The following is a 72,089-nucleotide window of genomic DNA, read 5'->3' on the forward strand; positions in this document are numbered from 1 at the left end:
CCCTATTTGACGGTCTCCTCATATTTCTGTAATTTATGATCTTGCCCTAGAAAGGTGTTTATTGAATAGCGGAACAAAACAACAACAGTATCGCACGGGTGTATCTCACAGTCAAATATGCAAACTATGCAGCAATTTAATTTTTTTTACCCCAAAAGGGTGTTTATTAAATAGCGGAATAGAAAAACAGTATACAAATACAACGGGTGTATCTCACAGTCAAATATGCAAAGAATGCCGCAATTTAATTTTTTTCACCCCAAAAGGGTGTATATTGAATAGCGATTTTGTACCCTAAAGGGAGGATGAGGATGAGGAAGAGGAGTAGGAGGAGTTCGGAACAGGAGGCAAACTGAAGCACCCTGCAATCCTCGGCGGTGGAAGGAAATGCGCCAAACAAATTTAAAAGGTGTATCTCACACGTACCGATACAGACTATGCCGTAATTAAATTTTTTACACTCCAAAAGTGTGTATATTGAATAGCGGAATAGAAAAATATTTATAAAACGGTGTATCTCTAAAGGCAGGATGAGGAGTAGGAAGAGTTCGGAACAGGAGGTAAACTGAAGCACCCTGCAATCCTCGGCGGTGGAAGATGCGCCCCAAAAACTTGGAAGGTGTATCTCACACGTACCGATACAGACTATGCCGCAATTTAATTCTTTTTACCCCAAAGGGTGTAGCTTGAATAGCGGAATAGAAAATATGATATAAAAAGGTGTATCTCACACGTACAAACCCAGACTAGGCCCCGATTACAATTTTTTGTACCCTACAGGCAGGATGAGGAGTAGGAGGAGTTCGGAACAGGAGGCAAACTGAAGCACCCTGCAATCCTTGGCGGTGGAAGATGCGCCCCAAAAATTTGGAAGGTGTATCTCACACGTACCGATACAGACTATGCTGCAATTTAACTTTTTTTACCCCAAAAGGGTGTAGATTGAATAGCGGAATAGAAAATATGATATAAAAAGGTGTATCTCACACGTACAGACCCAGACTAGACCCCGATTACAATTTTTTTGTACCCTAAAGGCAGGATGAGGAGTAGGAGGAGTTCAGAACAGGAGGCAAACTGAAGCACCCTGCAATCCTCGGCGGTGGAAGATGCGCCCCAAAAATTTGGAAGGTGTATCTCACACGTACCGATACAGACTATGCCGCAATTTAATTTTTTTTTACCCCAACAGGGTGTAGATTGTATAGCAGAATAGAAAAAAGTATAAAAAATTGGTGATTTTTCAATAGCACATGTGAACACAGCAGTGTCTTATGTCACGGTCAGCTCAGCAGCAGGCTATGAAGGGAAAAAAAATACAGTAAAGTTTTCGGGTCCGTGTCCGGGTAGCAAAAATCCAATTATCCGGTACGAACCCGAATAATACAGTCCGTGTTCGCTCAACACTAAAGGCGAAACAATGGCTGACAGAAGATATGGAGGTGCAGGAGGTTCCTGCCAAAAAGACAAGTCCAGAACACTATTTTTATGCAGAACAGCATGCTGAAAAAACAGACAAATGTCCAAAAATATGTCAACGAACAGAAGAGAATCTGCTTCATTGTCGTCGAATAGATCAGGACATTTTCAGTGTTTTATTGAGACCTCATGCGGAGGATTCAATTTCTTCTGAATCTGCAACTATGAGCCTGGATGATGAACTTCATCTCTATTTGAAAGATGCTGTAATTGACAGAAGAAGTCATCCTCTTCAGTGGTGGAGTGAAAATGAGGCACACTACAAAAGACTTGCTTCCCATGCTAAAAGATACCTCTCTCTCTCTCTCTGCTCCTCTGTCCTCTCCGCCTGAGCATGTTTACGAAGTTGCAGCATTGTTTGAACAAAACAGAAGACCTTGAAGAGGTGACCATGGACATGCTGAAATGTTCTGCTTTCTGCATTATAATATTGTTCTACTTAACTGGGAGCATTGAAAGAGTAGTGTCCACTTGACTCCACTCCTCCACTCCACTCCAATCCACTGTCTAGCTGTTGGCTAGCTTTTTTTCTAGCAGTTTTGCACTGACAGCTGTAGTTGCATTGAGTGCCCTACTGCAGAGGTAGTCCACTGAGTGACTCCAATCCACTGTCTAGCTGTTGCCTGGCTTTTTTTTATAGCAGTTTTGCACTGACTGCTGTAGTTGCAGTGAGTGCCCTACTGCAGAGGTAGTCCACTGACTCCAATCCAATCCAATGTGTAGCTGTTGCCTAGCTTTTTTTTCTAGCAGTTTTGCACTGACTACTGTAGTTGATGTGAGTGCCCTACTGCACAGGTAGTCCGCTGAGTGACTCCAATCCAATCCACTGTCCAGCTGTTGCCTAGCTTTTTTCTAGCAGTTTTGCACTGACTGCAGTAGTTGCAGTGAGTGCCCTACTGCTAAGAGTCCAATCCAATGTGTAGCTGTTCCTAGCTTTTTTTTCTAGCAGTTTTGCACTGACTGCTGTAGTTGCAGTGAGGGCCCCACTGCTAAGAGTCCAATCCAATGTTTAGCTGTTGCCTAGCTATTTTTCTAGCAGTTTTGCACCGACTGCTGTAGTTTCAGTGAGTGCCCTACTGCAGAGGTAGTCCACTGACTCCAATCTAATCCACTGTATAGCTATTGACTTGATTTTTTCTAGCAGTATTGCACTGACTGCAGTAGTTGCAGTGAGTGCCATACTGCAGACAGAGTTAGTCCTCCACTGACTCCAGTCCAATCCACTGTGACATGTGTAGCTGTTGCCTTGCTCTAATTGAAACTCCACGAGGTGAGATCTTGCATGGAGCCCCAGACCGAGGGAGATTGGTAGTTATTTTGTGTTTCTTTCATTTGCGAATAATTGCACCAACTGTTGTTACCCTCTCACCAAGCTGCTTGGTGATGGTTTTGTAGCCCATTCCAGCCTTGTGTAGGTCTACAATCTTATCTCTGACATCATTAGACAGCTCTTTGGTCTTGGCCATGGTGGAGAGATTGAAATCATATTGATTGTTTGATTGATTGCTTTTGTGGAAAGGTGTCTTTTATACAGGTAACAAGCTGAGATTATCCCTTTATGAGAGTGCTCCTAATCTCAGCTCATTACCTGTATACCTGTTTACCTGTATAGAGGACACCTGGGAGCCAGAAATCTTGCTGATTGATAGGGGATCAAATACTTATTCACTCATTAAAATGCAAATCAATTTATAACTTTTTTAAAATGCCATTTTCTGGATATTTTTGTTGTTGTTCTGTCTCTCGCTGTTGAAATAAAGCTGCCATTAAAATTATAGACTGATCATTTCTTTGTCAGTTGGCAAACGTACAAAATCAGCAGAGGATCAAATACTTTTTTCCCCCTCACTGTAAAACTGGGGTGCTGTGTTGCGGCCTCTGTGGTTTATGCATGTATTTGCAAATGTGTGCAAACTAAACCCCTGTTTTTAACGTGAACTGTTAGACCGGATACCTTGGTTTGTTGCAGGCTGGCTGGTTAGTTGAGCTGGTAATTTTTCTTTGTTGTTGTTTATTATTTGTCACCCATCCATGTGCTCCTTGCTGTTAAGGCCAATTATAGGTTTGGTCAGTTGCCGTTTGTTTGTATTCTATGAGTTAAGTCCAAGGAGGTGCTTGACCTTTCCTAGACTTATCTTGTTTATTTACATCTGAGAGGTTTATAGTACTTATAGTACTTCCGGAAAATGGCTATCACTGTATTTCTGGGAACTCGATGCTGAGACTTCTAAACCCTGTATTTTAATACAATACAATACAATACAATACTGGCCGACACTTACTTCTGTATCCTGTGAATGCCTAATGTACCTCCAGCCACCAAATACTACAGTCTTAGCTGTCAGGTAAACCCATGTGGGCTAATTTTTGGGGCCTATATTGGCCGATACTTACTTCTGTATCCTGTGAATGCCTAATGTACCTCCAGCCACCAAATACTATGGTCTTAGCTGTCAGGTAAACCCATGTGGGCTAATTTTTGGGGCCTATACTGGCCGACACTTACTTCTTTATCCTGTGAATGCCTAATGTACCTTCAGCCACAGAATACAACATTCTTAGCTGTCAGGTAAACCCATGTGGGCTAATTTTTGGGGCCTATACTGCCTGACACTTACTTCTGTATCCTGTGAATGCCTAATGTACCTCCAGTCACAGAATACAATGTTCTTAGCTGTAAGGTAAACCCATGTGGGCTAATTTTTGGGGCCTTTTATGGCCGACACTTACTTCTTTATCCTGTGAATGCCTAATGTACCTTCAGCCACAGAATACAACGTTCTTAGCTGTCAGGACAACCCATGGGGGCTAATTTCTGGGGCCATACTGGCCGACACTTACTTCTTTATCCTGTGAATGCCTAATGTACCTTCAGCCACAGAATACAACGTTCTTAGCTGTCAGGTAAACCCATGTGGGCTAATTATTGGGGCCTATACTGCCCGACACTTACTTCTGTATCCTGTGAATGCCTAATGTACCTCCAGCCACAGAATACAATGTTCTTAGCTGTAAGGTAAACCCATGTGGGCTAATTTTTGGGGCCTTTTATGGCCGACACTTACTTCTTTATCCTGTGAATGCCTAATGTACCTTCAGCCACAGAATACAACGTTCTTAGCTGTCAGGTAAACGCATGTGGGCTAATTTTTGGTGCCTGGAATGGGCTACATTTACTTATTTATCCTGTGAATGCCTAATGTACCTTCAGCCATAGAATACAACATTCTTAGCTGTCAGGTAAACGCATGTGGGCTAATTTTTGGGGCCTGGAATGGCCGACACTTACTTCTTTATCCTGTGAATGCCTAATTTTTGAGACTGGAATTGAAAATCAATGGGTCTGTAAACGTTCTGCCAAATTGTGCAATGGATGCGGACCCATTTTACAGATGTGTGAATGGACCCTATATGTATTTGACATGCATTTACCGGCTGCTGTCAATTCTGGCTGTCCCAAGAACCAAATAGTTAGCAGCCACAGAAACCAAAGTACACAGTCCAGGGACAGCTGGGTATGCACTGCTCAGTCACTGCCACAATAAACTGCTAACAATGTCTAGTCCTTACTGTTTAAAGTGGCTAGTTTAAAAAACAAAACAAAAAAAAAAAACACCTGTAATGCAATGGCATAATGTGCTAGTATGCATCACATACTAGCACATTATGAAATACTTACCGTAGTTAATAGCCCTACAGCGGCACGCTGTCACTGCTGAAAGGGCTGACATCTTCTCCTGGTCTTTCTTCTGGGTTCGCACACTCCAGCTGTGTTATTGGCCGGAGGCGCAATGATTTCACAAGAGCCCTCAGTTCCGGTACGAAGCTCTGAAGTTCCGGCAAGGTATGCTGGACCTTCAGAGCTCATGTGCCGGTGATGTCACTGGCTGCACCCAGGGTGAATATCTCCTAAATGGTGCACATTTAGGAGATATTCATTTTACCTACAGGTAAGCCTTATTATAGGCTTGCCTGTAGGTTAAAATCACAAAGTAAGCTTTACTACCGCTTTATTATGTGTTTGATTCCACAGTTCTCTCACCAGAAAAGTATGTAACACATACCAGCTTGTTTAAGTCCAGCTCCTGTGTACTCCTGCTTCTCTCACTTATTCCTGTCTGTATTCTCATCACAGGAAACAGCTCATCCTCTTCCCTACTACCTGCTGTTGGGTGATCTGCTATCACTCCTGGATCCCCAAGCAGGAATGATCCTGCTGTTCAGTTGATGGTGGGGGCAGGCAGTACAGAGGAGGCAGTTTATGGTGGGGCAGGTAGTACAGAAGGAGGCAGTTGGTGGTGGGGACAGGTAGTACAGAAGGGGGCAGTTGGTGGCATGTGATGGTGGAGATAGGAAGTACAAGGGGGGCAGATGATGGTGGGGACAGGCAGTACAGAGGGGGGCCATTGATGGTGGAGACAAGCAGTTCAGAGGAAAAAGTTGATGATGGGGACAGGCAGTAAAGGAGGGGGGCAGGTGATGATGGGACAGGAAATACAGAGGGGCACAGTTGATGGTGGGAGAAGGCAGTATAGGGGGCAGCTAATAGTGGGGGAAGTCAGTATAGAGGGCAGTTAATGGTGGGGGCAGGCAGGTGAGAGGGGGTCAGTTGATGGAAGGGCAGGCAATACAGTGGGAGCAGTTGGTGGTGGGGACAGGTAGTACAAAGGGGGTGTTGATGGTAGAATTGGCACTACAGAGTAGGCAGCCGATAGTGGGAACAGGAAGTACAAAGTGGGCAGTTGATGGTGGGCATGGGCAGTACAGAGGTGGGCAATTGATGGTGGGGGAGGCCGTACAGAAATGGGCAATTATGATGGGGATAGTCAGTACAGAATGCAGCAACTAACAGTGGAGAACAAGCAGTACATAGGTCAGGAGGAGGCAGTACCTAGGTCAGGAGGAGGCAGTACACAGAGGCTCCATCATCCTCCCCAAGTCTAAGTTGCCCTCTATCATTGACACCACACTGACCTTTTTCTTGGGTTTGGGACCCCCCAACAGTTGGTAGCATATCAGTCTATTCTTAGACTTTGGGGCTGTGCTCTCTCTCCAGCCCTGGTTTACATAAGTCCATGGGCAAGGGCTGCCGATTCACCCAATAATGCTGTAGCTTCCTCTTTTCTGCCCCCTGTTCAAGGGCACATTGTCCAATCAAGCAGCAGGGACGATAGGGATCCAATGTGGCAGTCGCTATTCCCAAGCTGAGTGGCTCCTAGCCATACATGGATCGCCTATGAGCTGCAGCCGCATGTAACAGGCTGCAGCTCAGGTGTCAGGACAACATAAATGTGTGCAGTGAGTTGGTGCACTATGAGCCCCATTACCCTTGAGGGCCCGTGTACTCTGCTTACATTGTACACAAAGAGGGCATAACATTGGCTTTTATAGATTTTTCCATGTTGTCTGTACTTTCTGTCATGTAAATCAAAGGATTAACACATATGAAGCCTTCCTGACACCAAGGATGTAACTAGAGATGAGCAGCTCAACAGTATTCATATCTTCTATCCTGTCACGAATAATAACATTTTCCTTTTCATGCTGATTGGATCCAGCTGTCGGTGCTACCCTTGTGAATCTAAATGCTGGGGTATTTTCTTGAAACAAATTATAACTGAAGAAGTGGCTTAGATAAGCTAAAAAACATCTTCAGTTGAATGTGACTTCTACTAGATATACCATGATCTGGATAAAAAAGAACCTTCACAGACACACTGATAAAGTTAATAATTTGCCACTCATGGCAAATATGCAAAACAGAGTATTCCCAATGACATATAGCATTCTTCATATTAGAAAATATAGTGGATGTTACTGAAGCCTGGATTTTACATTAAAGGTAAAACCCAGGTATGAGTGATTAATCAGATAGGCATTCGACTGCATATTTGTATTTAATTATTGTACAACCTGCTACTCAAAGTGCTATACTGTATATTCCTAATTCCTGGCCTGTGGTTATGCTATTTCGTTTGGTTATGTATCCCTTAATTACCTTGTTTTTCTTTTTTTTTTTTCCAAAAAATATATGTATCTTAATACATATGCAATTTGTACAATTTTTCTTTATTACTTCTAAATGAAGAACTAACAAAAAAATAAATAATAGAAATCCCCATTTGGCAGCAACTGCTCACAAAGTCTGAATGATTCATATCAGTTAACTGGCAGGCAATCTTGTTTCATAAAAGTCCTCTGATTCTGGAGAGTTCTCATAAATGGCATCATCTCTTCTTGGAATAGGAACATTTTCATAGATTTGGTTTCCAGGAATCCCTCTGACATGCGGAGTTCTATTTGGATATAAGTCGGTTGGGTGGAAGTCTTCATGTTTATCCTGTAGTAGAAAGAAACAAGTTAATTTGATCAGCTGTGTTGAAATATGGCACTGTCTCTACGGAGAGAGTCATGATTAAAGCGGAGCTCCACCCAAAAGTGGAACTTCCAATTGACGACCCCCCCCCCCCCCCGGATCCTGTTTGTGAAACAGAGCTTTTGGGGAGGATGGGGGAAGCAGGTACCCGATTTTGACAGGTACCTGCTCCTACTTCTGTTCCGGTCGCCTTAGGCTTCTTCCCGAAGTCTTCTGGAACACATGACAGGTCCTAGAAGAGTTTAGGACCAGTCACAAAGCACAGCCCCACTCACACATGCACAGTGGGCACCCGGCTGTGAAGCCACAAGCTGTCACAGCCAGGTGCCCATAGTAGAGATGCCAGCACCACCAAGGGAGGACACGGGGTGAACTCAGCTGGGGTGATTACACCGCTGGATCGTGGGACAGGTGAGTGGCTGTTTATTAAAAGTCAGCAGCTACAGTTTTTGTAGCTGATGACTTTTAATAAACAAAAATAATTACTGGAACTCCGCTTTATCACCAAGGCTGGACCTAAAACATGTCTTCCTCTCTCCCTCTCTACCTCCATTACATAAGGGGAAGGGTGTAATGGGATAGCTTACAAAAGAAAAATGACAATTGTTTTTCTTCCAGGTCATCTCACAGGAAGCGACACAGGCACTGCAATTCTAGCAAGATCAACGAGTATTTTCTATATTTGATAAAAATGTTCTTAGCCAAAAAAAATAGGCATTGATTTTAGAAATGCTTAAAGTTTAACCGTAATTATGCAAAACTCAATTTAGTAACATGCTGAGGGGATTCCCTGACCCAGTCTGTGAAGTGACACATCTGTCCTTTATAACCTACTGTAGCAAAAATGACAGTTACAAAGAAAAATGTTTGTTTAACCACTTAAGCTCCAAAAGATTTTACTCCCTTTATGACCAGAGCATTTTTTGCTATTCAGCACTGTGCTACTTTGACTGACAATTGCGCAGTCATGCAACGCTGTACCCAAATAAAATTTATATAATTTTTTTTCACTCAAATAGAGCTTTCTTTTGGTGTTTTTTTTTACCACTGGGTTTTTTATTTTTTGTGCTATAATTGAAAAAAAGACCTAAAATTTTGAAAAAAGAAAACAATATTTTTAATTTTCTACTATAAAAAAATATGCAATAAAAAAAATAAATAAATGTCATAAATTTAGGCCAAAATGTACTCTGCTTCATGTCTTTGGTAAAAGACTATCCCAATGAGTGTATATTAGTTGGTTTGCGTGACAGTTATAGTGTCTACAAACGATGGTATATTCAGTGCTGTGAAAAAGTATTTGCCCCCTTCCTGATTTTTTTTTTTTTTTTTTTGTGTATTAGTCATATTTAAATGATTTAGATCATCAAACAAATTTTAACATTACACAAAGACAGCCTGAATAAATACAACATGCAGTTTTTAAATGGCCCTGTGTGAAAAAGTGATTGCCTCCCTTGCTAAATCATAAATGAACTGTGATTAACCACATTTTTTGGAAGGCTGAGTTAGATTTCCCTTTCCACACCCAGGCCTGATTACTGCCCAGACCTGTTAAATGAAGAAATCACTTAAATAGAAGCTGCCTGACAAAGTGAAGCACGCTAAAAGATCTAATAAATCAAAACATCAAGCCATGATCTAAAGAAATTCAAGAACAGATAAGAAGTAATTGACATGTATCAGTCTGCAAAGGGTTACAAAGCCATTTCTAAGGTTTTGGGACTCCAGTGAACCATGGTGAGAGCCATTTTCCACAAATGAAGAAAACTTGGAACTGTGGGGAACCTTCCCAGGAGTGGTTGGCCTACCAAAATTACTCCAAAAGAACGACGATGACTCATCCAGGAGGTCATAAAAGAACCCAGACCAACATCTAAAAAACAACAGGCCTCACTTGCCTCAGTTAAGGCCAGTGTTCATGATCCAACAATAAGAAAGAGATTGGGCAAAAATGGCACCCATGGGAGAGTTCCAATGCAAAAGCTACTGCTGACCAAAAAGAACACAAAGACTCGTCTCACATTTGCCAAAAAACCTCCCCAATACTTTTGGGCAAATATTCTGTGGACTGATGAGAAAAAAGTTGGACTTTTTGGAAGGTGTTCACCCCGTTACATCTGGCGTAAAACTAACACAGCATTTCATTCTGACAGTCAAACATGGTGGTGGTAGTATGAAGGTCTGGGGTTGCTTTGCAGCTTCAGGACCTGGACGACTTTCCATAATTAATGGAACCATGAATTCTGCACTCTACCAGAAAATTCTGAAGGAGAATGTCCAGCCATCAGTTCATGACCTCAAGCTCAAGCACACTTGGGGTATTCAGTAGGACAGTGATTTGAAACACACAAGCAAGTCCATCTCTGAATAGCTAAAAAAAAAAAAACGAAATTAAGGTTTTGGAGTGGCCTAGTCTAAGTTCGGATTTAAATCAGATTGAGATGCTGTGGCACGACCTTAAACAGGCCATTCATACTCAAAAAACCTCTAATGTGGCTGAATTCTGCAAAGAAGAGTGGGCCGACATTCCTCCACAGCAATGTGAAAGACTCATTGCCAGTCATCGCAAACGCTTGATTGCAGTTGCTGCCACCAAGGGTGGCACAACCAGTTATTAGGTTTAGGGAGCAATTCCTTTTTCACATAGAACCAGGCATGTTTGGGCAGTTTTTTCCCTTAATAAGTTAAATCTTCATTTAAAAAATACATTTTGTATTTACTTTGGTTATCTTTGTGTAAAATTAAAATTAGTTTGATGATCTGAATAATTTGTGTGACAAATTTGCAAAAAAAAAAAAATCAGAAAGGGGCAAATACTTTCACAACACTGTGCACTGAACTTTTTTTTGTACTGCTAATGGCGGTGATCAGCGACTTATAGTGATTCCAAGCGCGTCAGTCAATCGATAATAACTAACGCAATCAGTAGGGAACTGACTAACTGCCACTGACATCACCAGTGACACTAATACAGTGATCAGTGCTAAAAATAGGCGCTGTCAATGTACTAATGACAATGGCTGGGAAGGGGTTAACATTTAGGGATCAATCAAAGAGTTAACTGTGTGGCTAACAATGTTTACTGTGTGTGCTGTGTAATGTTTTCACTAATTGATGTGCGGTTTTTACTCCCTGTTTTACAGGGAGAAAAAAATGGCACATCACCGCTAACAGAAGAGAGCTCTGTGTTGCTGACCTGCACAGAGCATTCTTTCGTCATTCGATCAGTGGGTGCCGGACATAAATAATTGGGTGGTACCCGCTGATCCCCTTGTGCTGCAGCAATAGGCAGGCCCCCTACCCAGAAGCAGTGGATAATGTACATGTATGTGATCTGAAGCGGGGGGGGGGGCACTCTGTCACAGTATATCTGTGGTAGGCGTTTCCCAAATGGTTAAATTGCTGGCAAAATGACAGCTCCAGACCCCTTACTTCTGTTTGTAAACAAATGCTCAGAGATTTCCCTCATGTATTCCAGTCTCTTATCCTGGATGAGAGTCTGGTATAGATGTGGTAATACCCTTCCTGCCCATCCCAGCATCTCTTTACTCATTTCTGAACTCCCATGATCAGAAGTCAGTCCCGTTGGCTACCAATCTTTATTACAGATGAGAGCTGTCCTTGAAAGCTCAGTCTTGTGCTGGGAGCACACAGTGAGCGTGCTCTCAGCACACAAACAACGGCCATCCAGCAATGCATTTGTGTGGTATATGGGTGTTAATGCCCACCCTTTTGCCACCGCACATATCTTTTATGTGGTCATGAAGAGGTTAGTGGGGATTGCCCCCACACAAAAAAACACATAATGGGGGTACCCATAATATTTCACAAAAAAGTGTAAATAAAAACACAAACACAGTTTTGACAAGTCCTTTTTAAAAAAAAAAAAAAAAAACTCTGTAGATTTACGTCAATCACTATGGCTGACACCTGTCTAAAGAGAAAACTTGATGACCCCACCAGTGGCGGCTGGTGCTCAAAACTTTTGGGGGGGGGGGCGCAAACAGAAAAATGTAATAGGCATTGCTTTGCAGCAAAAAATGCGGTAAAAAATTGTGTGACTTTGAGGTCACAAAAGTGTGAAAGGGGCCTTCAGTAATCAAGGTATAGTGTGCCCCCTTCAATGCAGAGTGACCAGTGATCAGTGTGCCCCCTTCGATGCAGAGTGACCAGTGACCAGTTTGCCCCCATCAATGCAGAGTGACCAGTGACCAGTGTGCCCCCATCAATGCAGAGTGACCAGTGACCAGTGTGCCCCCATCAATGCAGAATGACCAGTGATCAGCGTGCCCCCATCAATGCAGAGTGACCAGTGACCAGTGTGCTCCCATCAATGCAGAGAGACCAGTGACCAGTGTGCCCCCATCAATGCAGAGTGACCAGTGACCAGTGTGCCCCCCATAAATGCAGAGTGACCAGTGATCAGTGTGCCCCCTTCAATGCAGAGTGACCAGTGTGCCCCCTTCAATGCAGAGTGACCAGTGATCAGTGTGCCCCCATCAATGCAGAGTGACCAGTGTGCCCCCTTCAATGCAGAGTGACCAGCGTGCCCCCTTCAATGCAGAGAGACCATCGTACCCCCTTCAATGCAGAGAGACCATCGTGCCCCCTTCAATGCAGAGATCAGCGTGCCCCCTTCAATGCAGAGTGACCAGCGTGCCCCCTTCAATGCAGAGACCAGCGTGCCCCCTTCAATGCAGAGTGACCAGCGTGCCCCCTTCAATGCAGAGAGACCAGTGTGTCCCCTTCAATTCAGAGTGACCAGCGTGTCCCCTTCAATGCAGAGAGACCAGTGTGCCCCCTTCAATGCAGAGTGACCAGCGTGCCCCCTTCAATGCAGAGAGACCATCATGCCTCCTTCAATGCAGAGTGACCAGCGTGCCCGCTTCAATGCAGAGAGACCATCATGCCCCCTTCAATGCAGAGAGACCATCATGCCCCCTTCAATGCAGAGAGACCATCGTGCCCCCTTCAATGCAGAGAGACCATCATGCCCCCTTCAATGCAGAGTGACCAGCGTGCCCCCTTCAATGCAGAGTGACCAGCATGCCCCCTTCAATGCAGAGTGACCAGTGCACTTACCTTATTTGCAGCAGCGGCTTCTCCTTAGTCCCCCGCATCTCCCTGCGTCTCCTCGAGTCCTCCCGCCTCCTCCTTAGTCCTCCTCCTCCTTGGCCAATGGCGTGGGTTCGCCTTTCAGCCAATCAGGAAGCGGGTCTCGGACCCGCTTCCTGATTGGCCAAGAGGAGGATCCGTGTGACAATAGCGATTTTTTATTCGCTATTGTCACACAAATGGGTGGGCTAGGGTGCAGTGCTCTGCGCCCCAGGCCCACCCTTTTCTGAAGCCTATTAGAGCCTCTGGCTCTAATCAGGTGCTTCAAAAAAAAAACCCCATTGAACTCTATGCGTCCGGCACCCCGCATGTAGATTAGGGGGCCGGACGCATGGATAGGGGGGGCGGCGCCACCAGCCGCCACTGGACACCACTTGCCAAATGACAGCCCACTGAGCTGTTACTAGGGAAGAGGTGGGCATAGAGGTGACATCATTGCCAAAATTTGGCCATAGCAATATTTGGGCAATGTTATTTCCCAAATATGGCCATGGTCCCATACTTACAGATGTCACCCCCTATCACTGTCCCTTTGCTTATGTGGCCAGGAAGTGAATGGGCCAGATTATGTCAGTGGTTGAAAAAACAGTGGGTGCAAGCACCTGCTGCTTCCTTAGCAACGGTTGACAGCAGGAAGCAGTCATATTTGCCCACACTGAATATCCTAAGTGCTTGGCGTTTAGAGGAATGTTCGAACAGCAAGTGTTTGGTCCGAAACTACATTTGGACCGAACACTCAGCTCATCCCTAGCAGCTTAGAACTGTCAAAATGCAAAATATAGAATATTTGTTTTTGGGTTTACATACGTTTTAAACCTTGCCTTTTCTCTGGTTTGCTACTTACTGAATCCTTTTCCTTCCTTTTCCTCCTCCGAAGAAAAATGAAGGTTACAATCACAGCAATGATCACTGCTACTCCACATGGTATTCCAACAGAAAGACCGACTATCAATCCCTAGGAGGTAGAATAGGAAAGGTGAAAATGATATTAAACAATGCTTTACTGCTATTAACTTAAAGTGGACTTCCAGGCTACGCCTAACTAATATTTAAAAATGCTCCCCCCCCCCCCTCCTACCACCTACACTGACTAACCTGTGTTACAAAGATGTTACATAGTTACATAGTTAGTGAGGTTGAAGAAAGACACTAGTCCATCCAGTTCAACCTATGACGAGTGTGTGTATAATAAATGTAATGTATACACTTACCTATTTTCAGGCTGCTCTGGTCCAGTCACATGATCTCCCGTGTCAGTCAGTTGCAGCTGCAAGGGAGAGGAGAAAGTGCTTGACAATGCCTGGAATGCCTGAGAGGCTCCTATGGCTCATCTGTTGTTGGCGCTCCCTCCTCTCCCCTTCAGCCGCCGCTGCCTGACACAGGGGAGTTGGATCACGTGACTAGAACAGAGTGCCCTGAAAATCGGTAAGTAAAGCATGGGAAGCCAAGCACTACCATGATAAACATGTGCCAATGCCAAAAAAAGCTCCCTCTAACAGCCCAAACACACAACATCAATATGGCTGCTGTGATCCCATTCTTTTATAGAAAAACTACTGGGTTGTTAATTTCTTCAAATTACTGCATTTTCTGACTTAGCTGACCAAGGACTAAAGATGGCCCTATAGAAAAGAGAGCGGGGGGGGGGGGGGCTAAGTGGACTTTAACCACTTTACCACTGGAGGATTTTCCTGCTTTACGTACAGGCCACTTTTTGCAACTTGGCACTGCGCGACTTTAACTGACAATTACGCGGTCATGCAACCCTGTACCCAAACGAAATTTAAGTCCTTTTTTTTCCCACAAACAGAGCTTTCTTTTGGTGACATTTGATCACCTCTGCGCTTTTCATTTTTTGCGATATTAATAAAAAAGTGAGTGAAAATTTTGCAAAAAAATTGACATTTTCTACTTTGACAGTTAAAAAATATCCAATATATTAAATTTTTGTCATATATTTTGGCCAAAATGTATTTAGCTACATGTCTTTGACAAAAAAATTGTTAATAAGCGTATTTTTAACCGCTTTAAGACTCGAAGATTTTACCCCATTCCTGACCAGGCTATATTTTGCGATTCGGCTCTGCGTTACTTTAATGGACAATTGCACGGTCTTGCGACACTGTACCCCAATTAAATTTATGTCCTTTCTTTTGGGGGTATTTGATCACCTGTGCGATTTTTAATTTTTGAAAAAGAAATTTTGAAAAAAAAAGGAATATTTTTTACATTCTGACATATAACATTCCCAAAAAAAATTTAAAAATCAACATCTTTTAACATTTTAGGCCAATTTGTTTTCTGCTACATATTTTTGGTAAAAAAAATCACAATAAGCGTATTTTGATTGGTTTGCGCAAAATTTATTGCGTTTACTAACTACGAGAAAGATTTGTCATTTTTATTGTTTATTTTTTTTTTACTAGTAATGGCGGCGATCTGCGATTTTTTTTGCGGGACTGCGACATTGCGGCGGACAGATCAGACCCCTAACTGACATTTTTGACACTTTTGGGGGTACCAGTGACATTACTACAGTAATCAGTGCTATACATATGCACTGTTACTGTAATAATGACACTGGCAGGGAAGGGGTTAACTTTATTGGTGATCAAGGGGTTAAATTTATGCCTCATGCTTCCTGACGTGTGTGGGGGAGGGGATTGTGTGACAGAGACACATATCGCAGGTTCAGCTATGCTGAATCCTGTAATATGTCCCTGTCTGTCACATAGGAGATCCGCCCGCTTTGTTTACACAAGTGGGCGGATTTCCTCACTCGATCCCCGATGATCGGGGAAGAGTGGCGGTGATCACCGCCTCTCCTCCCCTGGCCCGACTCCCGTTGTGTCTGAATACAGCGGGAGCGAGCCTCCAGCAGCGCACACGCGCCGCCGAGAGAGGGGAGAGTCTGGTGACGTAGGTCTACGTCGCCAGACGATAACGAGCCACTTTGCCGCCGTACCAGCTCAGTGAGCGGTCGGCAAGTGGTTAAAGGTACTGTCATGGACAAATAGTATACATGAATACAGTAATTAGTAAAATATCAAAAGTTTATTACACAAAACCACAATAATATAAAATTGTCCATAACAATACCAGCAATATTTACATGATTGGTGTTGAAAATGCCCTAAACTGACCACCACGGAGCTCCAGCTACCTCTCATGTCTGGCCGTGGCGGTCAGTTTAGGACATTTTCAACATCTGCCCCGTCCATTGTAGTTGATGTACCAATCATATAAATATTGCTGGTATTACTGACCTATTGTGTAATTGGTTGCTCGTAATGTCTGTTATTGACAATTTTATATTATTGTGGTTTTGTTTAATAAACTTTTGATATTTTACTAATTACTGTATTCATGTATACTATCTGTCCATGACGGTACCTTTAAAGTCCACTTAGCCCCCCCTGTTCTCTTTTCTATATTCAAATATTGGGACAGTGGTACCTGTTGCTGAATATCTCTATCTTGATCTGAGCTTTTCTAATACTAAAGCTGGGCCTAGACTAGTAGAATTTCATGCAACAAATTTTGTTTTAAGAACGTTCGTTCAATTTTCTAAAAATTAGTGGGGGTCAAATCTATGTTCTTTTTGGACTGCAGTGATGAAAAAGTTCAAAGTAGCATGATAGATAATCTTTCTTAAAGAAATGAGTTTCTGACAGTGAATGTGGTTTTCATTCAGGAAAGTCCTCCGTTCATTTCAAAATAGAATGTTAAAAGCAAGCAAAATTGTAATTTTGTAATTGTAATTGTAATTGTATTCTGTGCTTTCAGATGACATTCATCAAGATTTTTCATACAAAATGTTTGAACGCTTGTTAGAAAATCTAGTAGTGTATGGCCAGCTTTAGGCTAAGCACTACATTATAGATTGTCAATTATTCCTGGGGATGAACATGTAAAGTTTGCAAATCAGGAATACCAGGGATTTACCCTTGGTAGCAAGCGAACCCGATCTCCATTGGTAAGAGAGGGCAAGACAGATATAAGGCCTTACATGAGGAAGTAGACAGCATGTCAGTAGTCTGTGCGATAAGCTATTAATTTTATAAATAAGGAGGAGTTACAAATGTTATCATTTATCCCTGAAATTAACAATAAATCAGGTGCAGCAAAGGGGGCTGTTAAAACTAGAAGAGAACACGTTTACCTTCATAACAAATCTATTTGAATGAAAACAGTGTTTTATCTAAAGAAAAGATCCTTTCTACTAATTATACTGGTAACAGAGCAGCTATAAAGTGCTGGGTTTCCCGCTATGAATTCATAATCTAGAGTCTTTAGCGTCTTTGAGATTGAATAGTGAAAAATTGTTATTTGCTTTCTAAATCTATCTCTATATTATTCAACTTTTTATATATTTTTATTACAGAATGCTGTATGTATTTCATGTAATCCATACATATTACCTACAAATTCATTTTTACATTTATTATTAGCATAATAATTATAGTATTCAATTTTAAGTTTCGAGTACTACATTTGTACAGACATTTTATTGGCCATATTATATAAATATTAGTACTTCTCTTATAACATTTAGTGCTGCTATACCATATTATTGTTGTTTTTACTCCCACTCTGCCCTTCCCTTTGAACCTGAATCCCCTACCTAACCCTATCTCGCCGAATTATAAAAGGATTGCAGGTGATGAACTACCATCATCCAATATTATAATGTATCCAAAGCAGTAGTCTACTTATCAAGTCATTTTTGTGTAAAAAAACAAAAATGAATAAAAATGTTATTTGCATCCTTTCTTCTTGCGGAAATCTTCTTTGCCCCTTCTTGGAACCCCTGAAGAGTTAATTCCTCAGACTGCTTGTGCACTTGCCCAGTAAAAGCACTGGCATTGGCAAGGACTTGGTTGGCTTCTACATGTCACAACGCACCTTCAAGTGCTGGAGAGAGCCCACATATCACTTTTTACATTTCTGTCTCATTCTGTCAAGTGGTGTCAGTGACCAGCCTGCGCAAGCATAGGAGTTTAGCTGTAGAAAAGTGCACCAACCTTGCACATTACCCAAGTGGTGTTTATTGACTTAAAAAGAAAGGAAATATACTCACAAACAAGTCAATCATAAAAGCATTTCAAAGTCCACAATGGACAGAAAGAGACCAGGTCACTGGGACCGTGTCAAGCACGCCGGAGGACCTTCCAGATGGCTGACGCTTTTCGGGAGGAGATCCTCTCTTTCTCAGGCTCTGAGGAAGAAGGGATCTCCCCTCGAAACGTGTCAGCCAGCCATCTGGAAGATCCTCTGGCGTGCTGGACATGGTCCCAGTGACCTGGTCACTTTGTGTCCATTGTGGACTTTAAAATGCTTTTATGATTAACCACTTTAATACCAGAAGATTTCCCCCTTAATGACCAGGCCCTATTTTGCAATTCGGCACTGCGTTACTTTAACGGAAAATTGCGCAGTCATGCGATGCTGTACCCAAATAAAATTGATGTCCTTTTTCCCCACAAATAGAGCTTTCTTTTGGTGGTATTTGATCACCTGTTCGACTTTTATTTTGTGCGCTATTAACAAAAAAAGAGCAACAATTTTGAAAAAAAAAAAAAAAACAATATTTTTCACATTCTGCTATATGACATTCTCAAAAAAAAAATTAAAAATCAAATTTTTTTAACATTTTAGGCCAATTTGTTTTCTGCTACATAGTTTTGGTAAAAAAAACGCAATAAGCATATTTTGATTGGTTTGCGCAAAAGTTATTGCGTCTACTAACTACGGGAAAGATTTATGTCATTTTTATTGGGTGTTTTTTTTTCTTACTAGTAATGGCGGCGATCTGCGATTTTTAGCGGTACTGAGACATTGCTGTGGACAGACCGGACCCCTAACTGACATTTTTGACACTTTTGGGGGTACCAGTGACATTGCTACAGTAATCAGTGCTAAAAATATGCACTGTTACTGTAATAATGCCATTGGCAGGGAAGGGGTTAACAGTATAGGTGATCAAGGGGTTAAATGTGACCGTATTGAAGTGATTCCAACTGTATGGGGGTTGGGTTTCTGAGATGACCATAGAGACGTAATCCTATATACAGTCAGGTCCGTAAATATTGGGACATTGACACAATTCTAATCTTTTTCGCTCTGTACACCACCACAATGAATTTGAAATGGAACAAACAAGATGTTCTATAACAGCAGACTTTCAGCTTTAATTTGAGGGTATTTAAAACAGGTGAACGGTGTAGGAATTACAACAGTTTGTATATGTGCCTCCCACTTTTTAAGGGACCAAAAGTAATGGGACAGATTAACAATCATAAATCAAACTTTCACTTTTTAATACTTGGTTGCAAATCCTTTGCAGTCAATTACAGCCTGAAGTCTGGAACGCATAGACATCACCAGACGCTGGGTTTCATCCCTGGTGATGCTCTGCCAGACCTCTACTGCAACTGTCTTCAGTTCCTGCTTGTTCTTGGGGCCTTTTCCCCTCAGTTTTGTCTTCAGCAAGTGAAATGCATGCTCAATCGGATTCAGTCAGGTGATTGACTTGGCCATTGCATAACATTCCACTTCTTTCCCTTAAAAAAACTCTTTGGTTGCTGTTGCAGTATGCTTCGGGTCATTGTCTATCTGCACTGTGAAGCGCCGTCCAATGAGTTCTGAAGCATTTGGCTGAATATCAGCAGATAATATTGCCCGAAACACTTCAGAATTCATCCTGCTGCTTTTTTTCAGCAGTCAAATCATCAATATATACAAAAAAACAGTTCCATTGGCAGCCATACATGCCCACGCCATGACACTACCACCACCATGCTTCACTGATGAGGTGGTATGCTTTGGATCATGAGCAGTTCCTTTCCTTCTCCATACTCTTCTCTTGCATTACTCTGGTACAAATTGATCTTGGTCTCATCTGTCCATAGGACGTTGTTCCAGAACTGTGAAGGCTTTTTTAGATGTTGTTTGGCAAACTCTAATCTGGCCTTCCTGTTTTTGAGGCTCACCAATGGTTTACATCTTGTGGTGAACCCTCTCTATTCACTCTGGTGAAGTCTTCTCTTGATTGTTGACTTTGACACACATACACCTACCTCCTGGAGAGTGTTCTTGATCTGGCCAACTGTTGTGAAGGGTGTTTTCTTCACCAGGGAAAGAATTCTTCGGTCATCCACCACAGTTGTTTTCCGTGGTCTTCCGGGTCTTTTGGTGTTGCTGAGCTCACCGGTGCGTTCTTTCTTTTTAAGGATGTTCCAAACAGTTGATTTGGCCACACCTAATGTTTTTGCTATCTGATGGGTTTGTTTTGTTTTTTTCAGCCTAATGATGGCTTGCTTCACTGATAGTGACAGCTCTTTGCATCTCATATTGAGAGTTGACAGCAACAGATTCCAAATGCAAATAGCACACTTGAAATGAACTCTGGACCTTTTATCTGCACCTTGTAAATGGGATAATGAGGGAATAACACACAACTGGCCATGGAACAGCTGAGCAGCCAATTGTCCCATTACTTTTGGTCCCTTAAAAAGTGGGAGGCACATATACAAACTTTTGTAATTCCTACACCTTTCCCCTGATTTGGATGTAAATACCCTCAAATTAAAGCTGAAAGTTTGCAGCTAAGGCACATCTTGTTTGTTTCATTTCAAATCCATTGTGGTGGTGTGTAGAGCCAAAAAGATTAGAATTGTGTTGATGTCCCAATATTTATGGACCTGACTGTAGCAGGATCACATGAGCTCTGTGATCATCCTAGGAAGAAGGAAGATTGGCTGTGTTTACACTGACACATGCATCGGCTTCCCCGCTGACGAGTGGGGGCGGGAGCGCGCCAGTGGCGGCGCACGCTTGTTCCCTATCTCCTCCCAGGCAAATCATGTATGCATACATGGTTTTGCCTGGGAGAGCCACTCTGCCGCCGTATATATACAGTATGCGGTCGGCAAGTGGTTAACTTGTTTGTGAGTATATTTCCTTTCCTTTTATATCAATAAACACTACTTAGGTAATGCGTAAGGTTGGTGCGACCTCTTTTCGTTTTTTTCTACAGTGTTTTCATTGGGTCTCCCCTGACTCTTGGAGGGCAGCAAGGTCTGTGCATTTACCTGGAGTCATTGAGATCCTAGGTAATATACACTGCCGTCCCATTACTTTCAAGTGCAGGAGAATTTGTTTGTTATAGAAGTTTAGCTAACTCTGGAGGAGTGGTTTACTTGGCTGGCCAGTTCTACCATAATGTTTAACTACCCTTTTCCATAAACATTGAGCATTTGCACTTGAACCAGCTCCCTATAAAACAATAAAGATAAATTCTGCTTCCAGTAGTATGGCCTGGCCATGTGTGTTGCATCCATATTTGCTCTAAATAAGCAGCTCCTGGCCACCACTAGAGATTGCTGTTTGTAGATTGGAGATCTGATTCGCAATGAAGAACCCATCCCTCAGGAGCAAATTTTCCAGAGCACAACAGAACTTCAATTTGGTAAAGATAACCTTTCATAACGTTATGCTGAAATAACTGGCCAGAAAAGTCACAAAATGTGCTCATGGTGTAATTTTTTAAAGCCAAGAAACACCACAAAATACCATCTAATACACAGTACTGTTCAAAAGTTTTAGGCAAGTGTAAAATAAGAATGCTTTCAAATGTATATATATATATATATATATATACTTTTTTTATTAAATATTTTTTCTTAAAAGGTTTGTAGGTTTTACAAAAACACAAAAAACACAAAAAACTATATATATATATATATATTAAAATATATAAATATATATATTTTAATAGTTTATTTTTATTAACTTACAAAATGCAAAGTAAGTGAACCGAAAAAAAAATTTAAGTCAAATTGATATTTGGCGTGACTGCCGTTTGGCTTCAAGTGGTGATATGATATGATATGGCATGATGGATAAGTACCTGCCTGTATTTCTCAGCATTGAGAACACCATTAATTGGGGCAACGTTGAGGACTGCAGAGACAATAGTCAGTTAAGGAAACTTATTGGAGCAGATGAAAGACACATCATGCATACTTCCCTTCCACATCGGAAGATGTCAAGCAGCAACATTTCGCACAGAACTGGCGAAAACCAGTAGAACCCATAAACACCCATCTGTTGTAGTAGAAGTCTGGCCAGAAGTGGTCTCTATGGAAGAATTTTGCCCAAAAAGCGACTCAATTAGGAACTGAGGTGCAGAGAAAAGGCAGCAGGTGCTCTGAAATTTTAAACATTTGGCTGTAGCAGAAGGAATTTTGTTTGCCAAAAGGCTGAAGAGCGGTACAATAATGAGTGTCTACAGGCAAGAGTGAAGCCTGATGGAGGTTGCTTGCAAGTTTGGGGCTGCATTCCTGCAAATGGAGTTGGAGATTTGGTCAGGATCAATAGTGTTGACAAGATTTAGCCTGCAGTTTTCCTGCCTGTGTAATTCTTACCTCCTTGCTGCAGTGCTTCTCCTAGTCCTCTGATTCCTTTCATATGTGTTGTTTATCTTCTGCATTCACCTATGGCTGTCACCTGCTATTCTGTGGGTTTACATTTAATTTCCCTTCCATCACTTCCTGGCCCACCCCCTAGTTTGCTTTCCTACATATACTGTGCTCAGTGTCACCCACATTGTCTGAGAGACTTCACAGTTCTCGGAGCTCCTGTTTCCTTGCTATTGCGTGTATTCTGTGTCTGACTTCCCATGTACTGACCTGGCCGTCTACCATCTGTGCTTGCCTGCTGTCCACCCTGGCCTTGACTTGATGCTGCAAGTCCATCCCCACCATCAGGGACCCTGGTGGAGAAGCAGGCTGGGGCTTAGACTCTGTGCCCTGGGGAACCCCAAGTTGGCGATCTACAATGGCTTACTATCCCACACTTCTGACAGTTTGCTTAGACATGGAAGGGAAACGAAAATATAAACCCACAGAATAGCAGACGATGGCTATAGTTGAGCACAGAAGCAACACATATTTGAAAGTATTCAGAGAAATAGGAGAAGCACTGCAGCTATGAGGTAAGAATCACACAGGCAGGAAAACTGCAGGCTAAATCGTGACATGTGTCCTCAGTGCTGAAAAATACAGGCAGATACTTATCCATCATGCCATACCATCAGGGAGGTGTGTGATTGGCCCCAAATTCATTCTGGAGCAGGGCAACCACCCCAAATATACAGCCAATGTCATTAAGAATTATCTTCAGGTTAAAGAAGAACATGGAGTTCTGGAAGTGAGGGTTTCTCCACCACAGAGCTCTGATGTCAAAATCATCAAGTCTGTCTGGGATTACATGAAGAGACAGAAAGATTTGAGGCAGCTTACATTCATAGAAGATCTGTGGTTAGTTCTTCAGGATATTTGAAACAACATCTGCCGAATTCCTTCAAAAACTGTCGACAAACACTGTGTGTACCTCGAAGAATTGATGCTGGTTTGAACCCAAAGGGTAATGACACCAAATATTGATTTGATTTGGATTTCTGTTCATTTACTTTCTATTTTGTTAATTAATAAAAAGAAACTAACACTTCTATTTTTGAAAACATACTTAATTTACAGCATTTCTTCACACCTGCCTAAAACTTTTGCACAGTACTGTATATCTCCACTGTGGACTGTTCTTTTCATGGGAGTCTTTTTTTCTGGATGCTTCGGCAAAACTTTTTAAGGAAATAGTTTTCCAAATTTCAAAGAAAGAGACCTATAGAATTATTCCTGAAAAAATATACATTATGTGTTTCACCCTAATGTCACTTAATAGTAATCATCATCATCATAATTTATGTAAAATTTGAGAAATATAAACATTTTGGATCTTTAATGTATTTTTATTTATTCATTTGGTTAGTTTATATCTATCAATGTGAAAACGATATCTTGATATCTGCATGCATAACATACCAAGTTGGAATTATTTTCAGGAATGGCAGTAGTGACCTGTAATACAAAAAATATACATAAATGCAGGCTGATCTCTAAATGGGAATTTGTGAGAACAGAAATGTGAGCTACCATTTCTGACATGTGTGGAAAATCTATATCAACCTTATCCTTCATTCAGTGCTTTGGCAAGATACTATTTGGTGAATCAGGGATAAGAATGACAATCCTGGAACTCATTCTTTGAAAAGAGTCATCAATTGCTGTTCCTTTACATTTATCTTTATAAGTTATTTTAAAGTCAACCTATGAGGACAAAAACATGTGAGTTGCCATTGATAATTTTGTGTTGAATGTACTATCTAGTTCTTATCCTTAATTCCTTAAAGTGATTGTAACCCCCTCATTTTTAAAAAATTAACAAACATGTTATACATGCATGTTCTGTGCAATCGTTTTGCACAGAGCAGCCCGTTCCTCCTCTTCTCCAGTTCCCTGCAGGCGCTCCTGCCTGCTATGGGGGCAATGCTGCAGGCTTGCTACTGAGCTGGCTGTGTGTGTCCAGTTGCTCCCATGGCCCTTGAGGTTCCCACAGCTAATGCCTCCCCCTACTGTCTCTGATCCGATGAGGTGAAAGAGAGCCGAGAGAGCCACTGCTTTTGTGCACATTGCTGAATTGAGACAGGTAAGTATGGGGGGGAGGGCTGGGGATGGGGAGCTGCATGCGGATGTTTTTTTGTTTTGCATTAATGCAGAAAAAGCATTAAGGTAAATCTGTCAGCCTTTACAACTACTTCAAGTATTAGGTACTAAACCAAAACAAGGATTTGTATGCTTACTGTGAAATCTGAAACAAATCTGATCTTCCATCCTCCAAGCTTTTTTCAGGTCAGTGAATCCCAAATGAATTTAGCAAATCCAGATGAAATCCTTGGAGCCCGCTTCTTTAGAAACAAGTAATCAATGGCAGCTCACATATTTCTATCTTCACAAAAATGCACAAACACCATTAAACTGGCCATAGACAGATCGGTTCAGCAAGAACCAGACTAATTTCAATCCGTCTATGGGCAGGCTGGTTGTCGATGGATCAAATTCAATAAAACCAGCCTGTTAGGTTTTTTCACCCAATTACTGCCGGCACCTATAGCCACCAGCAGTGATCATTATATCTGCTGATGGAAAAGGCCCCCTGCGCTCCCCATTGGCACAACATAATAGCACTGCGGGAGGGATTCATCCATCAACGCTGACTGTGTTGATGGGGGAATCAAGCAATTTTCATTCCTTCAACATGTGTTTGCCTGCCTTAGAAATTCCATCCATCTATTTCATTATTTTCTACATTATCTGCATGCACAGCTGCAGGTACTTACATCAAAAGTGGTAAAAATGGTTGTTGCTACCTTGAAAGAGAAATCACAACGTTAATTTCATGACATGACAATCATACATGACATGACTGTGACAAAAAAGAAAATTGTCTATCATTGATAAATCTCATTGACCGTGTATTGTCCTTGGCTACAGAACTCTGTACCGGACATACTTTGCACTGATACATCATAGCTTTTTATTTGGGAAGGCAAAAAAATATCTAAAATTAAAACATTTACAAATATATACTGTATATACTGTATACCCCCAAGGCAAAATCTCACCAAAAATCTCTTACCAAAATTTCACCAAAATGCAAGAGTGTAAAAAACAATAAGACCTTAAGCACACAAGATGGATTTTTTTTCTTTCCTGGGCAGCTTTGCCCCTGGCAGGAAAAAAAGCAGCTTAAAAAAGTGCCTAAAGCAACATTTTGCACACATATTTAGGTGTATCAAGTGTTTGGTTGCTTATTGATTCCATTGCCCAATTTATTCTGGCAATTGGAATGAATGAACTCTCAAGTGCTAAATGCACCTAGTGTTTAGGTATGTTTAGACGCAATTACATGCATTTAGGTACGTTCAGTGTTTTTTTATGTCCAAACGCTCTTCTCCTGAATGGGCTGGTGTTGCATTTTTTTCCAGCCTCTAAACGCTCCTCTTCTAAAAAAAAAAAATTCAAACACCTGTAAAAGTGACATATTTTTACATCCTGTGTGTATGAGGCCTAATATTGTATCAACAGTGAGTCTCGTTCCAAAACACCTTAACTAAAGTGAACAAATCTCCATTGGGTCTGTTTTTTCTTTACATAAGCACAAATGGATGAATATCCACTTCTTAATGGCCCTATAATCAATTTCATATTAAATGTTTTCTGACTATATTCTTCTTTCTCCTTCTATCGTCCTCCATGAGATCCCATCTCTCTCCTTTTCCCCTCACTTTTGTTTGTTTAGAACAAGCAATGCACTTTAGTTGAGGTCATGTGCACTGCTCTATGCACATTACACATTTCATAGTCCATAGTTCATCTCGGGAGCAATCAAGAGAGGGTGGCTACATATCTACATAAAGTGGGACCATGGAGAATGAATCAGAGTATATCACTATGTTCACCCTTCTGTGCTGTGCAGTATGTCTCAATGTGTTATCAGACTCTAATCTTTACATGTTGGTATACGTGGATAATGTACACCTTGTTCCCCAACAGAAACAAGGAAGCTATATACAGCAGCACTAAACAGAGAAGCACTGATCCTGACTGAAAAGTTCCTTGTCAACACTAAAAAACATCTAAACAAGGCTCTGAAGAAGAGAGAAACCTTGAAACGCATTAGCCGATATGACTACAAGTGTTGTGGATTTTCGCATATGGATTTAAGCAGATGATTTTATGATAATACTATGACACAAGTACTGGTTTGTGAGTACATTCACCTCTATTTTTCTTAATAAAAACATGTATTGAGGATAATGCGCTAGCTCTACATGCCCTCTGTGTTCTTCCATGCTTTCAGTTCACATGGAGAATTAATGTATTCTCCCTCTAAGAGAAAGTCAGACCACAGCACCAAAAAAAAAGAAGGAGAGATTTAGAGGAGGCTGGGAGCAATGGAAAGTACTTTTTTAAGTTCAGGGTGTGTTCAACTGTTAAAAGTATAACATTTGCATTTCAGCCTAAAGGGCCTTACACATGGGCCAAATATATCCGACAGCATCGAGCGGTTTAATAGAAAATGGCGGACATTTGGCCCGTGTATACGGCAGCCAGTCTGATAGAAGCTGGCTTCTGAAGAAGGGGCAAGATCAAGAAAAGGTCTGCCGATCTGCCTGACCTGTGTGTTCTAGCAGGGGAGGGGAGGGTTGGGGGGTTGCGTCCCCCTGTCAGAACACAATAGCTAACTGGAGAGATTGCTGTACTAACATTGCATAGTTAGTACAGTGTCTTCTCCCGCGCTCTTTAATTTTTTTTTCCATCAACCCTCTGGGTTGAACGAAAAGAAGCTAATGGTGTGTAGCAGGCTTAACAATGAGTTATTTCAATATTAATGCTTGAACATTTATTAAAATATACTTACGGTAGTATATACAGCATCTGTTGAAGTCTGTAAAACATGCAATGTATTAATAAAAAACAAAAATGGCCCAATTATTTAAACTTATATTGCCTACACATAACCTAAATACAACATTACCTCTTGACACATGAACTGTTAGACAATGATGTCCAGATAAACTGAGCTCTGGAATATGTGCCCAGCAAAAGGTAAGCAGTGAACAAAGAACTAGTCAGCAGTATTGTCTGTGGTTTCCCTGCAGCTAATCTTTCTTCATACCTGACTAACCATTTTCCTGAGTGTCTGTGTGGAGGCGGCCATTTTGGAAGAGGCAGGGCTTTGCTTCCTCATGTCAGAGCCTCCAGCAAGGAGTACAGTGTTTCTCAATAAACTGGCCAAAATTTGCTTCATGGGTTGCCCTGTCAGTCACCTCCCATGCGACATCCTTCGATTGAAAAAAAAAAAAACAAGTCAGGCAGAAAATTGATGCCCAGACACTGCCTGCATTCAGCGAAAGGCAGGCACTGTTTGGATATTTTCACAGCTGGCAGGGCAGGCTGTTAAAGTGGAATTTTAGTCAGAAACTTAAGTTCTGCTACATCACTTCAGGCTGGCCCCTTTTGCAGGTATAGCTATGTAAAATAAGAAAAATAAGTACCTAAACGGTTTAAAATCCAGTAATACATTGTCTCACCCTGCTCTGCACATGCTCAGTTGCTCTCCATTTTTAGGCATTTTTAGGCACTGCTGAGTTTGTAGAGGCCGATCTGCTGATAGCCTTGAAGCGCAATTAAATCCTCCCATCCCTTACAGTCAGGGAAGCTGCTTCTTTTTGATCTGCAACTGCCATGATGTTGCACATGTGATCAGTTATGACACCAGACATTAAATGGTTTGACAGTTTGGTTGAGGACACAAACAAATGTGACAGTTAGCAATCCCAACATTACAGGAATGCAACAGTTTTTTGAAACTGTTAAATTGATGGGTTTAGTTCAGCTTTATGATTTACTGTTGTTCAGGGGCTTTGGGCAGCCTCCAATAATGCCCCATACACACGTTCCGATAATCGTACGATAAAACTCGCTTTCGACCTGATCGCGCGATAATCTAATCGTTAGTAAACAGCTTTCGACAGCAGATCACGACAGTTCATCCACAGACAGTTCATCCAACAAAATCCGAAGGGGCAAACAGGAAAACTTCTGTCGTATGATAGCCCCGCGAACGACAATCGTTTCATCAGTACACTATGCGTCTGCTAAAAATCGATCGACAAAGACCGCACAAGATCAGAAACACTAAAATAGCACGGAAAACGCCTGGCTGCCATTGTTTTTGTTTTGCACCATCTGATACATAGCTAAGCAACCAGGAAGCTTTTCCCGAATCGTACGACAAATATCCTATGTTTAGTACGCATTGTTGAATTCGATGTTAGTATCATGCAACAAAATGCAAACGATAAGTCCTCCGATTATCTGAACGTGTGTACGGGGCTTAAGAAGAAACAGGAGCAATGTTGGAGGCAATTTACAACACACACTAATTTTGGTAGCATAATTATTAATGTGGAATGTATGTTCCTTGCTAAAGAACAATATTTTTTTATCAAGTTGTTATGGGTAGAATAACTGTAACATATTCTTTAATCAACCTGCAGGCTGAACAGAAAAAAATCCATACGTGTATGGTCAGCTGTAGATCCCACACTGCAGATATACAGCTATGAGATTGTGGGTGTGGGAGTAGCTAGGCACCCTCAAAAACCAGGAAGTGCACTGCTATTTTCAGTAGGAATTCCACACAAGAAAAATGTATTTACACTCAGCCACTAATCCTCATCATGAAGACATCCAGACAATAGAGATTTTTTTATTTAAATAGTCAGTTCACCAGAAGATATTGTGGCTTACCTCATGAAATCCTGTGGTACTCTAAAAAGATAAAAATAGGCATTAATACTGTTTGCATAAAAATATTACAAATAAAATGAATTGTTTGCTCCTCTTTTAGTGTGCCCCTTGGATAGTTTGTTCTTTGATAACTCTACTATTCACTTTTCCCCTTCATTTTTACTTGCTGATCCTGCTGGTAAGACATTACCTGTGCTCAGGGCTTTTTTTTCCCCACAAAGAATAGGTGCAGGTATACCCCCCATTACGAGCCACCCCTTGTCTCTGCCCACTACCCACCTCTGAGCACCATCTCTGTGTTCCACCCACTACCTACCTCCCAGTACAGCCCCTTTTGGAGAAAACAAAATCAAGTTACTTTTTTTGATGCTAAACAACTTGTGTGGAATTTGCTAATAATAACTAGCAAATAAGAAAAGCAGTAAACTAGATCCCCTGCTGCCAGCAACAATAGCACCCCCAGCAACTATGTACCTACAGATAACTATAGCTACAATAGACCCCCCTGCAACAAACTGCCCCATCAACAATAGACCCACTTCAGCGACAATAGACCCCCTCCAAGAACAATAGATCTTCCAGCAGCCAGCATCAATAGACCCTCCAGCAGCTGGTAACAATAGACCCCTTTCTCAACAGTGGATCCCTTCCAGAAACCATTGACCCTTCAACAACAATAGACTCTCTCTCAATAACAGACCCCCCCTAATGACAATAGATCTCCCAGCAGGCAGCACCAATAGACCCTCCAGCACACCCCAGTACCCCTTGCCATTACATACATTCATTGCTGGAGGTGCCAGGACCACTTTCCCCATGTTCCTACTAAAAAAAAAAAGCCCTGCATGTACTAGGGTGAAAACGCTCACTTGTTGTACTGTACAGGTGAGAGCTCTGTGGTCACCCTGGGGCAGGAATGATGAAAGGACTACAAACTATCCCTCTTCTCGTCTTCATAACATGTTCCGATGTCCATAGAGAGAGCTGGGAACAATGCTAACTGACAACAGTCAGCTCGAGCAGAGAGCAAAGAAGGTTATTAGCTCACTAAATTTCGGGCAGGATTACCAGATTTTTTTTTTAGCATTTATCAAACCGATTTACCAACTATATATTTAACAAATCAAAAGGCTGCAAATATAAGAAGTTTATTGTTAGGGTTTAAATATACATAAAGGGGAAAGGGTTATGAATTCATTATTTAGGGTTGATAAGGGTTGGCTAGGGCCTAATAGGGGTTTTATGAAAAAAATCAAGAACTAGTGTTTAATAAACTGTAACAATAATACCAATACAACTTATCAATCGGTGATGCCTGCAAACAGTCTTCCTTGGTTGTATTCACAAAGGAGCTTCTGGAACACAGAGCAGGACCTGGCTGTCGGAATGACACCCAGGTCTCTCCAATAACAGCAGCAGAATGAGACAGGAAGGCCAGGCTATACAAGGCACACTGTAGGAATATACATTCATTTTACTAGATCCTATCTTAATGGCAAAGGTCAAAAATTAGTTACAGTTCTTGTTTTTTTTCTCCTAAAATGATACATTATGCAACTAATTTGATATAAATGTAAAAATAAAGTGATCGATCAATCAATCAATCAGGTGCAGCTCTCATATACACCAATCAGCCACAACTTCATGACCCCCCCCCATAATATTGAGTAGGCCCCCCTTTTTCAGCCCTGACCCATAGAGGCATGGACTTCACTAGACCTTTGAAGATTTGCTTTTGTATCTGGCACCATGCCATCAGCAGCAGATCCTTTAAGTCCTGCAAGTTGTGAGGTGAGGTCTCTATGGATTTGACATGTTTTTCCAGCACATCCCGAAGATGCTCAGTTGAATTTAGATTTGGAGAATTTGGAGGTCAAAACAACACCTTCAACTTGTGTTCTTTAAACCATTCTTGAACCATTTTTTAAGTGTGGCAGGACAAATGATCCTGTTGAAAGAGGCCACTGCCATCAGGGAATATCTGTTGCATTAAGGGATGTGCTTGAGCAGCAAATATGTTTAGGTAGGTGGTATACATCAAAATACCAGCCACATAAATAGGCCCAAGGTTTCCTAGCAGAAAATTACTCAAAGCATCACACTGCCTCCTCCTGCTTGCCTTCTTCCCATCCTGGTAAGCAACACACATGCACCCGGTCATCTGCATGATGTAAAAAAAAAACAGGATTCATCAGACCAGGCCACCTTCTTCCATTGCTCTGTGGTCCAAATCTGATGCCTATGTGCCCATTGTAGACGCTTTTGGCCGCTGTCACAGTGAGGATTTTGAGGAGTACAGGCAGGTGCTCTTTGGTTACATGTTACACCCTAAATACTAGTGTAACATGTAACATGTTACCAAAGGGGAACTTTTATGGGTACGTTTTTGTATTCATTTTCATTAAATGTTTTAGGTGTTAAAACACAATGGGGGAGATTTACTCAAACTGTTGCTCACAGAATCTGGTTCAGCTGTGCATAATAACCAATCAGCTTCTAGGTTTTATTGTCAAAGCATAATTGAACAAGCTGAAGTCATGCTGGTCATACACTACACGAAAAATTGTTTGAATGCGTTTACAAAAAACAAACGCACGGTTGTAAGAGCAAACAATGTTGCCATCATGTAATGAATGAATTTCAGATGATAAATCATTCAATGAACATAAATTAACCAGTTTCTTGTTTGTTTTTTTGCTTCTGGGTAACAGATGCGCAGTACCGAGAAACACAATAACCTCTTAATTTATCGTCCATTCGGCAGTTGCTTTCCAAACTTTTCCTTCGAATTTTTGGCTCAAAAACTTCACTAACGATTCTTGATTTGTGCCAATTAACTGGACGAAATACAAACTGTCCAAATGACAGATTTTCAAATGATTTTTCATATAGTGTGTGGCCAGCATTAGGAGCTGATTGGTTACTATGCACATCTGTACCAGATTCTGTGTGCACTGGTTTTAGTAAATCTCCCCCAATATTTCAGCCTTTTATTTGTAGCATTGGCTGCCGAGAAAGGTCATGGTGAAAATAAGAGGAATGTCGGAGATGGAAAGTGTTGAATAATCGCTGCAGGCCTTTATACATAGGAAAGGTCACTAAGTTTTTGGTAAGTTGCATGTGAAAGTACAAGGTGCAGAATTGCACATTGTGGGAACTGGATTGCACACAGCAGTGGAGGAGGATAATAATTCTTAAGAAGACATTGACAGAAGAAGGCATGATTTAAAAGACCTGGATTTTTATTTATTATTTTTCTTAAACTGGACATTGATTTGCAATTTAGATATCGATACTTTAGGGGCAATATTTTTTATATTTTTGTTTTTACATCACAGAGACATATAGGTTTATGCACAAAACAATACATTTTATATTATGGTACTTTGTTTCATATGTACTCAAATAATAAAGGTGTGCTTGATTTCTTATTATTATTATAAGCTTTCAACCTTGGAATAGAAATGTATAATAAAATTCACCAAAAATCAATATAATTTTGTTTTAAGCAGAAAAAGCACAGTGATATGGCAACTGACATGCAGTGACAGAGGACCTCTTTCCTCACAACTTGTGTGTGGAAAGTTAAGAAAAAGTACAGCAATAAAATTTGACACTAAATAATTTTATTCAAAGGAACTGTAGGCCACAGTATCCATCTGCTTATGTCTCTTTGGGATTGTAAGCTTTTACGAGCAAAGTCTCCACTGTTGCATTATGTTTAAATATTGCAGATGTTAATCTGGTTTTATGAACAGCATGATAATATTATTTTCACTTTTGATGTTCTGTAATAAAAGGTCCTACAGCTCAGGTGAATTTTTCTTATTATCAGGTGGATTGTTGCTTCATTTTGGTGTTTGCACAAGAAGATTGGAAGTCTACACAAAGCTACATCACTTTCTTATGCATCGATTGCATAATACTTTTGTTTGCACAATACTTCACTTTGGGCTCATGTGTTATATGACATAAAGGGACCGCACTGCTTCATTGATGTATTTAAATTTGAGAATTTATAGCACACTGGTTGATTTACTAAATTAGTAGAGGCTGTTCACTTAAATGTTAACTTAGCAAATACTTTGTATTTTCACTTAGGTTAGCAAATAGCATGAAGTCATGCTCACTGCTGAATATCCAGTCACGTGCAAGGGAAATTAAATGGAGGTAAATATTCTTGAAACCTGAGCTGAACCCACAGAACCTTGAGCCCCAACACTGTTAGTAATCTAGCAAAAAAGAGAATAAAGGTCTGTGCCAATAGGTTTGGGCTTGTACCAATGGCATCAGTTTGACATAAGTTTGAAATGCTTCTGAGATCAATCTGAAGTTAACGACAGGTTGACCTTTTAACTTGCATTTTTCTTGATTCAGGTTGGTTTTATATTCGACTTGCATGGGAAGGCAACATCTGCTTGAAGCATACTGAAGCCTGTCTTTGAAAGCCCAATAAACTGCCACGTCAAATGTTTTAAGCCAGTGAACACTTTTCTTTTTTTCTATTACAGTCTCTCTGAAACCATCTTTCACATTTAACCTCATAGCTATCTCACAGCAGCCAGAGTACCAATTCTAATGAATTATGATGCAGTGGTCCTCTGTGGGTAAGGGTATGGTATGGCTGTCTATGGGGACCTTAAGGTCTATTTGATTTTTCTTACAAAAAAAGCAACGTCATGATGGCACTTGTGAAACCCATTTGTATTTATATAGCTGTAACCTGGAACACAGCTACTCAGTAGTGGGAAAACCAGTGGCATTGTTTTCCAGAGAAGATGATTCTTAAGCAATATGAAGAGCACCTGATGACAAAACAAGAAGGCTTTTGTAATGCCAGGGGATTGGGCATTGGTCCTATGAAAACAAAGATGTTATACTTGGAAATAATTTTAAAATGTGGAGCTAGTTGTCTGTACTCCATTAGCCTCATCCCAAGTGTTCCTTATCATATACAACCTGAGCCGTCCTTAAAGTGAAACTTCATCCAATCCTTTTCTAGGAGTTAGAACCTCTATCATGTTTCTTTTGCTGTGTCCTCAAGAGGATTACCTCACAAAAAATGTTGTCACCAGGATAAGGGATGAGAAGGGAGCATGGGACATCAATAAAATTGAGGAATGGTTAGAAACGGTGTCAGGCATATAAAAGGGGTTTGCTCTCTGTACACCTCAGGAAGAGAAATACAAACCTGAGAGGAGTACTAACCATCACTCTATTGAACATAGAAAGATTGTTTTTTATCTGTAATGAGAGTTTACCTACAATACATATTAAAACAGCCTTAGGTAAGTTAAGAATATGCTATTCAGAACAACACAGTGGCAGTTTAGTAAATGGGAACACTACCAGGGTCCTCTATAGCTGTGCAACATAAGAAGTAAAAATCCACTCTCTAGGTAGGCCAAGCAGAAATTACAGCCATTACATCTCACCACTGGATACTGGACGTTTTTATAGCTGTAGTTTTTGGCATCAGAGTTTTTTTTCTGCAGCCAGTAAACTCCCCAGCATGGTATCCTGTGTGTCCATTTACACATAGGCTGTTATCAGCAGTTTTTGGAAGGGGCATCTTCTGGCTGGAAAAAAAAAACCCAGAACTGGTTGGTTTTGAGGGGAGTTTTTCAGCTTTAAAAACGCTCTAACTCTGTTAAAAGCAGAAAAAGCCAAAAAATGCTGAAAAACGCAGCTATTTGGCAGTTATCAACGTTTTTAAGTCATACGTTTTTTTGGGAGTATAGTTTTGCTAAAAAAAAAAAAGCTAAGAAACGCTATAGCTGAAAAAAAGCTAAAATCGCTGAAAAACGCTACTGCAAGAAAGCTGAAAGCTGAAAGCTGAAAAACTCCTACAGCTACAGCTTTTTACTGGTGTTTTGATAATGTCCAATGTGCATGAGGCCTTAAAGCTCAAAGAAACCGGTCGAAAAATTTAGCCTAGCAGGGTAATCTATAACTGAAATATCACTGGAATTATCATTGAGATTGTTGGGATTTTCACTTGTTGGTCGTGCTAGGATGTAAACTAAGCTGACCATATTGAAATGGTTTTAACTACTACGAAGAGCAAGAGGCCTTCAGCAGATCAAGTACACACACTTTGGTGAATGTTATGTCATTTTCCCCAGTATCCTGTAACTACACTGCAGGTTTGCAACAACAAGTACATTTACCCCGGGGGTAATACTGATGTGTTTAAGGTTACAACTATAAATTTTTCATCATCAAACACTTTATCTACTAAGCTCAGGAACATTCACTTTGCAAAAATGAACAGCCTCTATACTTCTTTAGTAATTTACTCATTCACTTTGACGCGTTAAAATTATTGGGGTCTCACTTGCTTTAGGGATGCAAAATGGAAAGCACATTTGTAAATCACAACATTGTTTAAATAAAGGCACATTTTTAAACAACAATATAGCAGTGGTAACGGCATACCTCTGCCTTTAAAATGGGTCCCTTAGTGTTAAGAAACCTCGATCTGAAATTGTGAGATTCCTAAATTATATAAGTCATTTCTCCAGAGACCTGTCTTTCAAAAATTTGAAATACCTTTTATTTTATAAAACATACGGAATGAAGTTCAAAAAATATACTGTAAAATAATGTACATATAAAATAAAGTAATGTTACTGTGATTGTAAATATAGCGTATGCACAGGGTTGTTCACTTAGTACAGCACTTATACAAAGGTACAATAATTGGTAGAAAATATTTTACAGTGGTATTAGTTCATGTTTTACCTCATATGTGACAATTATTTGCTCAGTTCTCTGCAAAGCAAGCAGTAAAAAGGCAGAATTAGAAAATTTAGCAAACAATAGATTTTTATAACAAGTATGTCTTTGAAATACCAAATGCAATGATAATAGGCAATATAATAAATATGTGCAACAGTGTATACTGATAAACAGACAAGGAAATATTTTTCAGTATCTGTTTGCCTGTAAAGTAAATATCTGTAAAGTAATTAAAATCAGTTTCACAAGGAAGTAACAAAGTAAAGCATTTTTTCCTTAAGTTCAAAGGAAGTACGATTGGCAGCAATCAACAAATACACACCCATGGTTCTGCAGGCCAAGGTGATAATAAGTCTACTGTTCCTTTCACAGACAGGCATTGCCAACATCCCAGAAATCAAAACAGTATGTGTTCATGAATTTATAAAACGTACCACTGGAACATGAGTGCATGTCCAATACGTTTAAAGTGTATGTAAAAGCAAACCTGCCATAGATACACTTTAATCAAAAAGCAGTTTGCAGTCTATTGCCTGATTGCCTGTCCAATGTTATGCCTACAATCCAATTCATGATACCTATTTGACAGCACAGTATAGCATGCACAGATAAGAACAGTCCTACTGTTTTGTGGGAGCCTAAGCCAGCCATGGATGGATGGAGCAATTTTTTTTCCTGCAACTGCGGGTTGCAGGAATGAAAATCGCTCGATTCCCCCATAAACAGAGTCAGTGTTGAAGGGGGAATCCCTCTTGCTACACTATGGGTGTGTGTGTGTGGGGGGGGGGGGGGGATTGCAGGTAGCTGCTTCTGGGAGAACACATAGTATAGCGACTAGCAATAATCGTATGAAAAATCTGACAGGCTGGTTGTACACAAGTTGATCGATTGATCAACTTGGGTACAATCAGCCTGCCCTTACATGCTTTGAATCTTGGCTGGTTCAACAGGCCAGCTTTAGTTTTTATCTGGTTTTGGATCTGCTCAGCTTCAAATAATTAGTGCTTGAATTATAAAACAGTAGAGACTCTTCACCCAGCAAAGTAAATGTTCACCTTACCAACTGGGGAAATTTAAAAAAATTGCTAGCACATAATTGGGTACTTAATGGGAACACAGCTTCGCCTTATTTACTACATTCACTAAGTGAACAGCCTCTACTCTTTTAAGAAACCAACCCCTTTGACAATGGTTGCTTGACGTGAACACCTCTTTGTAGGAAAGTGTTGGTTCACTTAGGAAGCAGAGCATGTTCACTTAGCAAAGTAAAAGTAAATGTTCGCCTTACAAACTGTTAAGGGAAATTTAATAAAAATTGCTAGCACATGATTGGGTATTCGAAGGGAACACAGCTTCGCCTTTTTTACTAAATTTACTATTTTTCACAAATCAATCCCAATGGTTTCTTGACATGAACACCTCTTTGTAGGAAAGGGTTGGTTCACTAAAGGAGTAGAGCATGTTTACTTAGCAAAGCGAAGGTTCACTTACCTTAGTGAATATGGTAAACCTTATGTTCACTTTCAATACCCAGTCATGTGCAAGAGAGATAATAAACATGGCTGTTTTATTTTCTGTGATTTTCCTTCACTTGATGTCCCTATGACACCAAGACAAGAAAGTGGTTGTCACCAGGATATTCACCAGGCAATCACAGTTGGAAATTGTATAAAATAGTCAATTCCACCTACCTGAAAAGCAAAGTGTTATGGGATGCAAAGCTTATGTCTAATGTGTGTAATTACTTTATATATATCTGTATTGTCCCACAGAAATTAGATTCTCCTTTTTTAAGTTTGTGAGTGTCATTTATTGCTGTGTCTTTGTATCCAATTTAAAAACAACTCTTATTTAAGTTTGTTCAACTTGATAAATAAGGCCCACTTTCATTTACTTAGATTGCTCAGCAACCAGGAAGCTTTGATGCACTAATTCGTTCTTTGTAAAATAAACTTTTTTGTTGCAGTGTAAAAAATACTGGAAATGTATTAAATTTATAGTTTTGAATCTTTGAAATAATCCTGCAGTACATAATATTGGCTACAGATAAATCAATCTCTTTTCATTGGAAGATGCATACATTTATATCTTCCAAAGACATTGGGCCAATTTTCTAAAGGATATGCATATATGTTGGAGCTTTGATTATGCATCGACAACCAACTTATATCCTCACAGTACAGTATTTACTATGCAGCCATGTTATGTGCTACAGAACATGTAGCTCACAGAGTGCCTAAAATAAAATTTACATTTTTTCAAAGTTTTTTGTATGTGTCTAATCCCTGTTAACATTTTGCAAAAGAGAAAGGCAAATTTTTTAAAAAACGTTATAGAGGTGGTAAGGCCATAGCCCTGCTTTATTAATGGGTCCCTTAGTGTTTAAGCAGTAGTAAAGTCTTGTTCATTATTTTAAAAAATGATTCCCCGTGCAGGTTTAGGTCATAATGTACTAGTATGCCCTACATACTAGTACATTATGAAAGACTTGTAAAATAATCCCACCTAGCAGCGCTCAACTCAGAAAAATGCACACAATATATGTGAACAAAATAAACAAACAATTACTAACCCTGACCTTGACCCAAACACTAACGCTGGCACTGACCTAGATCAAACCTTGATCTATGTATTTTTTTTTAGCTTTTTTTTTTGTATTTTTTTATTTATTTATTTTTATTTTTTTCTTCACACATTTTTATTTATTCTTATGCTACGTTCACATGTTAGCGTAGCAGACCGCGGGCAGAATCACCGCGGTTCTGCCCGCGATTCGGAAATCATTGCCGAATCGCGGTAACATCGCGCAAACAAAATCGCGGGCCTAAAAAAGGTACAAGAGCTTCTTTAGGGCGTCATGCAACCCGCGATTTTGTTTGCGCGATGTTACCGCAATTCGGCAGGCGGAAATCGCGGCAACATCGCACAGCGTTTGGGGTGCCATTGCAAATCAATGGCAACGCACAGGCGTCCCGCGATTTGCAACGATTTCCGGATCGCGGGCAGAACAGCAGTGATTCTGCCCGCGGTCCGCTATGCTAACATGTGAACATAGTCTTATTCTCTGCAAGGACAGAGAGTGATACAATGTATCTCTCTCATTCATTCACAGAGACAGAAAACACAGGGGCAGGCTTCACATTGACTTATCAGTGTGATAGCCAATCCAAGGTTATCACAGAGATTAGGTGACCCGGAATCGGCCGTTCCAGGTCCTGATCGTTAGAACGGGACCCTTGCCTTTTGGTGAGAGCCTGGTCTTCATGTTTGGAGTGTGCCGTATAGCTTGCTCCCGACACAAAGGGAGATACGCAAATATGCGTCCCCACGAAAAAAAGCCCAGTCCAGTGGGGCAGCATATTTGCATACTGTCAGCGTGAAGGGGTTAACATACATGGTACTATTATCTTAAATACAATGTGTGCTCAGGGTTGGTTAAAGCACATACGGTATACAAAGGTACAATATTAGGTAGAAAATATTAAATAGTGGAATCAGGTCATGTTTTACCTCATATGTGACAATTTGCTGTTCAGTTGTCTACAAAGCAAGCAATGAAATGCAGAATTAGAATATTTAGCAAAATATGAATTTATAATATATATGACAAATGTATCTTTAAAACAACAAATGCAAAAATAATAAGTAATATAATAAATGTGTGCAACAGCAGATACTGGTGGACAAATAAGGACATTTTTTTCAGTATCTACTGTATTTGCCTGTAAAGTAAATTAAATCAGTTTCACAAAGAACTAACAAAAGTAAAATATTTTTTCCCTTAAAGTGATTGTAAAATCTATTTTTTTTTTTTAAATAATAAACATGTTATACTTACCTCCTCTGTGTAGTTGGTTTTGCACAGATCCGGATCCTCCTCTTCTCGGGTCCCTCGTCGCTGCTCCTAGCCCCTCCCTCCTATTGAGTGCCCCCACAGCAAGCAGCTTGCTATGGGGGAACCCTAGCCGAGTTGCAGCTCCATTTGCCCATTCATTTGCTAACTGACAACCGCTGGAGCCAATGGCACCGGGGCTGTTTCTCAGCCAATCAGGAGTGAGAGTCCAGAACGGCCGAGGGACTTGTGGACATCGCTGGATAGAGATGGGCTCAGGTAAGTATTAGGGGGTGCTGGGGGGACTGCTGCACACAGAAGGCTTTTTATCATAATGCATAGAATGCATTAAGATAAAAAAAAACCTTCTGAGTTTACAACTCAGTTTAAAGAAATTATGATAGCAAGAAATTCACACCAATCAAGAAATAAATTGAATTTATAGTGAAATACCCTTAAAAGAAATCCTGCAGTACATATTATTGACTACGGAAAGCTCCATCTCCTCCCATGACAAGATGCATGCATTCATATCTTCCAAAGGCATTTAGCTGTTTGCAGGATTACAGGTGAAAATTAAGCTAAAGAAGCAAACAAGAAGAAACAAAGAAGAAAACAAATGCAACCTCCACACTGAGAAATAGTAACCGGACATACAATATATTACATTTTTGGTTTTGGGTTTTGATACACATTTTAATATGTCATTAAATGTATTTTTTTTAAATGATAGCAGAGAAAGTACATACATTTCATTTGTTGTGGCCAACCTCCTGTGCAGCAGAGCTTAGAGTAAGAGAGGGAGAAACAGCACAAGAAGGCAATCAATCGCGCTGCAGTGGTCATGTGCTAACAAATAATATGTGGATAGCAGGAGAGAATGAGGGATGAGCTCATCACTCTGCTGCTTCTCCCTTCATTTTCCAGTCAGAGGCTGAGAGCAGTGGCGGTCCGCCCATTGGGGCGCAGGGGCGCCGCCCCCCTATCCATGAATCCGGCCCCCTAATCTACATGCAGGGCGCTGGACGCATGGATTCCAATGGGGTTTTTTTGTTTTTTTTTAAGCGCGTGATTAGAACCAGAGGCTCTAATAGGCTTCCAAAAAGGGTGGGCTCAGGGCGCAGAGCACTGTGCCCTGAGCCCACCCAGTTGTGTGACAATAGCGAATGAATATTCGCTATTGTCACGCGGATCCTCCTCCTGGCCAATCAGGAAGCGGGTTCTGAGACCCGTTTCCCAGTTGGCCGAAAGAAGCCATGCCATTGGCCAAGGAGGAGGAGGAGGGAGGAAATGTAGGAGACTGAGGGGAAGCCGCCGCTGCTGCCTGCCTGCCCTCAACATGGTGAGTTAGGCGACCCGGGGAGGGGGTATGGTGTGCGGGCTGGTGTGGTCCGGGGGGGTATGGTGTGGTCCATCTGCCGCCCCCCCTGCCCATGGAGCACCAGCCGCCACTGGCTGAGAGGCTCAGATGGGAAAAGAACTGTGAATATTCCTTATCTGCAGCAGGAAAAAATATGGTCTTCTGCTCTGCTAGACAAGGCTGTGCTGTGTAACAAGGTAGTGAAAATAATATGGCTGGGTAAACAGATATTAAAATCTTTAGGCAAGTGAAACCGCTCCCATATATATATTTTACCACCTGACAAACACAAATATGAACAAAAATGTGTGCTTAGGGTATGTATGTGTATGTAAGTGACAATTGTGCAACACATATCACTACACACATGAAAAATATTTGTAGGTCCCTCAGTCTGACATGACGTTTTCCTCGCCTAGATGAGGATTAACCACTTCTTTTACCCCCTTAATGACCAGGCCATTTTTTGCGATACTGCACTGTACTTATTTTAACTGACAATTGCGTAGTCATGGAATGCTGTACCTAAATAAAACGTATGCCCTTTTTTCCCAAAAAATAGAGCTTTCTTTTGGTGGTATTTGATCACCTTTGCAATTTTTATTTTTTGCGCTATAAACACAAAAAGAGGGACAATTCTCAAAAAAAAAAAAAAAAAAGCAATACTTTTTACTTTCTGCTATAAAACATTCCCAATAAAAAAATAAAATAAAAATCTAATTTTTTCATCATTTTAGGCCAATATGTATTCTGCTACGTATTTTTGGTAAACAAAATCCCAATAAGTGTATATTGATTGGTTTGCGCAAAATTCATCGCGTCTACAAAGTAGGGGAAAGATTTATGTCGTTTTAATTATTTTATTTTTTTATTGGTAATGGTGGCGATCAAGGATTTTTAGCGGGACTGTGACCTTGTGGAGGACACCTAACTGACATTTTTTACACTTTTGGGGGACCAGTGACTACTACAGTAATCAGTGCTAAAAATATGCACTGTTACTGTACTAATGACGCTGGCAGGGAAGGAGTTAACACTGGGGGCGATCAAAGGGCTAAATGTGTGCCCGCGTGCCCCCACTAGCTGTCCCGTGAAACATTATACACGTCATTTCGCGGCACAGAGACGACTGCTGCAGTACAGTGGCTGGTCGGCAAGTGGTTAAGGAAGTGGTAGCGGGCATTGTTCAAAAAAAGTACTCACTCCCCGAAATAAAATTGTAATTAGGAATGAGCGTGGGGGGAGGAAAATAATTAGGGAAACTTTCATTTTTTGTTGAAGGTCTGCTTTAATATCTCATAGGAAGCATAAGCAGTTTAAAGGTTTCATGAAATCTAGTTAACATATTTTTCGCTGCTAAAATTCCTTAAATCTTCTAACATGATGTGTACTTATTGCCATATAGAAGCAAAGAGTGATCAATGAAGTTGTCAGCACACAGTGATCTTATCATTTTACTGTATATAAAGTATTGCAGCAGGGTTCCCCCTTTAAGCATCATGCCCAGATACAGGCACAGGCCCCTTTAACTCTTTTCCCCATAATTCTCGGGGTTGTTGGACATACCCAGGAAAGATATGTTTTTCAACTTCCATCCCTCAGCAGCTCAGAGAGGTCACACCTGATGAGGAAGAGGTAGCTAGGAAAGTAATCCGCAGCCAGGTAACAGGTCCTCCATTACCAGAACCAGTGTGTGGGCAGCTGGGCAGGAGCCTCATAGCCGCTATCCAGAAGTCCCAGCTACTTCACAGCCACAGAGCCTCTCCCTGACTGCTACCAGAGTATTGCAGTTGGGTGGGGCTTTGTCATGGGACACTTCCAGCTTTTCATCTGTGTTACCAGAGCTACCCTGAACTTCATTGTAAGGGAAACTGTCTATGGGGTAATCGCAGGCAGCCACATGTTACCCTGATTTAGTCACAGGGACATTGCTGTGAAGAGTCCATGTTTGTGCATCTTTCCAATGTTTGTGCAGCTTTCAATATTCTGTAGTGCATGCATGTTTTTAGCCACCCTGAACCTGTATTGCATTGTTGCTTTTATCTTTACACCTGTTTATTAAACTGCAAAATTACAGTTACTCTCTGCCTGATCACACCCATTCTGTTAAATTTGGTGTCTAGAAGCAGAATCAGCCATGCCAGAGAATGGTGGTGGGAGTGGAGCAACAGAGGCACACAGTAGTACTACAGAGGAAAGCAGGCAACCTACTGACCCCTGATGGCACCCTTATTCCGGTCAGGATACCTGCTGCAATAGTTACCCAAGTATACAGGGCCAGGGCATGACTTAAGTGATCAGGCCATGAGATGGCAGGACCTGATCCTATTATATTGTACCCTGCTTGCTCAGCAGGCATAAATTACTATTAACGCCTCAAAAGTGTAATCCTGCACCTCCGAGCAGAAGACCAGGATTTCCTTGAGAAGAAAGTTAACCACTTAGAAGTGGTGTAGAGCAAAGCAGCAACATTAAGGGATGTTAGGGTCCACTTCATCTTCAGAAAGCAGAGAGTAGGAGAATCTATCCTGCAATATGCATTGGAACTGCAAGAAATAGGTCAGAGAAACCTTGCAAGAGAAAGATAGAAGTGACCCTAGATCAAAGTTCCACAAACTGTTAAACATGGTCATAGCATGTCAGGAGCATACACGTACAGACTTGGACTAGCCTATGTCCATCATAACTTGAACACACTATAAAGTCCTGGATTCAGCAGTGAAGATGCCTGTCTAAAATCCAACATTTAGTTAAAGACAAGGAAAGTTGTAATCATCAGACTTCAAGCTGGGGACAGAATACTAGTCCAACATAAAGACACAAACCAGCAAAAGTGCAAACAACATGGGAAGAGGTCCCTGAAGTTGTCCTGCAAGAGCTCATTCTAAGGCTCGGTTCACACTGATGCGATGCGGGAAGGCTGCGAATTCGCAGCCTGTTCCCGCATCGCACACGCACCCCCGGCAGTTCACACTGCCATATGCGATCCGCTGGGGGTGTCAATGTAATCTTAACGACACCCCCAGTTTGATCGCATATCGCAGTGCGATCGTGCAGTTCGCACAGGATCGGATCGCACAAGTGTGAACCGCTGTGCGATCCGATCCTGATGCGGCAGCAAAAATGCCTCCTGTGCGTGTTTGCTGCGGGTGCGATGCGAATTTAGCCATACAAACTGTATGGCTAAACTCGCACCGCACAGCTGATCGCATGTCATGTCGGAGCAGTGCGCTCCGACATGACATGCGAACCCCGCACACGCAGTAGTGTGAACCGGGGCTTAATGTTCCAGTCCAGTGTTTCTCAACTCCTGTCCTCAGGGCAAACTAACAGGCCAGGTTTGCAAGAAAAGATGAAATACATCACAGGTGATATAATTTGTTGCTCAGGCATTGCAGTATTTTAGTCTGCATCTCCCCCAAGGTAATACTTAACCACTTAAGCCCCAGCCCTATTTCGGACACTTTTTGTTTACAAGTTAAAACCAATATTTTTTCCTAGAAAACTACTTAGAACCCCCAAACATTATATATATTTTTTTAGCAAAGACTCTGGAGAATAAAATGTCGGTCATTGCAAAATTTTTTGTCACGCTGTATTTGCGCAGCGGTCTTTAAAACGCCATTTTTTTGGAAAAAATTAGAAAAATCACATTTCACTGCATTTAAAAAATAATAAACAGTAAAGTTAGCCCATTTTTTTTGTATATTATAAAAGATGATGTCACGCCGAGTAAATAGATACCCAACATGTTACGGTTTAAAATTGCGCCCCCCCCCGTGGGATGGCGACAAACTACGGTCAATAGAGATCTCAATCTGCGACGCTTTAAATTTATTTAACGGTTACCAGTTTAGAGTTAGAGTGTAGCTCTTTTTTTTTTAATTATTGCCCACGCTCTGGCGATCGCGGTGATACCTCACATGTGTGGTTTTAACAGCGATTTCATTCGCGGCTCGACTTGCGTATACGTTTTTTTTTGTGCGCGAGCTAACGGTGAAGGGGGTGGCTAAATTTTTTTTTTTTTCCTATTTATTTTTTCTTTTTTTTTAACTTTATTAAAGGTTTTTTTTTAAAAAAAAATCTGATCACTTTTATTGCTGTCACAAGCAATGTAAACATCCCTTGTGACACCAATATGTAGGTACACTTTATGGAGGGATCGAGGGTCTAAAAGACCCTAGACCCCTCCACTACACTTCCCTGTATGCAAAACGCCGAAAATGGCATTTTTGCATACAGCCGTTTTTCAAATCTGCCGCCTTTTGCAGCACAGTAACCCGGAAGTGACGTCATGGACGCCGCCTCCGGGTTACGTCATCGGAGACCCGATCGATGCCGTTCCTGGCATTCATCGGGACTCCATCCAGCCGGCGGACGTGCCGGCTGGGGGCTCGGGGCTCCCGGTGGGACGGGAGCCCCGAGCAAAGCCACGGAAGGCGGCGGGAGGGAGGGGGGCGTCCCCTCCTGCCCCCGGGTAACGATCGAGCGGCTCCCGAGCCGCATCGGTCGTTACCGACGGAAAGCCGACCGTCGGCTTCAAACCACGGTACCGGGATGATGTCTCTAGCTAGAGGCATCATCCCGGTATAAGCCCGCAAAGTTTACCGACGTAGCCCAACGTCGATATGCGGTAAGTGGTTAAAATCTGGCCTGTTAATGTGCCCTAAGGACCGGAGTTGAGAAACACTGTTCCGGTCTATGATATCCAGAAAGAATAAACCCAAGAAAAACCAAGACATCTATCTCCTAAACTCCTAAAACCTGGTAAGACCAATAGAATTGCCCACCTGCCCAAAATCTTCAGTAACAAATGTCTCAGTCACCAGGACTTTAATAGTGGTTCACACAAAAATAAAGGAAAAGAAAAAAGTGGGGTTTTGCAGGCCAAGATGAGATGGTCAGTCTATAGAGAAAAACGAAGGGGAAGGGGAAAGGGGGGGGGGGGAGACAAAGGGAAAAGGGGAAGATAGAGAAGGAGAAAAAAGGGGGAAGGAAGAGGAGAGAAATGAATAAAGAGGGGGGAAAATAAATTGGAACTGAATTGTCATGGGTGTTGTATGCTGGCTCTCCGTGTGTATATATGTGGCGATTGACAGGACCCATTTATTATTATTTTATTTTTATGGCATTGTATATATTATTGCATTGGCGAGCGTTTGGATTCCCTGTGCATAAGGTTTACTTCCGCCCGACTTCCGGTCACGGAATAATTGGCGGCATGCTGTACACACTATATAGAGGGCTGATGCATTATACACGAACAGGCAGCAGAGCGGTCGGCACGGGCACAAGAGATATGGAATTTATTCTTCTTTATATACTTCACAAACTCTTATAGATCTTTATGGCTGGATATCAGCAGACATTGGAGTAAGTCACACATGTGCAAGTCACAAGCAAGTCTCAAGTCTTAACCTTCAAGTCTCAAGCAAGTCCCAAGTTACTGTGGCGAAAAGCAAGCAAGTCAAGTCGAGTCCCTGCTAGAAGTCAAGCAAGTCAAGTCCTTTATTTTGGTCAAGTCACAAATCAAGTCAAAATACTGATCTACCCCAATTTTCACCTTTAAATCAGTTAAAAGTCAGTGGTGAGGAAAGGTTTTGTTTTATTTTCAACATTAACAAAACTGCTTAGTGCTTTTTTTCTTGGCATATTAAAAGAAACACTTTGAATGCCCAAACAGCTCAAAATCCTTTGTCCGGTCATGTTTCAACACCCCAGTCACTAAAAACATGTTAAGTATTTCCATTGTTAAACAGCCAGTGTCCTAAAAATCAGAATACACTGAGGTGTTTTAAGTGACTGGTGTCAGAAACATAACAGGCACATTCATTTTGCTTTAACACATTTTGAGAAAATGCAAATATTTAATAACTTAAAAAAGTAAAGTCATTTCGAGTCATATGTCTCAAGTCAAAGTCAAGTCTCAAGTCATGAATACGGAGTCAAAGTCAAGTCGAGTCTTTTATTCATTTTAGTCAAGCAAGTCTTAAGTCCTCAAACTGGTGACTTAAGTCTGACTTAAGTCAAGTCATGTGACTCGAGTCCTCCACCTCTGGATATCAGAAGTAATATTATATACCCTTATACTTTTCAAGGACTGTCCTTTGAGAGGAGCTTATAACTACTCCCTATGACATCCTCTGGTTTCCTCTCCCTTCCCCACTATGAACAAGGGAGTGAGTACTTGCCCGGGAATATTATTTAAATAACTACCTGCCTGGTTAACCACACAAGATCCTTAATGAGGTAATCCAAGTGCTGCTACTGCAATGTAATATGTATTACATTTTTCTATATTTATACAATGCCATTTTCTGATATTTTTATTTTTTCCTTTCTTTTCTTTTTTCTTTTTCCATTAGGATGAAACATATCATCTTATGGATGTGGATATGGTGATTTAATGTTATTACTGTTATAGTATTGGGGCATCATTAACGTATACTAATACAGCGTGTGCTTATATGTATGCACATGCACCCCAATACTTTGCATACATACAATATAAAGAGGGTGTAATCCACCATTCCATCATCATTGTATTTATACATAAAGTCCACTTCTTTTATACTATTTGAGTCTACTCATGGATCTGCCGTCTGCCCCATGATTTTACACACGAGGGGTCAGTATGCACTATACTTATTGATCATTATGATTTGTTATATATATCACACAGCATGATGCTATATGTTTTGTTATATGATAACTGTATACATATATATTTATTGCATTATTTTCTCATATACCTTATAGAACACTAGCAAAACACTAGCAAAACCAAGCAAAACGCGTTGGCTGCGCAGGGACCATTTTCCATCTCTCTTGTTGAGACCCGCATCTTGGTTATCTATATCCGTGTTCTTGTTTTTATGTTATTATATGGTATATGTATGTATGTCTTCAGAGCATGTTTGCACATGCCTTTTTATGAGCAAGTATTGATTAATAAACATGCGTTTTTAACAAATCTGCTGTGTTGTACCATATTCTGACCATCTCATCTTGGCCTACAAAACCCCACTTTTTTATTTTTCTTTATTTTTGTGTGAATTACATAGGGGGTGGCCTACTTTTTACGGTAATATTTTTCGTATAATTTTGGTGGATAACACACCTTTCTTCTTTCTTTGACCGTAAATATAATGAGATGATCACAATATCAAATAGCTACATGTGGAACTAATTTAAATCTATGGTAAACTTGTGTTTTTACACTGCTACATTATTTTCTTTCATTCGTTCAAAAAATGGATGAATATCTTGGCAACGAATGGGAGGGCTTTATGCTGAAAATCCAAAAGGATATTTCAGGACATATAGGAGGAGATGTAGAGGTTGACGTAGTGGCACAAAAGTTACAGCGAGCATTAGAGAGAAAGGCGGGTTTATTCTGGCACACTAAATACTTTGAAAAGTACATTGCGGAAGACATGAACCCAAAAGGATTGAGGGTTCAAGTCTTTCCCAACGTCTGGGACACGACCCCAGAATTTAAACAACAATGGGAAATGGCAATCCAACCACTTAAGCCCCGGAAGATTTTACCCCCTTCCTGACCAGGCCCTATTTTGTGATTCGGCACTGCGTGACTTTAACGGACAATTGTGCGGTCGTGCAACGCTGTCCCACAAGCAGAGCTTTCTTTTGGTGGTATTTGATCACCTGTGCGGTTTTTACTTTTTGCGCTATAAACAAAAAAAATAGCGTACATTTTGAAAAAATAACAATATTTTCACATTTTTTTATATGAAATTCCCAAAAAAATGCAGGGGTTAAGTGTGTCCCTAGGGGCGTGCTTCTAACTGTAAAGGGGTGTGGCTAGTGATGTAACCACAGAGACATACGATCCTACATAGCAGGATCGTATGATCTCTGCAGTTAGATCAGGGAGATTGACAGGCGGCTTTGTTTACATTAGCCGCCTGCCTTTCTCCCTCTCCACGAGGAGATCACGAGTGACCGGTGGACATCGGTCACATCCAGTAAATAGTCGTGCGGCGGTTGGCAAGCGATTAAAGACATGTTCTAAAAAATGATGGAACTTTTGATGGAATATTACAGGCAACAGAGTATTTCTGTTGATGGGGAAATTAATAATTCTGTATACAAACTGAACATAAATCAATACTCACTAAACCCGCCTTTAAAGAAAGAGAAAGAGAGATGAGAGAGCAATTAGAGGGATGCACCAAAGATCTTATACAAAAGAAAGAACAGAAATATACAAGAGATAAATTAGCCTTTGGTGGAGGTTATGCATATTCATGGCCCCAAACTCAAAACAATAGGAATACATGGAGAAAATTTTATGGTAGGAACCAACATCAAGCCAAAGAAAGGGATAGCTAATCAGATTCAAATGTCTCACAACTTTTTGTTTTCTCTCGTTTTTCTAACTACTCACGCTCTAGGAATCGGTCGTCAAGAGGGAGAAAGAGGACTAAAACTCAGGAGGACCAAGGAAACATGGACAAGAAAAGACTGGTGGAGGGTGATACTTATTCTCACACTTTGGGTAACTCCGGTAACTGTAATGTTAACTCTAACTTTTCTGCTCACATAGGCACTTTACCTCTAATTACTACTATGGACACAGGTAATCCTCAGATAAACAATAGAGGTAACTGTATACAAGGAAGTGGCGACACTTCAACACAACATTCACAACAAACATTGATCACTACTTACACAGGACCTATGTCCCCGAATAACACTGGTGCAACGCCAAAAATCAGGACTGATAAAAGAACATGACAAAATATCATAACCACTTCTGAAACACTTCTCACTCAGCACACAATAGCATTATTACACCACCAGATTCAGCACTTACAGTTATTAATTTATCTTCGTACACACTGACAGAGAGGTGTTATGCCGAGGTCTGAGCTTTTGCCCCGACGCTAACACTACCCATTTTGATGTGGTGAAAGATTTAAATCTTTTTGCCAGAAAATTAACATATAAATATATTTTCGACAAAGATAGGAAGGAAATACAATGGGATGAAGGAGCTGTGGAAAGATTTCACAGTGCGTGACTTCAGGGCACTCAAGGACCTGATCCAACTCCTCGACGAGAATGATGAGGAGGGATCAGATACTGATTATACCCAAAGTTCCGTGAATCCTAATCCTGAAATAGAAGTAGATATCCCTGATATCTACGATAAAACAGATACACCGGTAAACATCCCCTCCAGAAAAAAGAAATCAACCAAATTTCCCCCATTACAATCCAATCCCAATATCTGGACTTTCGTCAGTAAACCTACAACAGACATCAAACAACTACAAATATCTGACAAACGCCCTGATAATTTAAGTCCTGCATTGAATGAAGCAATAAAATCCCTCTGTAATAATGCACAGATAGTTATTAAACCATCTGATAAAGGTGGTAACATCGTTGTGATGGACCACTTACAATACAGAAATATGTGCTGGAGAATCCTCTCCAATGGAGAATGGTATAGACCGATAGACGAGAGTAAAGTACAGTCAGCTCACCTGAAATATACAACCATGATCAATGAAGCGCATACCCTAGGCGTAATAGATAAAGATACATATGAATGCATTAAGATAAGTAATCCACGTGTTCCCACGTTTTACGCATTACCAAAAACGCATAAGGATCTGCAAGATCCACCAGGTCGTCCAATTATTTCTAGTATTGGATCCTACACAGAATCCCTTAGTAAAATAATAGATCAATATCTACAGCCTAACATTACTGGATTACCATCATACATTCAAGACACCCCAGATCTGTTACGAGCATTATATGATAAAATTATGCCTTCAAATTGTATACTCATAGCCCTGGACATTGAGGCACTTTACTCATCTATTCCACACAAATTAGGATTGATGAATGTTAAAAAATTTCTGGATGAACGTGGTCCTAGTTCTTACAAATATAATAAATTTATTTTGGATGGACTTTCCCACATTTTGAACTACAATATCTTTACCTTTGACGGCTCCCACCTCATCCAGGTGCAGGGGGTAGCTATGGGCACTTACGCCAACCTGCACCTGGGTGGGTGGGAGCGTTCTGTCTTCACCAGCGAGCCCCTGTCGATGTACCTGAGCCACATTGTTCTGTGGCTCAGGTACATTGATGATGTGCTCATGGTGTGGGATGAGAGCATTGACATGTTTCACCAATTCTACCAGCAATTACAGATTAATTACTTTAATCTAAAATTCACCATGACTTGGAGTACGGAGAAAATTGATTTTCTGGATACTACCCTATTCTTCCAACAAGATGGAAGAATCGGGTCTACACTATACTGGAAACCCACTGCGGGTAACACAATTTTGCATTCGGAGAGCTCACATCCTCAAACTCTAATGCGAAGCATCACAATATCTCAGATTGAAACGAAATTGCTCGGATGAAAGAGGTTTTCAACGAGAATCCGATGCGCTGAGATCGCGTCTTCTCAAAAGGGGATACACATAAACTATGCTAAGAAGGGCCTTTAATAAGGCCAAAAAAGAGACAAGACACAAACTATTATTCAATAGGAAGCAGAAAGATGAGGCCAATACAATCAGATTTGTCACCACATACAATGAACAGCATGTTAAAATTAGGAACATCTTAACAAAAAACTGTAATCTTTTAACAAGTGATCCAATTTTGGCTAAATACTTAGGTCAAATCCCAAATATGACCTTCAGAAGATCGAGATGTATATGTATTGGAACTGAATTGTCATGTGTGTTGTATGCTGGCTCTCCGTGTGTATATATGTGCCGATGGCAGGACCCATTTATTATTATTTTATTTTTATGGCATTGTATATATTATTGCATTGGCGAGAGTTTGGATTCCCTGTGCATAAGGTTTACTTTCGCCCGATCTCATGACATCACTTCTGCCCGGTCTTACAATATCCTCCGACTCCAACTATTGGCAACAATGCCGCGTCACTTCCGACACCCAGCGGAAGTGATGAGGTTATAGGCGCTCCGGGGACTTCCGGGTCACGGACGCCGGAATAATTGGCGGCACGCTGTACACACTATATAGAGGGCTGATGCATTATACACAAACAGGCAGCAGAGTGGTCGGCATGGGCACAAGAGGTATGGAATTTATTATTCTTTATATGCTTCACAAACTCTTTGTAACGCTCCTGCGTTTTATGTATAATGTGGATTTACAGCTGCAGAAATATTCCACTTCAGTAATCATGTAGAGAAACGCTGAGACACCAATCCCAACTCCCAAGACTCATCATGTGTGGATAGTCTCAGTTCAGCAAGTAAATAAACACACTCAATAAGATGTTCCTAGAGTGACTTATATGTATAGTAATATAGTGATGATAGGCTGAAGAGACAGGTTGGGTAGAGATGGTAGATGACAGACACTTGAAAGGAATGTTCTTGAAAGTAAGATAGTAGCAGATGGGATGCAGATAGGTTTAGCAATCATGTATCGTAGCAGATGATAGAGTAGCAGATGAACATACAGGATAGACCAACCCAGTGCAAGAGCAGATGGTATTAGGCTCAAGAGCTAGCAATCTTAGTTAGTGCAGATGTAGTAATAGTCCTTAGTATGCAGAGCTAGATAGTGTAAGCTTTAGTATGAAGGTTATAGAGGTTTCCCCTGTGGGGTACTTATCACTAGTAGCAATGTAGTAGAGGAGAGGTTCGGCAAGAGCGGATGATCCGGTAACGGGATACAGGGATCAGCAGCGTGGTTCCGATAGCGAGGTATGCTTGCAAGCATGAGAGCTTCAAGGCAGATTATGCGGCGTTGAACGAACATGTGAGTGAGACCGCCGGAGGTTGAAATAGCCGCTCCAGCGGCGCTCAGTGATGACAGCATCGGTCTTAAAGGTGTATGCGCACCTTACCAAAAGAGAATGGTGGGGCGCATACACTTAGGAAAAGTGGAATTAGGGTACCAAAGGTACCAGAACATTACACTCTTATAGATCTTTATGGCTGGATATCAGAAGTAATATTATATACCCTTATACTTTTCAAGGACTGTCCTTTGAGAGGAGCTTATAACTACTCCCTATGACATCCTCTGGTTTCCTTTCCCTTCCCCACTATGAACAAGGGAGTGAGTACTTGCCCGGGAATATTATTTAAATAACTACCTGCCTGGTTAAGCACACAAGATCCTTAATGAGGTAATCCAAGCGCTGCTACTGCAATGTAATATGTATTACATTTTTCTATATTTATACAATGCCATTTTCTGATATTTTTATTTTTTCCTTTCTTTTCTTTTTTCTTTTTCCATTAGGATTAAATATATCATCTTATGGATGTGGATATGGTGATTTAATGTTATTACTGTTATAGTATTGGGGCACCATTAATATACTAATACAGCGTGTGCTTATATGTAAGGTACGCACATAAGAGAGGGCCTGGCGCCAATACAACCAGCCAGCAGAATCGCCAACCTGTGCAGCGGTATTGAGGGGGAGCAACAAGGAAGGGTCCGCTCGTAAGAGTTGGGACACACGGCGATGGTTTGTCGCATTCCAAGGCCCGAACTTCGAACAGGAGACTGCCGGGGGGGAACGCCGGAGTACCAAAAAAGGGCGTCATGGGACCCCGGGGACTTGAGAGTCGGCCAGTCCCATTGAGACAATTCCAAGTCCGCAGAGTCTGAGAAGTGAGGCTGCCTGGCGGCGGGTACCGATCCACGAAGGTGTAAGAGGGTCCACGGAAGCGCCCCGGAAATCCAAGGGGGTGAGAAGTTGCTCAATTTGTACCCACAATTTATTGGGGCCATTGTGGAACCAATCAACTAGGTGCGTCAGGGTTGCTGCATGATGGTAGAGGGCGAAGTCCGGAATACCGGTACCACCTCTGGACTTCGGAAGAGTGAGCGTCGCGTACCTCAGGCGAGGTCGATTATGGAGCCATACGAAACGGGAAAGCGCCTTGCGCAATTTATCAAAGAAAGGGGTCGGTATAGGAACAGGTAGTGCTTGGAACAAGTATAGGAAGTGAGGGAGAATGTCCATCTTCAGCACATTGATCCGTCCAAACCAAGTCAACCGTTTCGAAGAGTATGTAGAGAGATCAGAAAGGGTTTTAGTTAGGAGGGGGACAAAATTTTCAGTGAAAAGACGGGTTGGATCCGAAGGGAGAGTGACACCCAGGTAGCAGATGGAAGATGATCCAGTCTTAAAGGGGTACGTGCACGATATTCGGCCAAGGGACGACTTGGACAGGGAGATATTTAGAATTTCTGATTTGGAATGGTTCACTTTAAAGTTGCTCATTAGGCTGAAGTCACAGAACTCAGCCAGTATCGCAGGGAAGGATCGGTGGGGTGAGGTGACATAAAGCAGCAAATCATCAGCAAACAGCGCAAGTTTGTAGAGTGATGGCTAAGTGTTCCATCAAAAGGACATATAGGAGTGGAGATAGGGAGCACCCTTGACGCGTGCCATTATGGATGCCGAAGGCAGGAGACAGGGACCCGTTGATCTGAATTCTAGCGGAAGGAGAGTCATATAGGGCCATGATCCTAGTCAGCATTAGCGGGCCAAGGACGATTTTCTCCAGGGATAGGCGTAAGAAATCCCTGTCCACACGGTCGAAGGCCTTTTCGGCATCCACCGTCAGTAAACATAAGGGGACGTCATGTGTGCGGGCATAGTCAGTGAGAAGAAGGGTCTTCAGGGTGTTGTCCCTAGCCTCTCGTCCCTGAACAAAACCCACCTGATCCTTATGGATGAGCCCCGGCAGGAGCTGCTTCAGACGGGTCGCCAGGATCTTCGCATAGAGTTTGAGGTCCACTCCAATCAGGGATATAGGCCTGTAGTTGGAACACAACGAGGGGTCTTTCCCTGGTTTCGGAATGAGGGATATGTGCGCTTCCAACGTCTGAGGTGGGAAGGCATATCCATCAAAGATGGAGTTGAAGACCCGGGGGTTGATACTATAGCCGTCATTACCTCGTCCTCCGAAATTGACGTTTCCAGGTCTGCCACAGATTCAGGATCCAGGCACGGCAGGGCCGTCTTAGAAATATATGCAGCCTTAGTAGTGTTAGAGGCAGCTTGGGAGTCGCGGGGAAAAGACGCAGAGATGTGGTACAGCGTTTGGTAAAATTTGGTAAAAGACTGACCAATCTGAGTCAGGGTTGTTACAAGGGACCCAGAGGGGTCATGAATCTGGGTGATAAAGGTGGAAGGAGAGCGGTAGTAAGCGGGCGGCCGCATTTATCCTGAAACTTATACCTGTGAAGAGCTAGTTTCTGGTCATATGTGCGGGCCGAGGCTACATAGAGGTCTCTAAGTTGGGACCTGGCTGTAGACAAGTTGGAGAGGGCAGCATCAGAAGGATTCTGTCTATTAGCCGTCTCAAGTGTGCGAAGCCGAAGGATCACAGCTGCTATAGAGGCTGACCGTGCCTTCTTGAGGCGTGTGCCGAGTTGGATAAAGGTTCCTCGCAGTACCGCCTTGAGTGCCTCCCATTGTAGTGGGGGGGATGTAGGGTCGTCAGCGTGGTCCGAAAAAAAGTTTTTGATGGCAGTGGAGATCATTTCAACACAGTCTGGCGTTGCCAACAGGGAGTTGTTAAGTCTCCAGGTCCACTCCCGAAGTGGTGCGGTCAGGGGGGAGAGCGTTAGGAAAATCGGAGAGTGATCAGACCAGACCAACATCCCCACGTCGCAGCCATGATCCACGAAAAAGTAGTCTATTCTACTGTACGACCGATGTGCAGAGGAGAAATGAATGTATTCTCGGGATGTCGGGTGGAGAACCCTCCAAATGTCAACTAGGTGCATGTCATGTAGGGCACGCTTCAGGGCCTTCAGCTTCACATATGAGAGAGATGATTGGGAGGTAGAGGTATCTAAACCAGGGTCCAGGGGGGGATTGAAGTCTCCACCCAGGATAACCTTTCCTTCTGCGAACCCGACAAGAATCTCTAGGTACTGCAGAGCAAGGGCGACTTGATCAGTATTGGATAGGTAGAAATTGGCAACTGTATACTTCAAACCCCAGAGAGAAAACTAAACCAGTACCTACCTACCATGCGGGTCTACAACATGGTCGATCAGGATGACGGGTAGAGACTTATGGAATGCAACGGACACCCCTTTGGACTTCTGGATTGGATTAGAGCTATGGAACCATCTATTAAAATACCTGTTGAAACAAGAGGGGACAGAATTGGAGCAAAAATGCGTCTCCTGTAAAACCAGCACATTAACGTGGCGTTTGTGCATGTGGTAGAGAACCTGGCCCCTTTTGGAAGCACTGTTGAGGCCTTGAACATTATAGGAGCCCAAGGAAAGCCTGGGGCGGGTACTTACCGTGTGGGCCATAGCGGGATGCACGCAGAGAAATGGGGAGCGGACGGAGAAAAATAAGGAAGAACTCCGTCAGAAAGAAAGGGTCAGAACCCGGTACTAGAGGAAAAGGAGCAGATGGACAGAAGGAGTGGAGAGAAAGAAGGAGCACCAAAGGAAGAGGAACAAGGGTGGGACTTAGCGGCAGACAGGGGAGGCTCCTTGGTGAGGAGCCAGGAAAGCTAAGGTGCCTGAAACAGGGCACCGTGTGAGATACTCTTGACAAGCACGGACTGTGCTCAACCCATGGGGGGTATAGATACGAAGAAGGAGTCAGAAACTCATAGGTAGGTCCGGCTACTCAGCAGACCTGAGAAGAAACAAATGTATACACCTGAGGAAGGCAATTAGAGTAGATTAGAGCTCAACATACATATACCATAAACAGCGTAAAAGTGCAACTGCTAACAGAAGAAAGCATCAAGAACACAAACATTAAATGCAAAAGGCCGATGTGCCAGGAGCCAGCGGGGACGATATGAGGTGGATGACCTCCCCGAACCCCAGCTGAGCAGAACTACAGCGAAAGGCAGGGGCAAGCCTGGTGAAATATAGAGATGCTGGGAGCTGTAGAGAAAAACAGAGTAAGTCACATAGGATCAAGAGGAGGTCCGCAGACAGGACCCAGGCACATCAGGACAGGTAGCATGGGAGGTAGAGTGCATGTTCCTCAGGCTTCCGGGGACTGGGGTCGATGAGGTCCACGTCTATGGGAAACAGATCTGGAATGGGGGGCGACAGCTCCTCTAAGGAAGAGGGCCCGGGAGCTGGGGCCTCAGTCGGTCGTCAGGGGGATCCAGCCAGTTTGGAATATCCATCGGAGCATGACCCAGGAAGGAGAAAAAAATCAGGCAACTGGTCAGGATCAGCCAGCACAAATGTTTGTGAATTAAAAGTCACCTTGATGCTAAAGGGGTGTCCCCATGTGTAGGTAGCTCCAATTTGGCGCAACAGGTCTAGTATGGGGCGGTCCACCCGCCGCATGTGTAGGGTATTGCGGGAAAGGTCAGGGTGGAGGTGTATGGAGGAGCCATCAAAGTCCACGGGTCCCAGTTGCCATGCCTTTCGCATGATTTCTTCTTTCAAGGTATAATAATGAACCCTGCAGAACACGTCATGGGGGCGACTGTCGCCTCCCCCACTTGGACCTCCCACCCTATGTACTCTGTCCAGTTTAATGGGGGTGGCCGGTGCTCGTTACAGGACTTGGTTGAGGATGGCAAGCATCGTGGGTTTAAGGTCTGCATTAGAGGTGGCTTCGGGGAGCCACTGGATCCTGATGTTATTCCTACGGCTCCTGTTTTCCTCATGATCAATGCGGAGTTGCTGTTGGCGCAGGCGTCAGAGATGGTCCTGGGAGGCAGCTTCCAGCGCAGTTAGGCGGGTTTCATGGACCTCTTGGGTAGCGGTCATGGAGGCCACTGAGGAGTCAGTGATGGAGATTTGCTGATGGACTGCGTTCAGTTCAGCATGCAGTGAGAGTTCCATCTTGGAGGCCCAGGAGTCAAAGTCTGAGCGAAAAGCCGACAAGAGGGAGGCCGCCTCTGACCTGAGGAGATCCACACCGGCATGTTGTTCCAATTCTCCAAGAGAGGTAGAGGGGCAAGATGGAATGGGAGTTGAAGGCATAGTGTCTGGGAGAGGCGCATGCCCGTTGCGACTTGATTCCCCTTCTAGGGAGGAAGGCAAGGAAACTGGAGGGGGAGGCTTAGTTTTGCCCCCTGTACGGCCAGGGGCCATCTTGTCTGGCTTGGGAGATCGGGGTTCTGTAGGCGCGTTGCAAAGTAAATAGCGTTGCATGGAGCTCTGTTGGAGTTCTGGAGAGTCAGCGGGGTGGAAATTGCCCGTCAACATGTGGAATGCAGGTGTAGCTAGTCTGAGAGGTTAGCTGCTGGAGCCGGACGGTCCCTCGGCTCAGCACTGCATGGTTGCTTTCTTCAAATCAGGGGTACATAGATCCACAAATGCGTTCAGGGTTAAGCATGAATAGCAGCAGTCGTCACTGCAGGCATCCACATGCACAGCCACTCAAATGATCAAAAAACTGCAGGGAGAGAGATAACTGTATATTGAAGGTGAGGAATTGTCACAGATGGCTGGGTGCAATACTCTGCAGAGCAGTGCAGAGTGTCACTAAGAGTCTTGCTGCAGTTAGCTGCCCAAGGTTGCTAGAGTGCCAGCCCACAAGGCATGCAGGTGGAGGTGGTGGCATCTGGTAGAGGAGATGGGCAGAGGCTGCACCTTGTCCTGGGGTCCACAGTGGGGGCACAGTAAGAGGGTCCCATGTAGGCCGCAACTCCTGCAAAGGGGAATCCCTTGTTGTGACAGGGATAATCTAGGCAAGCGGCTACTTAAGCCCCTGCCCGGGGTGTTCATGAGGCCTGGGGTCCTGATTCCTGGCAGGGGGGAGTCCCAGGGGGTGCCCAGCAAGTGTGAGGAGGCCGGGAAGATGGCGGCCAGGGGCTGGCAGGTAGGCTGAGGCTGATGGGGAAGAGGGTCCCAGAGGCACAGCAGGGCAGGCCAGGGCAGAGGGGGGCAGCACTGTGGGGCAGGATGGTGTGCAGAGATAGTGATGGTGCCTACCTCCCCTCTGGGTCTCAGGATGGCGGGCCGCGGCAGCCGCACAGGCCTCGGAACACCAGGTAGGCCGCGGGAGCGGGTCCACATCGATCCGGTTTTGGGGACACAAATAGAGGCACCGGGGGGACCCGAGGACATCCTAGATGATGTGGAGGTATGAGCCGTTAAATGCAGAGTACCAGCGGATGGCCGAGGATTGAGTTGCTGGTGCAGCAGAGCTCCTTCTTCATGCGGCCATCTTGGCTGACGGCCGGACACGCCCCCGGGTTGACACTTTTTTTGTCAATTAAAAACGAATCTCCTCACAAATACACCAAGAGCCTGACAACTCTGACGAACCCGTCGCTGGAACCGGGAGCCCTCTGCACCATGCTTCTCTCTAGGCACTCCTTTTTTCATAACTTACTTACTAATCTTTAACCCTTGACTATTTATTTTACATTTCTTTCCTTTCCATCCTATCTTTATATCTGCACATCCAGACTACAGGCCCATAAAAAATGTTTCCCTTCCTTTCTTTCCATACCTACCTAGAATGATTCCCAGCTTGGGAATTGAAAGCTTAATGATGACAAAACCAAATCTGCCCCCTTCCACCATCCCCTTTCTTAACCCTCCCTATACCTACATTTTCCATCTTTATTCTCTCTCTCTCTCTCCTTATTCTCCCCATTTCACTCTCCCCAACTAAACCAGCGAATACCAGGTGCTAAGATTTAACAATTTTTGTATTTCAACTACTGAATTTCGGGGTGAATTTAAATAACCATAACACATGTTTTTTTATTTGTATTGTCTCATCGACCCTTTGTACTTTCTAAATCGTTTGCATTTGTTTTGATAACAAAACAAATTCTGATATTTTCTCTTAAAACAAATACAAATTATAGCAATTACCAAACTTGCTTATGTCAAAGACAAAGTTGCATGTGCTTGATGTCTAAACACAACTTATGTTTAGACACCAAGCACATGCAACTTAAACTATCCAATTATCACCCAATCATCAGGGTTTCCAACTCCCTCCAACTTTTTTTAATGCCAAAACTTGGAAATTGTACTGACACTCTGACAGAGTACACTTTTTGACATCCACAAAATGATAACAATGTAAAAAACTAAGACAATCAATATATAAACAGTATAAGCAATAATTGCAATAGCCTCAGGTAGTAAACTGCTTTGCTTTACAGTAAAGCTGAGAACACATTGATCAAAATTCATCCAGTTTAGCAGAGACCAGCCAATTTTCAATCTATGTCTGGCTTTAGCCCTTCAGCACTGATCAATGCATTTGAACAGCTCAGTCCTGCACTGTGTAGAACATAGCTGGGCAACGCAGAGGTGGGGAGGCTCCTGCCCCAGCTGAACCCTCCACAGCACAGCATCCAATGGGGGGGGGGGGGTGCCCTTCTGTCTTTGCCTTTTCCCAGCCCTGAACAGGTGAAATTGAGAACCAGGGGCAACAGGAATACTGTGCTTCTGCAATGTGAGATTTAGCTTCTGCCATCACTGACAATGGTGCTGTAGGTGCTCTCTTTCCTGGGACCCATTTAGACAAATGCTTGTGTGAGCAGCATTGAAACAGCAGTAACCTGGCCTGAATGCCATGATGTCATCATGTAAGGCTGACAGTACACTATACAATCTGATTGTACAATGGCCTTTAGATCTGCAGTCAACTATGAAGTGCAAAGGTCTACCTGGTTTGATAAAAATGTATGAGATTGCTTAGGTTTTTCCTCAAATTACATTTTTTGGTAATCTGTTGTATAGTGTGTGGCCAGGTTTTTCCCGATGCCCCGAGCTCAGTTGATCTTTGAATCGGCTGGCTCTGGAACTGCACATGCAAAGTGTTTGCTTACAAACTTTATTGGACAGGAGCAAAGCACCACTTTTTTCACAAATATTCTATAAATTAACCCTGCCAGTCATACCATACCTCCAGAATCCTACCTGGAGTACTATACTGCATGGATCTTACATGTTCTCCCTATATTTATGTGGTTCTCTACTCTCTAGTTTTCTGTTTCTTTATCTCCCACAATCCAAGCAAACTACCTCCAAAAATCAGCCCAATTGTACATATGAGTGTGTGAGAATTTTTGGTTGTGAGCTGCTTCAGGGACTAAAATAATTGTCTAATCTACACTGTAGTACTGTAGAATATGTCAGTGCTGAGCAAAAAAGGAAAATAACTTACATTTATAGAATCAAACGCTGCCTTATTTATTATTTCACTTTAGTAAGACCTGTCCGGTTTCCCCACTGTGCCACCAATCAGATTTAAGTTTTCTTTTTACATCTTCACAACAATTTTCCAGTGCACATCTGAATCCCATTGGTGGCAATGGAGTAACAAAAAACAGTTCTTAGTAACAGTTACCTGTAAATTAGACTCAGCTTGACTTTACCATCTATGGGGTATGATCGTGCAAGGGTTTCTGCCATCTTTATGCCTCATGGGACCACTATCTGAGATCTCTTAACCAAGTACAGTGAATGTGAAAATAAGAATACACATTTAAATAAGTTTGCACTTCAGTAAGTTAAAATTGATGATGACACCATTAGTTAATGGAGACACGTCAATATTACTCCGAAAACAGGTCTAAAGGGGGTCCACTAGGTGAAAGTGGCCAGCCTTTGTAAGTCATTGGCCTATTAGAATAAAATGAATACACATTACAATAATGTCTCGCTCGAGTCTGTAAAACTACTTTTAAACCTACGGAATGCGCTTTTACATAAATTGCATTGTGCAAAAGTTGTAAACTACTAACTCTGGTGCTTTACATGGCACATGGCCACCAGAATAAGAACAAAGTATTATATTTGGCATTCTAGTATGTATCTACAGTAACTACATTATCTTAACAAATCACTTTAACTATGAAAAAATAGTGTTCTATTTAGTAAACAGTAACAGCAGTAACCTAATGGCCATTAAAGAACTCAAAACTGTTATACTCTCCAATACATTGTGTAATTTTATTTAAGCCTATTTTGAAACCCACGTAATAAATTTGCAGATCATCTTAGTAACTCAGTAAAATAGTAGCCGAGGAGACTATTATTAAAGAACAGTGTATCGACATGAAGACTATAAATTAATCCTGTAAATGTATCTACCTTACATTTGGGAGGTTTTAATCATCCATTCATAATTTCACATATACAAAGTTAAAGTAAACACCTACCATAATTAATCTGATTAATCAAATCTTGCACGATGGAAATAATAGTTGATTCAGTTCAGCGATCAGTGGATCCTTTCTTCTCATTCTGTGAGCTGCAAGCAGTCTGAAAGTCACTTCCTATTAGCAGGAGGCAATGTTTAACCCAGCTTGGTATACTACCAGTTTACTTCCTTGCATTAGGCAACCTGCATAAATTATTCTGGAGTGTGCTGGAATTATGGATGTTCTAAAGTACAACCTAATGTAAACTCTAGTTTTGTTTAGAAAACAATCCCCTTTAAGCTGGCCATATACTAGCAAATTGTTGGAAGATACACATACAAATTGACTTTCCCGAACGAAAACTGCATATACTGTTAGAAATTTGTTTGAGAAACTCTCTCTTTGCTGCTCCTTCTTTTTTTCTTGTCACTGCAGTTTAACGTTGTTTTTACCCCACTAATAGTTTGAATAGTTCAAATCAAATCAAAGTTCTTACAACGAAATATTGCAAACAAAGTTCTACAATTTATACTCAGCTGTAGGTTCACTATTTACCTGTCTTATCTAACTATTCTGTATACCATACAAGATCTCACAAAAAGTTACTGAAGTTTCTTTACTGCACCTGTCCTTCAAATATTGAATTACACCATTCTAATGCCCTTGTTTAAATATTTTACTATGAATGCTAAGCAGAAGGGCCTGCCTTTACTATAATTACATGGTCAGTCTAAAGCCTAGTACACACTAATAATTTTTTTTTTTCATTCAACCCAGCGGGCTGATCTAAGCCATTGGCTGAAAGCACTGACCGGGAGTCAGTCAAGAGGACAAAGTGGCGCCAGCTTAGTGTAGCAGAAAATGTATTTGGTATAGGTAACCAAAGACTCACTTCACTTATGGTAAGGTTTCTGTCGGCATGGTGGGTAGATACAAGTTCATCTGCTGCCCTCCTATATGGGATGTGGCGAACAATGGAGACAATCCTATAGAGGTGCTATATCCTATAACAGCAGTCAGCTGTTCCCAGCAGGCCGGCGGTGGCGGCAGCAGATGAACTTACATCTACCCACCATGCCGACAGACCCCTTACCATAAGTGAGTCTTTTGTTACCTATACCAAATAAATTTTCTGCTACACTAAGCTGGTGCCACTTTGTCCTCTTGTCATTTCTCCAGAGCTTCTCCTCGCTCCAGCAGGCAGCCACTGGGTATTGCCTCCCCACCCCATATCAGAACTGGACTTTTGTCCCAATATCATCTTATCCCTAATATATGTTTATTTTACCTGTTCATTTTAACTACCTACCCTTTACTAGCAGTACGCCATGACACATTGTTTGTTTGCGGGAGTCAGTCCGCAGACCTTTTTCGGTCATGCCCCTTCGACAGAAGCTGGCCGAACAGCTGGGTTCTGTCGGACTGGCGACAGTGCACTAGGTTCTATTGAACTGGCCAAAGTTGCCCAACATTCAGCCCATGTGTACTAGGCTTAAGGCAGGCCACAGATTATGTGATTTTCTTTCCTGCAACCACTGAAGCTAATGTGTTCTCCTGGGGGGGGGGCGGGCACGGGGGGAGTGTGGGGAACTGTCCCTGCCAGGAAAATACAGTGATTGTTGTTAGTAGCTATAGCCACTGGCAAAAATCACATACTAGAAATCTGAAATGCTGGTTGTACCCAAGTCGATCAATGGATCAACTTGGGCAGAATCAGCCTGCCCATACATGGGTCGAATCTTGGCTGATCCTTGCTGAACCGGTCGAGATTCTAACCATCTATGGCCGGCTTAACTATTGTAAAAAAAGTATCCCCATCATTCATTTAGATATACAACGCCTAAGGAAAAGATGGAATTTCTAGTGCAATAAATCTAAGGAAACCTGCCTGTAATTCAACTGGTTGACAGATATTTGTTACAATCTATTATGTATTGTGTGATTTACACAATTAGATCTGACAACATGCTATGAGATAAAGAGATGGGTCTTTTAGTTTCTCTAAAAAAGATAACAGGTTCTAAAACTGGCCATTACAAATTTGACCAAAACTAAACAGATATACCGATACATGAAAAAGCAGCAAATTTTTTCCAACTTTTGGGTGCATCAGTTACCAAAGAGCACCTGCCCACACCCCCTCGTCTAACCGCACCTGCTTTCACATTTCAAAAAACAGTGTAGCCGTGCGGGGCTCTGTGCACACGACCACCTCATTCATTCACAGTTTCCTGTGAATCAATGAGTTACAAGTACTGTCTGCCCTTATTATTATTATAGTTTTCAATGAACTGCCAGAGTGCTGGCAAGCACTCTTGTAGTTCATTGATTCATCCTGGTGTTGGGCAACCGTCTGTCTGCCCAAACGGGAGGTAGGTTCAGACAGCTGACTGAGTGTCTGCAGGATCCTAGCATTGCATTCACCATCTACTGATCGTGGCTGTAATAAAGGCTAAAGAGTAAAAAAAATAAATACACATTTTTGTACCTGCATAAAAATGTGAATTTATTATTATTTTTTTTACAAAAGCTGAACTTAGTCTTTAAACAAATAAGCAAACCAACTATATAGCCACTGTACAACACATTCAATAGCTTTAGCTAAATTGTAATATGTGGCACTAAAATATGGAGGTAATGCTGATGGTCAATGTTATTAAAATACAGAGGTGACACTACAGGTCACATGTGGTTCTAAAATATAGAGGTGGTACTAATTTCAGTGATATTAAAATACAGAGGTGACATTACTGGTCACACATGTGGCACTAAAATACAGGGGAGACACCAGAAGTCACATGTTGTACTAAAATATAGAGGTGATACTAATGGTCAGTAAAACTAAAATAGAGAGGTGACACTAAACGTCACACATGGTTCTAAAATATAGAAGTGATACTAATAGTCAGCGATACTAAAATACAGAGGTGACACTACTGGTCACACATGTGAAACTAAGATATAGGAAATGTGAATACCAGTGGAACTAATAGTTACATGCTTCTGTGCCACATAATAGTTACATATAGGGGTGACACCACAAGTCATGTGTTGTTCTAAAATACAGAGGGGACACTACTGGTCACACATGTGAAACTAAAATATAGGAAATGTGAATACCAGTGGAACTAATAGTTACATGCTTCTGTGCTACATAATAGTTACATATAAGGGTGACACCACAAGTCATGTGTTGTACTAAAATACAGAGGTGACACAACAGTTCCCATGTAGCATTAAAATACAGGGATGATACTACTGGTCACATGTGGCAATAAAATACAGGGGTGACACTACAGGTTCCATGTGGCACTCAAATACAGAGGTAACACTGCAAGTCACATGTGAAATAAATACAGAAGTGATACTACAGGTCACAGGTGGCAATAAAATATGGAGGGGATACCAAGGGTCAGTGATACTAAAATACACTACTGGTCACACACACACACATGTGGCAATAAAATACAGCGGTGACACTACAGGTCACATGTGGCACTATAATACAGAGGTGACACTACAGGTCACATGTGGCACTATAATACAGAGGTGACACTACAGGACACATGTGGCACTATAATACAGAGGTGACACAACAGGACACATGTGGCACTATAGAAGTGATACTACTGGTCACTTTTAGAACTAAAAGCACCCATCTCATTTTACCCATAGACAATTTCTACAATGGTTCTACATGATAAAATAATATAATTATGACAGCTCTGCCCTGCACAAACTGTAAATAGACCTCTGTGAATGTAATATGCAAAATGCCAAAGTATCTAAGATCTTCATATGATAGTTGTCCGTAATAGTAAAAGTCCATATTTATTTACATAACTATCTACCTTCCAAAGTCTAAGAACATCATAAACCACTGATAACAGCCAAGAATTCCTGGCACTAATCACTAAACCTAAGCTTTTATATAAGAATTGTTTTGTTAAAGGTAAACCTTTTTGGTAATAAAATATTTTATCTTGTAGGCTTGTATTATATTTTTCTATGGATAATAAAAGCAAATAAACTGTCTATTATTATCAATTTTTTAAACACGATTAACCTAATATTCACTAACCTCACATATATGATTACATTTAAAAAATGAGTTAATCTTGGGAGAAAGTTGTAGGAATCCTAGGTGAGAACATTAAGAAATGAATCCCTATTTTTTTTTCTTTAGTGGGTAGAAAGTTACTGATAAGTGCAACATATAAAGAAAGGGAAACAATAATAGTTCATGGCCATTTTTATCTATTTAAAGTGCTTGTAAACCTTTACATATATGCGCAGTGAAGTGATTGGCATCAAGTGATACACAGAGATGAAACAAATCCTCCCACATAAGTTGTACCTGTTTATCTCAAACCTTCTCTTCTCCACAGCCTTCTAAAACACATAGACCAAAGGCTATTTCTCAGCTCCAGAAAAAAAGGGGGCATGGATCTGATGTCACACATTGTGTGGGAGGAGAGCTCAGTATAATCTGAGCCCTGAGTGGAGAAAATGAACACTCACCCACATCATAAAAAAATGCAGACTTCTCCTTGCTCCTCATCTGGGATCTCTACCCCTACTCGTCTTCTCAAAAACCTGCACTGAGAGGGATGATGGTATAACATTGGGTGCACCCAATCTGCTAACAGTACACCACCTGTTGATTTAACCAGCACACAAATGTCGCTACACCAGTTGCTGAACCATAAAAAAATAATGTCCCAGCCATCCACATGCTCAGCATCTAAATGCTAGCTTGGCCAAATTGCTAGCAATACAACTGCTGCCTTTTCATCTGGTAGACTCTGCCCCCTTTCGTGAATTTGCAGAATGTGCTGTACTACAGTGGCAGGTTCCAAAAAGAAATTTCTTTCCAAGTAAAGCAAAAAAATGGTATATGGAGGTTAGTGTGTACGTGTCCAAATGACTGGTTGCCATGCCCCTATTACATAAGACATACAGAAAAAAGGAAACCCCCAAATGGGACTTTAAGGGCAGACAATGAATAACGTAGGGTATCAAAATAATAAACAGTGTTTATTTCACCTAAGAATGAAGTTAAAAATACATATCAAAAGATAAAAACAACATGGTCAACCATAACTGAAAGTGCAGATATTTATTTTCACATAAGGTCGTTCCAGCTCTGTACTATCATGTGGAAGGCAATGTTTTGGCCTCGGTGGACATTGCAGTCAGCAGGAAGGTTCACATTACTGCTGACTCGTGGTCCAGAAGACATGGTAAAGGAAGTTATGTTTCCTTCACGGCGCACTGGGTAATTCTGCTGGCAACTAGGAAGGATGCAGGACAGGGTTCAGTGCTGGAGCTTGTTCCCCCACCACGCCTCCAAAAAGCTGGTGGTGATTCTGCTACATCTGTCTGCTCCACCCCCTCCTCTTCTTCTTCCCCTATGGTCTCTTCTGCTGAATTGTCCTCTGAACCAGCAGTGCTCCCTAAGCGTTCAAGGGGCTACGCAAGCAGTCAGGCTAAAAGATGTCATGCAGTGCTTCACTTGGTCTGTCTAGGGGACAGGAGTCACACCGGGACAGAGATTCTGTCAGCTCTGCAGGTGCAGGCTGAGAGGTGGTTGACGCCACGGCAGCTTGAGCCAGTAATGGTGGCATGCGAGAATGGCACCAACCTTCTCTCCGCCCTCCAACAGGAGCACTTGACACATGTTCAATGCTTGGCACATGTACTGAATTTAGTGGTACAGTTTTTCTTGAACAGGTACCCGGGCTTACAAGATCTTCTGAGGCAGGCCAGAAAAGTCTGTGGCCATTTCTGGCGGCCATACAATGCCAGTGCTCGGCTGGCTGACATTCAATGAGAATTCAACCTGCCCACCAACCCTTTCATGTATGACATGCCCACCAGGTGGAACTCAACATTTGCAATGCTGCAGCGGCTGCACGTGCAGCAGAGGGCCCTCAATAAGTACATGTGTGAGTATGGCACAAGGACATGCTTCTTTTCGCGACACCAGTGGCTGCTGATAAAGGATGCATGCACTGTCCTGTCACCAATTGTGGAGGCCACAAGGATGATGAGCTGCAACAACGCATGCATCAGTGACACTATCCCTCTAGTCTTCCTGCTTGAGCACACGCTTCGTGGAATAATGGACAGGGCACTTGAGGCAGAACAGCGGGAGGAAGAGGAGAACTTTCTTTCCTCACAGGCCCCCTTTATGCAGATACCATTCCTGCCGGGCTGCAAAACACAGGAGGAGGAGGATTGTGGCAGCATGGATGTAGAGGATAACATACAGCAGTCTTCAAGGGATGGTTTTCATTCCCTAGAAACCCCAGGAGTAGTACATGACTGGGGAGAGGTTGCGCCTGACAATATCATCCTTAGTGACCCAGAGGACTCAGAATCTCATTCCTCCTCAAACTTACGCTGCACGGGCTCCCTGATTCTGCAAAGCCTGCGAAAGGACCCAAGGATTCGTGGTATCCAGGAGAGGGATCATTACTGGTTCGCAACCCTTCTTGATTCACCTTACAAGAGTAAAGTTGCAGAGCTCACCCTGTCTTTGCAGAGGGAGCAGAGGATGAAACATCTTGAGGATGCCTTGAAGAAAAATTTGTGTAACTTTTCCAGACACTGGGAGGTTACCATTTCCTAGACAATGTTTTTTAAGGCTTTGTTCGGTCAAAGAAGGAGCGATGGAGAAGGCGGCCAGCTGACCGATGCCTTTAAACAATTTACCCGGCAGCCCCGCCCCTCATGATGTCACCAACCCAGCATGCATCGGCCCTTGACATCATGAGGGGTGGGAACACCTGGTGATGTCACCGACGTGGCCCTGCCCATTCCCTATATAAGAGCTATCAAACCGTAAATAGGCAGTCTGTGGGAAGTGTTCACCATGAGCGGAGCTTTTAATTTTCACTTTCAGGTAGGCGGGTGCGGTGTACGGCATGATTGACAAAGGATTTACATCAGGGGACACTATTTTATTTTTTTTTAAATAAAGGACTTGTCAAAAACTATCTTTTTTTTGTAAACTTTTTTTCGGTGAATAAGTAGGGGTACGATGTACTCGATGCCAATTCACATGGGGGGCCAGGATCTGGGAATCCCCTTGTTAAAGGGGGCTTTCAGATTCTGATAAGCCCCCCACCCGCAGACTCTGACAATCACAGACCAGGGTTGACGGGAAGAGGCCCTTGTCCCCATCAACATAGGGACAGGGTGCTCTGGGGTGGGAGGGTGCAGAGCGCCCCCCGCCCCAGAGCACCCCCCTCATGTTGAGGGCTTGTGGCCTGGTACGGTTCAGTTGGGGGAGGTTGATCGCTCGTCACCCCCCTCTTTCCTGACCTGCCAGGCTGCATGCTCGGATAAGGGTCTGGTATGGATTTTGGGGGGGACCCTACGCATTTTTTTAAAAAAAATGTTGGCGTATAGTTCCCCTTAAAATCTATACCAGATCCAAAGGGCCTGGTATGGATTTTTTTTTGGGGGGGACCCCACGCAGTTTTTTAAATTTTTTTAAATCTATATTGCCAGGAGCCAACAATACATTACAACCGCGAGCAAGTTTGAACTACTTTTTTTCCTTTACAAATGTCAGTATTATTGCAGCAGGCTCCATACATCGTACAGATGTGCCAATTTACAGGAACATTAGGGGACCCCCCAGGCACCATATTTAAATGAATTTTTCATTTTTATTGTTTCACTTTAAGCATCATTAAAATCACTGCTCCTTTAAGAACGATCATTTTAAAAACATTTTTCTTGCATTGATACAAGTCCACCAGGGCAGTACCCAGGTCTCCATACACTTTTTATGGCAATAACTTGCATATAAGCCTTTAAAATTAGGGCTTTTGATTTTTCATGTTCGTGTCCTATAGACTTTAATGTAGTTTGCATCTTCGCAAGAACTTTTGCCATGTTCGGGGTGTTCTGGTGCGAACCAAACAGGGGGGTGTTTGGCCCTTCACTATTGATAAGGAGAATGTCTGTTGCCTCCAAAGCATCCTTGTTTGACCCTCCTCTGCCCCTCTCCCTCAGCACTGTGGTGACATTAGCTGACTGATGGAGAGAAATTGAGGGAGAAGAGAAACATTGGAGTACTAGTAAGTACCAGTGTGCAAAAGTGTATTTGCTTTGGAAGAAAACATCACCTCTAACGTTGGGTGGATGTTGCTGCATTATATAAAACTATTAGAATACATTTTTACATTTTAGAATGGGGTGCCTCTAAACTGTCCATAATTCTAAAGGGTGCCTTGAGATTGTCTGTAATTTTAAAGGGTGCCTTGATTGAAAAAAGGTTGAGAAACACTGTCCTAGGGTGACAATGCTCACTCACTGTACTGCATCTGTGAAGGAGCAATGTTGTTAACATTGATTGTAAACGATCACCTTGTAAAACAGCCCCATTCAGTTTAAAGTAAAAGAGGAAAAGCAAAACAATCACATTTCCAGTTCTCAGCTGCATAAGAGCAAGGAGGAGAAGAAGCAGCCGCACACTGAGCTTCCCAGTAAATGGAGGTGAAGCGGGGGTGTGTCAGGACAAGTCTGATTATTGTAGGAGGGTACACTGAGTTCCCAGCATAGCTAGAGAACTGAGCACGGTGGGCTCTCCTGCTTGGTGTGGTCAGTTTTTAATAGGAAATCAAGGAAACTAGCAGGAACACCAGGTATATCACACAAAGGAAGCAATATAAAGAGAACAGGATACTTTCTCATACAAGTACATGGTACATCAGGCAGGATAGTGCAGATCCTGAAAATGTCCGCACTACTTGGTCTTGTTGGTAAGTATATAGTGATTCCACCAATTTTCAAGCTCTCCTCAATAAATATCTAGTTCAACACTTATCATATTCATGTCTTTGGGAGCTTATCAATTGTCATGGACAGCAAGTTTTAGAATTTTGATTGTCTGGGCTTAGGTACAGTGCCTTGAAAAAGTATTCATACCCCTTGACATTTTCCACATTTTTTCATATTATAGTAGCACCCTCCTAGATAGGTGCTAGGTGGGTAGTGTAATTTGCTCTGCCTGCTTATCAGGAGAGTAGCAGGTAAAACATAGTTCTCTGTCTGCTTATCAGGGAGCAGGATTTCTAGTCAGACCTGCTGCATGTGTCCAGAGTGTGATTCATCTGGGCTGAGGGAGTGTCCCCACTGAATCCAATAGGGAGGCATGTTGGACAGTGGAGGAAACCCAGTCAGTAGCATACAGGCTTTGGTATCTGTCCCAGTGGGTTGGCACAGAGAGTGGGGCATCCAGGGATAGGCTATAAAAGCCAAGGACACATGTGGCAGTAGGTCTTTCGAGTGTGAAGTCAGGTCCCAGAAGGAGGGTGACGGCTGTCTCTCCTTCTGTTTGCTGAGGATGGTGGTCACAGGCGGTCGGCCTTGTGGACCAGGAGTGTGGTGCTGAATCCAGAGGTCTAGAAAGCTGACTGGTGGTGGTGAAGGCAGAGCAACCTTGGGAAAAACAGTGTCCGTGAGTACCGGGAAGCTTGCCAGGGGTCTGCCGAGGAAGGGGACCACTCCAGTGGATAGAGTCAGTGGACGGGTGTCAGCACACACAGGCAGTGAAAGTAAAGGGGGTGCCAAGTTTATAACCCTGAAGAGGATAATCAATCAGGAATCTTTAAAACTATCTTCACTTCAGTGGCAGGGTGAAGCAGCGGCCTTGCTGCATTCTACAGTGAGTTGTCCTCAAGATTGTGCATAGTTCATAGTTGGAGTATCCCACTCATCCCTTCTCCCATCCCAGTTCTAAATAAAACCACAAAAACGAACATCCCCTTGATTGATTATTGACTGAGCCAAGGACTTTCCATGCTTTTTGTCTGATTTCAGTTGC

General features: G+C 42.1%; 1 long non-coding RNA gene across 1 annotated transcript; it reads right to left on the reverse strand.

The window, feature by feature from the left end:
• Positions 1–7,527: 7,527 nt before the first annotated feature.
• On the reverse strand, positions 7,528–25,241 carry LOC309563571. The gene is made up of 4 exons (XR_014225717.1): positions 25,212–25,241; positions 23,857–23,892; positions 13,818–13,928; positions 7,528–7,819 (listed from the first exon to the last, which is right to left on the reverse strand). It is a non-coding gene; the product is annotated as an uncharacterized lncRNA (long non-coding RNA).
• Positions 25,242–72,089: the final 46,848 nt, after the last annotated feature.

Source organism: Pelophylax lessonae, assembly GCF_965119305.1.
Source record: "Pelophylax lessonae genome assembly, chromosome: 9".
Taxonomy (NCBI): Eukaryota; Metazoa; Chordata; class Amphibia; order Anura; family Ranidae; genus Pelophylax; species Pelophylax lessonae.